Raw genomic sequence first — 60,948 nt, 5'->3', positions numbered from 1 at the left:
ATATCTGTCTCAAAAATGGCAGCCGCACTTTTATGTGAACTTTTGGAGATAAAGACCATAAAACAATTTCACTGTTGTAGTCATCACCAGGGTTTCCGCTGGCGGTCGCCATTTTCGCAATTTGCGAAAAAATAATAATTGTGGCGATTAAAATTCGTCATTTGCGAAAGAATTTGGCGAAAGAAATATATGTAACGGTTCATTTTTAGCCATCTTGTTTATTTACTTATTTCGGGTTTCTCGGACTTGACCAGATCAGACAATACTCGGAATTCACCTTGAACTCGTTAAGGGATTTGACAGAAAATCAATAATCAGCTGATTGCATATATAGCTATCGACATCAAAGGACTAATTAAGGTGTTAATTGTATTATATGACAAAATGATATGGTTAAATGGCGTCCGTCACATGTCACAAAAGGGATTTATTATTACAACTTTGCGACGCATGTGTTTGAAGCAAAATTTTTGACGCTTCCTCTCAATCCGTCTTTAAATTATAGTCCAGAAAAAAACTGTTATTATGCCGAAAAAGGTTCAAAAGCAAGAAAGGTCTCTGATTTTGAACATTATTATTTAAATTTGATATAGATAATTGATTTGAGTGGGTACTTTAAAGTCGTTTCAGTGACACACGTGTTTCATGCATAGTTTTACTTGTTTATGATGGTTTAGAAAAGAAAACTGTCGTTATGAAGAAATCTATTCAAACGGTTGGCATGAGAGTAACCCTACAATGTAATGACTACACCTTACACAAGGGATCAATTCCAAGTGATAAAATGTTTTTGTTTTGTTGTAAAAACCTCTTCTTATTGAGGGGGTGGGGGGGCTGGAAAAAAAGAAATATTTTTAAAGAAAAATATATTTGTGTTACTTGGCGAAAAAAAATTAATAAAGTGGCGAAAAATTTTTTTTTTTGGCGAAAGAGGTGGCGAAAAAAATAATTGACCCAGGGGAAACCCTGGTCATCACTCTTCAGGTGAGAGCTTTGTTTCATTAAAAGGATTACCAACGTAGATAAAATTATCTTGTCTTGTAATTTGTAAAGGATCACTCTGATTCAAACAAAAAATTCCCTGAAACTGACATTATCAACATGCTTCATTTCTTGATTGACAACATATTTGTTACGTTTGGAGGACGTGTTTTTCAAAAAACTATCGGCATTTCAATGGGAACCAAGTGTGACCCTTTTCTTGTCGACTTGTTTCTTTAATATTAAGAGATTGAATTCATACATGAACTTCTTAGGAAGAATGATAGGAAGTTAGCAATATCCTTTAACTTTACTTTACGCTATATAGATGATGTTCTTTCACTGAATAATTCAACATTTGGTGACTATGTTGAACGCATCTATTCCATTGAACTAGAGATAAAGGATACAACAGATACAATTAAGTCGGCCTCATATCTTGACTTTTGTGGATAGTTCTCTCCTTGGCAATCATACCACATCTTCTTTTTTATATTACATCTAGAAACTGATTATGAGGGTCGGTTGAAAACAAAACTTACGACAAAAGAGATGATTTCAGCTTTCCAATTGGCAACTTTTTCATTTCTAAGTAGCAACATTCCAGTAGCAACATTCCAGCAGCGCCTGCATACGGAATATATATCTCCTAATTGATACGATGTTACCATGCTTTTATTTCCTATAATGATTTCCTTGATAGAGGGTTGCTGCTCACAAGGAAGCTATCAAACCAAGAGTTCCAAATGGTGAAGTTGAAATCATACCCATTTGGTTGACCGTTATGGAATACCTGTTTCACAGACGATATAGGATATGTTCCTGACGTCGTTACTACAATTCCCTTCCCTTTTCATGAATGTGACCTACCGGATTTGACTATATACCTGGAGCAACACGACGGGTACCACATGTAGAGCAGGATCTGCTTACCCTTCCGGAACATCTGAGATCACCCAAAGTTTTTGGTGGGGTTCGTGTGGCTTAGTCTTTAGTTTTCTAAGTTGTGTCATGTGTACTATTATTTGTCTGTTTGTCTTTTTCATTTTTAGCCATGACGTTGTCAGTTTATTTTTGATCTATGAGTTTGACTGTTCCTCTGTTATATCAGTTTTATCAGTTTATACGATATTTCCAAGTAATCTAATAATTCTGATTTCAATATCAGCATTTATAGGTACAATCCATATGATATGTATTTGGCTGAGTTGGCAGTTATAATTGAAGATGAAATAATTGGCTGAATCGTTTCTTCTAAAACGATTGCATTTTTCAGTGACTGCTACTGGTCATTACTTATATCGATCTTATTGTAAGATTTATAGGCATTTTTATAATCTAAATTATAATCCTGGTACCTATTAAATGAAGATAAAGCAGCAATGTGATCATGCTAATTTTACCCATGTACACAGGTAAAATAGCTACGGACGTTTCACGGCCGTGGTAATAAACGTCCGTAAAACATCCGTAATACGGATGTATTACGGATGAAACGGTTACGTCCGTAAAACGTCTGTAAAAATACATCCGTAAAACGTACGTGTAAAAACTGACGTAAAACGGATTGTCCATTTCACGGACGTATGGTAAACATACGTATTACGGACGTTTCTACAACATCCGTATTACGGCTGTATCATATTCAAAGATGTAAAAGTACCATGCATGATATACGCACGACTGCTTATACATGTATAAAGTAAAATTCTTAACTTGCTTTCAAAATTCTGCATGCCAGACATACATATATATGTATAGTGAATCTCTGCTTCAAGGCTATAACTTTAAATATTTGCATAATATGAGTACATACATGACATACATGTACATGTACTAATATAATTTTTTATTATTAAAATAATTAACTTTTGTTCATTATGAACATCCATTCGCAACTACCCTATATTTTAAGCCTAGAAATAGCGTACCAATTATCAATAAGCACTGTTAATGTCAGAATTTCTCTCCCATCAGCCCAAAGAGTCAATGAAAAATATGTAAAATGTAAAATAAAAAAAAATCCCTACCTATCCTATTTTTTCAAAGATGTAATAGCTGAATAGCATGAACACAGATATTATTTTATTTGACCTAATTACAAAAAAAAGAAATTGAAAAAAATCTTTCTATATTTTTTTCTAAAGGTTGTAATTACAATTAAGTTGAATTATAAATACAAAGAGTGCTTGGCAGTGGCAGATCCAAGGGGTCCGGGGGTTGGAACCCCCCCTTTTTTTTGGCCGATCAATGCATATATGAATTGGGACATATAGTTGGACCCCCCCTGTTTTTAAAATGGCTGGATCTGCTGCTGGGTGTCTTTCAAACAACCAACTAATCATGCTAATGATGGATGGTTAAATAATTGCCATAAAAGCAGTTAAAACAATATAAAACATCTAACATTTAACCTTATTTGCAATGCTTGAGCAAAAATGACTGTAGTCTATGTATATATTGTACAAGGCTGAATTAAAATTACCTCATACCAGGTTTCACCAATGGCAATAGACCGGACTGTTGTCTAATATACTTGATTGTTGATCATTCTGATTATCTGTCCAAGTACAAAACTATGCTAACAAGAAATTGCACATGAGCATATAGAAAGTACCTGAAAAGTTTCAGATTGTTTAAATGTCTGAAGTAGTTTCTACTGTTCAATGAGGATCATAAGATGCAGGGGGAAGGAAACACTCTTATCATGTTTTAATCACAACAACCAATGCAATAGTCACATGGTGTTCCTTCGTCCCTTATACATTTTGTACCCGCCCTTTAATATATTAAAGCCCTTAGAATGTATATGTTAAAGTAGTCTCAGAATCAATGTATGTAGAATAATGCCGGTAACATTAAAATGTTATCATACATTTATCCTCCTTTGGTGTGGAATAAGAGCAAATTACCTGCTATTAAAGCTTCTATTTTATTGTGGGACTATGGGAAGAAAGGGGTACTATTTAAAGTATTTTTAGGCAAGACAGAAAATTAAAGTACAGGGCCTTTTGCTGTAGGTCTATTGTTAACGATGAAATTGGAAAGAGGATACCAATTACATTAATTTATAACAAAAAATACAATCAAACGAGATAAGACAGAGAATAAAAGATAAAAATATCAATATTTAAAGTCCCTTTAAACTTACCATTAAACATAAACTGACTGATCCGGAAATTTGTATAAAGGGATGGGGGGGGGGGGGGGCACTGACTGTTAAAAAAACAGGCCCCACTAGTCATGCCATGTACTAGCGAACAGTTCGGAACTTCCCGTGGCTTCTCAAAATTTGGCAACCTACATCTCAATTGCAAATTTAGTAAGTACAATTTTGACTTGATTCGACATATTGACAAACATGATAACATAAGTGACACACTGACGACATTAAAAGATCAATGTAGGATAAAAAAAATTAAATCAAATAGTTTAGGGGTGTGGTGGATGGGTAAACATTGCTGCAAGTTTTGCTTATCTCACATCAATTTTACATGTATATTCAATCATTTTTTTTCCAAAATTAAGTAAAGAAGGTGGGGGGGGGAGGGGGGGGCAGTGAAAAAACTATGTTAATTAAGTTTTGTTTATTCCACATTGAACTTTTGATGTCGTCCACAAGATCTTGTGAGCTTAACGTTGAATATAGGAGGAGAATTATAAAACAAAATATATTGTCAAGTCCAAAATTTAGCCATTTCAAGGATCTATCAGGCTGATAATGTAGCACTGGCTATTATTAGAATCTTAATTGTATCGAGTAAATCAAGGAGACAGTAGGAAAACTTATAAGATGTTTCCTAATAATCATGATTACAAAAGAGCTTGACACGAATTTTTAACTGAAGGTCTGTCCGATTGGTAAAATTTTGATTGCACTTAAATGAATACATAAGTGACCCCCCCCCCCCCCTTTCCTCCCCCGCCCATAATAAGTGTCCAAGACTTTAATTCTTCTCTGATTTAAGCTAGGATGTGTATAGTAAGTAAGTCAGTAATTTTTATTGGTTTGAAATCCAAAATCATAGGATTGATACCAAGACAATACACATTGGTTATACACAAACATCATGACAAACATACAGACATATATATCATACCAAATTCATAAAGATTGTACTATATATATATACACAGCCATGTATCACCATCATTGCTGGTGATCCGATGGATAAATCTAACTTAGACGTTCTTATACATATAATAATTTCTGTGACTGTATCTTGCATTAATTTGTACTGAACAATAACATCTCCATGGCTTATATATCATGTAATGTAGTACGACGCTAGATTAAAAGTATATAAAACTGACGAGGAAAGGTAACACACAGCCACCGAAAACTTTATTCATTGTGAGGCCCAGGTGGTCGTGTGGTCTAGCCGGCGGGACGGCTACAAAAAGGGGGGGGGTAGGGGGGTTCTAACTATGTCCCCCTGCAAATACATTGATCGTCCCAAAAAGGGGGGTCCAAACCCCCTGGATCCGCCACTGATGTATGATAATGTCATGTAGGCCTATGTCTCCGATTCATTTCTTCATAGTTTTATATAAAGCGGCTGTGACTGATTTGTAGACAAATCCTTGTTTATAACAGAGGCCTATTTTAAAATACTCAGTGTACCACTTCTGAACTTTTTTGTATTTATTGTCAATACTTAAATCCCCATTCTTGATTCCAGACCGGGTTCCGGACTAACTCTCAATCATATACGTAAATGATCGTAAAGTGTATTCTCGAAAGGTTGACAAATGGAATACGAAAACCCGGAAAAATCACCGTTGCCGTTTTTTACACTATGACGCATCTCCATCCATGGACGCTCGTCGGCTGCTGGCTGAATTCATGTTTTACAGTTAAAAAGAATGGAAAGATGTATACTAGTCTGATAGATAATACGAGGACCTCTGGTTTTTCAAAACTGTTGGATCAACAAGTTATTATAAACAGATAAATTGAAATGGTTTGCTTGTCGATTAACTTGAAGAAACCGGGTTTTAAACAAGAAAGTTGTGTGTCTTTTTGATGGATTATTTACATACCCGCTATTTTGTACTTGGAAAGCGCACCGAAAGGTAAATATTATCATGCAAATATTTAAGAAGATGCCAGTGGTATACTTTTCACGAAAAAACATTTGAATTTATAAATTTCATCGCATGCAAACCCGAAAATCAGAAGATTGGCAAGAACGGACGCAAGTCAACTCGACCCACTGCCAAAACGGCCTACTTTTTTAACAACACGTCTCCCTTTCTAAAAATGTCCCACTCTTGTTAAGGGAGCTACCATGTGAGTTTTATTGGAGGTGGGGGGTCACCATGTCACAGGCACTTGTCTCAGAAAAAAAATTCCCTATATACCTTAATATAATACATATTTAATACATATATATAGGATTTTTTTTTCTGAGACAAGTGCCTGTGTGGGGGGTGCTTGGATGTTATTTGAAAAATATGCGGAACTGGAGTTCTGTCAACTTTTAAAAAAAATGCAGGATAACATTTTTATCGTAGCCCCCACCCCATAAAAGTCAAGTGGTGGCTTCCTTACCAACTCGTCCTGCTTTAAAAAAAAATTGCCCTTTATATAAAAATGGTTAAAATCTGTAAAATATACTCCTGCAAAGAATGGCCTTGCCCAACTTGCATGACTTGGGTAAAATCCAAATGAATATAATTAATATTTAATTTATATAAAAAATAAAAGTCTGCAAATTTGCCCTTATTTACATAAATTTGTACTTATCTAGACTACCTAGTTCAAATAATTATGACTTCTTGAAAGGCTATTACATTTTTTTTATTTGACGCCTTACTGTACGCCTTACTGTACATTAGAGTAAAGCGTCCAAAAAATAATATTATAATAGCCTTTCAAGACGTCATAATAATTTGGACTACTAGCTATATATAGACTACCCAGAAATTAGAAAACACTGATATAAAAATTTAATATACATAAAATTGATAATGGAAATGGGGAATGTGTCAAAGAGACAACAACCCGACCATAAAGCAGACAACAGCAGAAGGTCACCAACATGTCTTCAATGCAGCAAGAAATTCAGGAGGCGTCCATCAGCTGGCCCCTAAACAAATATATATACTAGTTCAGTGATAATGAACGCCATACTAAACATGCTAAACTCCAAATTGTACACAAGAAACTAAAATTAAAAATAGTACAAGACTAACAAAGGCCAGAGGCTCCTGACTTGGGACAGGCGCAAAATTCAAGCGGGGTTAAACATGTTTATGAGATCTTAACCCTCCCCCTATACATGTACCTCTAGCCAATGCAGATGTATGATATCTATTGATTTAAATTGATGTGTCATTAATGATTTCTGAAACCATGATCATGATGATTGTGGATTCATATTTATTATTAAATTATTATGTACATGTAATTTATGTATTTATTTAGTGTATCATAATCTATTTGAACTTTTTTTTAGCTTACTCAAAATCAAGCTGTTTGGGCCTCCTCTTGTACATGGGAAGTGGACTCCTTGAGAAGGTGAAAGGTCTGCTTTACATGTACGTAATGTTAATATAAAAATACAAAAAATGTGGTGATCATGGTGATAGTGAATGAGAAAATAGAGGAATTTTTAAAAGTGTAAATTCACTTTTTTCCACTTATAAATCTGTCATATTGTAATTATGATAATAATGTTTAAATTACATAATTAGGGAGCTACCATTTGATTTTTAGGGGGGGGGGCTAGGATGAAAAATTTTGTCCTGCATTTTTTTTCAGTTGTAATTTCTGTTCTGCCTTTTTATTTTTCACTCTATTCGGTCCTGCATTTTTTTTATTCATGTTATTAGTTTATTCCGACTTTTTTTTACCTAAATTGTCATCCTGCATTTTTTTTGCAAAGTGTCTCGTCCTGCCTTTTTTTTACACTCAAAACTCCTGTCCTGCCTATTTTTTTCAAATTTCATCCTAGCCCCCCCATTAAAAAATCAAATGGTAGCTCCCTTATTTTCAAAATAAAATATTGTTTAGGTTGCTATAAACAGTTTCGTATAAAAACTAGGGGTTATTCCCCAACTAAAAATAAACATGGAGGGAAGTCCCTTTTTATCAACATAATTGGTGAAAAAGTATCATGTTTTTTGTATTTGGTTGTAAAGATATATTAATTAACTTCAATTAAAGCAGGTTGAATGATTAAAATAATTAAAAAAATTAGATTAAATATACATGTTTTGAGGGGAGACAACACTGTAAACAGTGAAAATTGAAAACTTATTTGCAGACACTGTAGCTCTTTATGGAGCAGGCGAAAGTACCCTGAAGCATGAATTTTTTGAAAGACCAGGTAAAAATCTATGAAATTCATACAACTTTGATTATGAAAAATGTGCAGGTATCATGTCTTCAGGGGTGTGCACATGACCTGATTTCAGGTTTTTGTCAAGCCTGCAACTTTTGATTGCACCGTTAACAAGAAAAGAAAACTCTCCACCAGAAATCAAGTGACATCGAAGTTAACTGTTAACATGTACAACAATAGGTCACTTTACATCCTTCAACAATGACTGAGCAAAGCCAATACTGCATATTCAGTTTTTAAGGACCCTATATGAGAATCACAAATTTGTAAATCAATTCAAACAAGAAAACTAAGAGACTGATTTATACAATGTAAAATATAAAAAACAGAACAAAAAAAAATATGATAAACAGCAAGATAAGACAAATTGAACCACTAAATTACACTTATTTAGTTAGAAATATGTGTCGGATGACCCCTCTTGCTAACTAACATGCCAACATGACTAAAAATAGAACATAGGGGTAAAATGCAGTTTTTGGCTTATACATGTATCTCTGAAAGCAGAAACTAAAGCATTCAGAGCAAATTTGACCTGGAGTTAAAATGTTTACCAGGTTAAGAAGAGCTATCCTTTTTTTCAGGGAAAGTTTGTTGGTCTAGTTTAAAAGATCAAAACTAAGCCAATTTTGCAAGATCAAATATTAAATGCAATTTTGGCAGATATTATAACTTCATTTCATTAAACATTATTTCTTTTAGCATTTTCAAAGAATGTACAAGTACAAGTACTTTGAGAAGTAGGAGAAGATAAGCAACAGAACAGAATTCATTTGGGTCATTGCTGTCTAGATTATATAGTGGATTCATAGATTGTCATTATATTGATTTATGTGCATATGAGCACAGAGGAGCAGTAGTCAATGAATAATTTTGTGATGAGAGGTATGTTTATATTAAAATGATGCCTAGTTTATTTGATAATTTTGCTCTCTTGTCAAACTCGGTAAATCATGGACATGTAGTTTCCAAGATTTATTTTAAAATTTGAGGTCATAGAGTTCCAAGTTTTGATTCTTGTTGTGGGCAAGTTTGAAAATTATCCATGTTAACAGTTAGAAGTGACAAATTTATTTTTTTTACAAAACCATAAACAATTTAACTAAGATTTAACCCTTTCCTCCATGGAATTTTTTTTTACAAACTTGATTCGCATAGGATTTTTTCAATAAAAAAAAAATCATCAGGTTTAAAGTATTAATGCATTGTAAAAACGAACATTTCATCAATGAAATTCAAGTCAGATATTCTCCTGAATATCCTTTTCATATTGGATACAATTTTTTTAAAGTCTTTTTTAATATGCAGACATTTTGTAGTCAATGCGTTTCAACTGAGGTACTACACAGGCGTCAAAAGGCGTCATTATGGAGTAAAGGGGTGGGGTCAAAAAGCGTCATTATGGAGGAAACGGTTAACCTCAAACTAATTAAAACAGAAAATGTTTTAGTTCTAATCTATAGCGTTATGCCCTTTATATACACAGAAAAAAGTCCCATAAAATCTAACTTGAGGAAAACTCAAAAGTGGCATTTTATATTTCCTTTGGAAATTAACATTGGAAGGGGAGATAACTCCGCAAAAATGAGTCCTTTTTTGGTCAGTTTTTGGTTGATTTTCTTGAAATTTATGTAAAGGCTTAAGCACGATACTTTTATGGAGTTATAACTTTGTATTTGACTAAATTATATAATCATGATAATCTCCTGCTCATGAAATGTACAAAACCGAAGTGTTACAGGTATTATTTTTTTTTGGTGCATTTTTCATTAAAGAAATTGCAAATTTGAAGCTTTGAGACCATTTTGAAAAAATAATGTGAATATTTGGTATTGTTTATATCTGTATATTATATTCTTTCAGCATCTTACTTGTCTAAAGAAACTTTAAACCACAAAATGAAGAATACGTGCTTAATTATTTTTATCAAATTTGAGATTCTTAATTACCTTGACACCAAGCAATAGGTATGGGCTTTAGGCCATACAGTGACCTATAGTTGTTAATGTCTGTGTCATTTTGGTCTTTTGTGGATAGTTGTCTCATTGGCAATCATTCAACATCTTCTTTTTTATAATAACTTATGGTAAAGTGATTAATATTGTGCAATTGTAGTTATAATATAGGGATATTGCATGAATATTGTCATGAGTAAAATTTATATTGCACGAGCTTCGAGTGCAATTTTTGTTCTACAAGGGACAATATTTCCCAATATTCATGCAATAATTTTGAAGATGTATTGCACTGGTGCAATATTATAGGGTTATTGCATGAATATTAGGGAATATTGTCCCAAGTTGAATTTTATATTGCATAAGCTTGCGAGTGCAATATATGTTCTACGAGGGACAATATACCCCAATATTCATGCAATAACCCTTTTATTGTATAGCAATATAATATTTGAAAGTAAAAATTGGTTTAAACTAAGAGTTTGTCATTGATAACGTCATGATTTTTTGAAGATTTTTGCACTAGTCATTGTAGTGCAATATTATCAGATTATTACATGGCATTTTTCATATCGCATGTATTATCAGCCCTAGGTTCAATATCAGCCCAAGAGCCGCATGGCTGATAATACATGCGATATGAAAAATGACATGTTATGGTCTTTTTATCATATGCTTCAACAGTAGAGAAAAATAACAGATTCATATATTGATCCTTCTACGTGGTTCCCGAAAAGATCTTGAAAGAGTAAAAAGTTCACGGACGTCGGACCCAAAATTTGATACATTCAATAAGAAATCTTTCTATCATATGCCTCAACAGAGAGAAAAAAAAACCCAACATTTTAATATGGACGAATGGACAAAAAAATAATTCAACAATATACATGATGAAAATTGTTTGGAAAAGTCAACTTTTTTTAAAGTAACTTTCTAAATTATGTTTCAGAAAAACTTAAAAAATGCATTTATTTAATATTTTTTTTTAATTTAATTTAATTATTTTACACAATATACTTTCCAGTATTCATATAATTGTTTTGTACACTACTTTGTAATGTTTTTCACTGAAAACGTAGCATTAAGGTGTATTTTCCGGAATTTGCTGAGTATCACCAGAATGCCATGTGATAACGTTACGGAAAGGCATGTGATAACAATCGAAGCATGTGATAAACTTTTCATATCAGCCCGCTAAGCACCAATTCGAAAAATATAGAAAATACTTTAATTTAATGCTATTATCATACGGTAAAAATCATATGTTATTAAGTCTAAGTATATGATAATAGAATTTATTGCACGCTAACTTTTAGTTATTTTCTGTGGGAAATATTATATTGCTATGCAATAATAGAATTTATTGCACACTAACTTTTGGTTACTTTCTGTAGGAAATATTATATTGCTACATGTATGCAAAAATTCTTATAATTAGTGCTTCACTTAAATGTTGACAAGTTTCTTACTCCTTGATACAGGTCCTAATTTGGATTGTAAATTAATATTTGACATATTATATGTTTCTGAATTTTTTTATAAGCTTAAACTTGATCTTCTTTCTGTTGTTAGCTTACATTTTGTTTCAATTTACTTAAAAGTAAAAGTATATAGGAAAGGTATAAATTAGTGAGCATCGGTTCATACTACATATAGTTTTTGTCTGGACTTCTTGATTAATTTATATATATATATACAATTTTAGCTTGTTACCAAATGAAAGGAAAGGACATTATTGGCAAGGATTGATATTACTGGTGAACATGTATGTCATGTAGGTGTGAATGCCCTGCAAAACAGACCTGATATCAAAGTAAGTTCATCTGTAGAATTGCAGTTAATTTAAATAATTTTATGTTATCTACCTAAAACTGTTTCAAGTTTAATTGTACATGTACAGTGTTGCTTATTTTTCTCACTTTCTGATTCAATGCATGCATTAAGCCTTACTCTGCTCGCCTCCTTCTGCTCCATACACACACACTTGAGATGTCAGAAATTCAGACTATCATAGCATTTACATTACAAACTTACCTAGTCAGACTGGCCAATATTATGTTTTGATAAGTTAACGTTGTTATTTAGAAAACATAAAATATTTGCCACTGGACATTCAAATAAGCAAAAAAAAAACCGACCAGTTAATGATTTTGCATTAACCATGTTAACAGAATGAATTTGCAAACATATAACAATTAGCTTATGTAATTCATGGAAGTTAGATTTATATTCTTTATGAATATTTTATTTCAGTTACCATCACAGTGAACATGGTGAAGAATAACCAATACCATGAATACAGGACACAGAAGACTACCTCACAAACTTGGGAATTTTACAAAAAATAGAACGTTTAAATTTACAAAGAAGACATTTATTTTGACATTCATAGACTTGGAAAGTAGAGAAATTATAATGTGAATATAAATCCTTGGAAATAAAATTTTGAACTTTGAAGAAGATTGAAGATTATGTTTGTTCTAAGAAAGTTTGAAGAAAAAGGATACATTCAAAACTGTAAAAAGGAAACATTACAGTATTCTCAATTTATACTCTTGAGATCAATTACTCTTGATATATAATTAAAAGGACTTATAAAAGTAAGGACATTTGGTTGAATTGCCAATGAGAAAAATATCCACCAGAGTTCACATGATGTGATAGTGAGCTATTATAGGTATCCATATGTCCTCCAACAATGAAAAAAATGAACTATATAGTGTGTTGTGAAAGGGTTTGGACATGACAAATAGAGAAAACTAAGAGCCTTATTTTATCAAGTTAATACATGAAAGCAAAATATGAACCAAAGACCACCACTGAAATACTTCTGATTATTGTTGATTTACTCTTGAAATATCATGTAAATTGTTTAAAAAGATATCATCAATATTCAACTTGTTAAACAACAAGTCACTGTATGACAGAAAGTTCTTTGACAAAATCCTTGTATGTGTATTGCATCAGAATATTTTTTTTAGATAGAACACTAGGAGACTATATACAATCGATATAAGGAAATGCAAATAAAAAGTATCATCACCCTAAAAAAAAGTATAGCATTTTATCATTGACAGTTCCATCAAAAGTTTCAGCAATACAATGCAACTGTTACATAAAAATCAAACTATACTATACACTATAATAAGTGTGTTATATATACTACAATAAGTGTGTTATATACTATAATATATATATATTATAATGCATAATTATAATAGACGTTATACGTCCGTGGTACAAAACATCCGTATTACGTCCGTGGTACTAAACGTCCGTATTACGGACGTGGTACTAAATATCCGTATTACGGACGTTTTACGGACGTTTTACGGATGGGAAGCAACGGACGTTTTACGTCCGTGGTACTATTCGTCCGTAGACGTGCCGTATAATACGGACGTTTTACGGATTTTTTACGGACGTAAAACGTCCGTAGCTATTTTACCTGTGTAGGCCACTTGCCATTAATTTATACAGAGCTTCTCTAGCTTTCTTAACATTTTCTTCTGCAGTAATTAATTGTGTGTTGTTGGTGCTAATATGGGTGGTTTTTATCAAACAGTTCTCTTCCACCCTTATGAAGTATCACATCATTGTGGGTATTGCTGTTGGTTTGAATAGGCAGTACAACACTTTTTGTAGGTTTTAATATGTATGCTTATCTTTTACTGTAGTCATTTGCTATATTGAGTAAAATTTGTGCGTCCATATGGGAATTCAATTCCGTATTTTGTATGGCCTTTTTATTCGAGCGTTCCTTGTGCGTCTAATGTAGACGAAACGCGCGTATGACGTACACAAGGTTTTGAAAAGCATACCAACACCCCCACAGTGCCCCCTCTTTGAACGCCAAATATATATCTTCTTTGGTCGGGAATTACGCTTCCCATTCGAAAAACCTGAATTCGCCCAAAAGTTTTTTTCCCACCTATGGATACCTATGGATCTTCAAACCGCTGGCACTGCTTTACTTCATCATCGTTGTATTTGTACGTTTCTCACTTCCGGATAAAATGTCATATTCTGCTTCAAAATTATACATTAATGGTTTGTTGGCCAAAAATTTATCTAATCTATTTTTGAAAGTGTTTAAAGTTTTGGCTGATATATAACTTCTTCAAGGAGGCTGCTCCATATGTTCACTACTCTATGGGGGAAGGAATGGGAATACTTCCTCACATCCAGACGACTGCGTTGTTTCATAAGTTTCATTGAGTGGCCTCTTGTCGATTAAGTTGTGTTGTTCATCTCTAGTAAACCATTTGTTACTCTCGTGTCGTATACTCCTGTCAATAAATTGTATACTTCTCGTTGTGTTAGACTAGGTTTGACTTTCAATAAAATACATGTGTACAGTTCAATATTCATTCAAACATAAGCATATAATCATAGTTACAATATAACATAGAAACGCGATGTCATATCGTTAGTGGCGACGGCACATATAGGAACGCATTACGTTCCCGCAATCCTCGAAATCTATCATGTAACCTCGTAAACGGCGAAAACGGAGGATTGGAAGCTTCAGTTTTCGTAGGTGGTCTTCGTATGGCAAGTCTCTTATTGTAGGCAACATTTTGGTCGCTCTCTTTTGCACATTCTCAATACTTGAAATGTCATCCTTCCTGTAGGGTGACCATATACTGTTTGAATACTGCAAATTCGTTCTTACAAGTGCCTTAAATAATAACGAAAATATGCAATTGTCTATGTGGACAAAGGAACGGCGAGTGAGGCCTACGATCTGACTGGCTTTATTAACTTGATTTTGAATATGATTTGCAAATGACAGATTCATGTCCATAGTTACTCCAATATATTTTTCTCCTTCAACATTCAACAAGGTTAGTGCGATCGCCTTCATATTTTTTCATCGTGTAGTTTGGAGTTTGGTGTGTAGTGTTCCTTCCGCTGATAGGTAAAACTTTACACTTTTCTGGGTGAAATTTCAAAAGCCCAGTTTTTCTCCAAACAATTAGGATATCAAGGTAATCCTGAATAAGTTTCTTATCGCTCTGGTTGACTATTTCTCTGAATAATTTGGTTTCGTCGGCGAACACGAACACGTCTGATATAACAATATCTGGTAAGTCGTTGATGTTAAGAACGAATAAAATTGGTCTAAATACAGAGCCTTGTGGAATTCCACTGGTTACATTCCTCCAACTTGATTGTGACCCATTGACCTGTACGCATAAATTTCTACTTCTAATGAAACTTCTGATCTAGTTTGTTGTTTGCTCACTGATACCATAGTGTTGAATCTTGTGAATCAGTTTCATATGTGTAACATTGTCAAATGCTTTCATGAAGTCCATATGAATCGAGTGTAATATATCTCCTTTATCAAGTACATTTGTCCACTTTTCTAGGACTTTCAGCAACTGAAGTGAAGTTGATCTACCACCAATAAGGCCAAACTGTTGATTGCTGAACAGATTATGTCTATCCATGTGTCAATAATTCGCTTTTGGATAAGTTTCTCCATAAATCTACATAGTATGCTTGCGAGACTAACTGGACGGTAGTTTGAAGTTGATTTCTTATCGCCCTTCCTAAGGTAGCACAATACAAAGATTTGTTAACTCCCAATCAGACAACTTTAAACTGATGTAATTCATTCCATCCTTCTTTATATTTTATAAATGAGGTACCAAAAGAAAGATTAATCTTTCAAATTGTGATAATTTCATTATGACATAATTATTACATAATCAATTGTTATGTAATTATTTGCTATATTGTGATGTCCACACTTGAATGAATTTAGCGTCTTTGTTCTTCATACCATCCCAAAATATTTTATAGATTCTTGTACAACACAGCTTGACCTCCAAAACTGTGTCTCAGATTTCCAAAAACATCAATAGAACAAATTTTATACCACATTGAATTTAGTGATCTCTTATGGATTGATGTTGCAAACTTCATTGAAGATTTATGAGAGAATGAAATACAATAGGAAAAATCTGAGACAGTTTTGGAGGTCAAACTGTGTTGTGCAAGAATCTATAAAATATTTTGGGATGCTATGAAAAACAAAGAAGCTAAATTCATTCAAGTATGGACATCACAATATAGCAACTAATTACATAACAATTAATTATGTAATAATTATGTCATAATGAAATTATCACAATTTGAAAGATTAATCATTCTTCTTTCTTTTGGTACCTCATTTATAAAATTTAAAGAAGGATGAGTGGAATTAAATCAGTTTAAAGATGTCTGATTGGGGATGAAAAATCTTTGTATTGTGCTACCTTAAATAAAGCAGTTATTATAGCAATCTTCCAATACTCGGGTACCTCACCTTTTCAAATCACTGTTGAAAATCATGCTCAAATGTTTATTTATAAGAGAGGCTAATCCAAAAAGTCGTTTTGAATTGACTCTATTTGGGCCTGGTGATTTGGTTATGTTCAAATTTGGCAACAATTTTCTGACTTCTTCTTTAGTAAATAAATCATCACTTGACTGTTGGCTATAATCTTCCTGTTCCATTACTGGCATATTTTTCCATTTTCATGAGTGAACACACTACTAAAACAATCAGCAAGAACTTTCTGATTTGTCCGAGTCACTGCTTGCCACTTTCACTGTGTTATTTTCTGTTTTATGTAATTCTGATACAGATACACCAGTATTGGATTTTCTTTTAGCGTTGACATATTTCCAAAAGTTTTTCACTTTTTTTTGTCGGCTCTTTGGTACATGCTTACTCACAGCCTGTGCAGCATCATCATCTTTTCTAGGCCATCCGACACCAACAGGGTTTGATTATTAATTTTTAAAAAGAAATTTCTTAAGATTATTTAAGAGATTCTTCGTGCAATATCTAAACAAATTCATTAATATTCTTGTAAAAAAAATATTATTTCGAACATTTAATAAAAAAAAATACAGAAAATTATGCTATGTATAACAAATTGAATATTATTTAACACAGGATTTGTCGATACGATTCGGTAATCTCAACGTCCTAGATATTAACTTGTATATACAGATCTATCAAATAATAGGTAAATTTAGAATATCTGTTGAATATTTATATCTATAGGAAATGCGTGGTCACTTGAGATAAACTTATATTTCACGCTGCCTAATACACATTTAACTACACAGTTGTGTTATATTTCAGATACTTACAACATGTCGGATGAAAGTGAAAAGGTGGTGCCAAGGCAAGAGCTACATACATTTGTGGTTCGAGCAATGGAGGCTGTTGGTCTGCAGTCAGAAAGGGGTTCTGTCCTAGCCGATTTGCTGGTATCTGCAGACTATAGGGGGCATTACAGTCATGGATTGAATCGACTAGGTAGATACACATTTATTTTGTATCAGTAATTGGAAGAATACATGTACTTGTACCTTACCTTTAACTCTGTCAGAGATAAACATAATCTATTTTAAACTTCCGTCCACATTTAATACAGGGTATAATGCTTATGAATTTAGTCAATCATAGCTCATGGAAAAGCACTTGTATTTGCTCATTTCAACTATCATTTACTATGATACAAATTGAAATGACGATTATGCATATTGGATCGGAATGATTATTTGCAAATAAATACAATTGTGGTTCTGAGTTTGAATATCTACATTTAATATTCTTCAAAACTTATGGTTCTAGTCTAATAAGCACTTAAATATTGATATAAATGATAAAAGAAAAGACATGAAGTATGACAGACATTCGTGGATAAAAATCATACCGTTACGGCTGTTGCTTGTGCATTTGTTTATTTGTAGTTTTATTTTATTTCATTTTAATTTTTTTGGAAAAGGAGGGGGGGCTTAATATTGCTTTGTGTATTGGTATTTTGTTTATTCATCTCTTTAATCATCCATACTTCAACCTTTCTGATACTAAGTCTAAACCGCAATAATTTAATTTTGGATGAATTAAACATGTCTTCTGATTGGCTGACGTCGTTTGTTAATCAGCTCATAGACATAATTTAGTCATGTGACCGTGACATCATCAACGTTTTTTTTTCATGATTTACTTCGGTTTAAAAGAGAATTTAGAATTAAGTTATAAGATATAACTGTAATATTTTATTTGTCTATTAAAACATTAAAAAAATGTGGTGCACACTTTAAAATAACCCACTACGTGGGTTATGCAGTGTGCACCACATTTCTATGTTATTTCTTCATAGACAGAAAAAATATTACAGTCATTCCTTAAATATAAAAAAAACACTTCGAGCGCAGCAAACGCCACAAGAAGGGCTAGGAAATTATATGTTTCTTATCATTTGGAAAGTAATAGATTTCCAATGCAGAATGTACGAAAGAAGCATTTCAGACTTTATAATAAGCGGGTTATTATCACGTATATTTTTTTTAATATTACAGATATGTATTTGAATGAAATAAAATCTGGAACAGCATCTAAAGAAAATAAAGAACCGGATATTGTAAAGGAATCTGCTGGAACAGCACTAGTGGAGGGAAATAATTTAATTGGTAAGAATTGAATTATTCAGTTAAATTATGACAATGTTATTTACTGTGACACCAGTAGTCTTGTTAAAAAGTCCACATTGTCATAGCTGAAATAGAATTGTTAAAAAAAATGTCTTTTTGTGAGCTGCGTTTGTTTTAGGAGGGTGGTAAAGGGGGGGGGGGGGTGCTTGCACGAAAAAAACGTGAAATAAGACATAATTTCACGTTGAACGTGAAATAATTTCTGTAATGAACGTTGGACGAAAAATAAATACTTTTATTTGAACCTTTTGTGACCTTCTTGTTTATATTAACTCTTTGTTTTACTTGATATTCCCGATTTAGTATACACATTTATGATATAATTGATTTACGGCTTTTAAAAAAGTATTTCTTGACGATCCCTGCCAAGTGTTTGAATTTTATTTGAAAAATACCGAGCACGCAAAATAAGACTTTGAAAATCACGATGCACGTAAATTAAATAAGCAGAACACGTTGAACGAGGCACCCGTCTTGCACGACTGAACGTCAAATAAAAAAGTAAAAACACGTTGAACGTCAAATAAAAAACGGCGATCACGTTGCACGAAAATAACCCTTTACCACCCACTTTTAGGAGTTGACCTTAGATGTTTCTTTGTGCGCTTCTAAATGGTTTTTTTCTCACCATTTTTTTAGTCACTTTATAAGCTTCAATGGGAAACCAGTTTTTATTAACGAAGTGTTTCTACGATAGTTATGAGATGTTTTACAAAAAACATTGTGTTAAAGCCCAAAAATACCAAAGGGATATTCAAACTCGTAAGTCGAAGACAAATTGATTACACCGACAAATAACGAAAATTATACTTTGTGAGTGAGAGAGAACATGTTTTTTATACCATCAGTTAAGTCAATTTGTTGGTTAGTTTAAAAGATGGGCGAAAGATTAACAGTCAAACTCATAAATCGAAAATAAACTGACAACGCCATGGACGAAAATGAAAAAGAAAAACAGACAAATAATAGTACACAAATAACAACATAGAAAAAAAACTGGTGGTTATCTCAGGTGCTCCGGAAGGGTAAGCAGATCCTGCTCCACCCACATGTGGCACCCGTCGTGTTGCTCATAATATTACAAACCCGGTAAAAAGTCTAATACAGAAGTTCCCATTCATGAAAAGGGAAGAGGATTACAAATGTATAGTTACGACGTAAGAAACATATTCGATATCATCTGTGAAACGGTTATTCCATATAAACGGTCAACCAACTCGTGACGGCGTCCGTAAAATTTACGATGGGATGATTTCAACTTCATCATTTGGAACTCTTGGTTTAATAGCTGAGACATAATGAGACATTTACATAGTTTACTTACGTTTTAGTCCTGTAATATATTACCTCGGGGCATTATTTTTCAATTCTATTTCTATTTGCTATTTATTTATTTTGCTATTTTTTATTATTACTATCAATATACCACCTCGCATTAATAAACTAATATAAAAATATCAGTATAAAAACGTGAAATTTCACGTGAAAAATTGAATAAAGATCGTGAAGTCATATGTCATAGGACTAGATCATATCTATAAAGGAAGTGAAGTAATACAATACAATAGAAAAGAAAAGCAAGGATGTGGTGTATCCATCCATGACACAAAATCAGTCCATGATAATAAAAAGCAAAGGAATAGCACGTTTATTGCGTTTCTTCATCTCAAAGTCACAATAAGACTTTCAACACGGAGAAAAAAATAAATTGGTAGAAAATGATAAATGAATGACCTTGTAGAGACATAATGAAATATTGTCCTGGACAGTATTTCATTATACAATAGTGTCTGTGACAATATTTAAAATTTAATTTTCCCCGACAGACAATATTGCATGGGGAACAATATTTTATGTTACACTAGCAGCAATTATAAAAACACATACAAAAATAATGATACAGTACTGCACTAGTAATCGAGAAAAGAATGACGGTTCATGCTTTTGATAAAACAATAATTAACACTATATACATGATATATGTATTGGTATTTATAAAAGGCCAAATGATGTCTTGTGTAAGGTATTTTAAATTTCAACAAATGCATCTTGACCTTGATTATATATTTTCGAAATATTGTCTCACATAAACATAACTTAAAACATTGCATTGCATACAGGGCATAAGCGGATCCAGAGGGCCCTGGAGGCCCCCTTTTTTATAGGAAAAAAATGGTTGATTATATAGAGTTCCCTGAAGAAAGACTGGAGCGCCTACCCCTTTTTATGTCAGTCAGCGACCCCCCTTTTTACAAAAAGTTCTGAATCCGCCACTGAATGGTACTCGAACTGTGTCAACTATACATTTATTACAGACGCCTGACTTAGATTGTTCTCAAAATAGATGCACATCTCTATTTAAGTTTTCCTAATAGTCTTTTCCTTACTAAAGAAGTTTTCGTTTTGAAGGTTGTTTTGTTTTTGTTTTTGTTTTGATTTATATTTCTTTTTATTTTAGGTCCATATGTTGCCAGATTTTGTATGGACCTTGCTATTCAAAAAGCAAAAACAGCTGGAATAGGTTTTGTTTCATGTAGAGGTGAGTAATATAGACTGTATCCACTAAAGATCAACATATATGAAAACTGAAAACTCTTTAAGTTCACATATATTTACATTTCAATATGGAGCATAAAAAAAAATATATTTTATTAACACTCGTCCACTCGATTCACGCAAAACGACTAAAATGACGGAACGTTAACACTGTCAGACTTTTTCTTCTAGGGTCAAACCATTTCGGAATAGCAGGGTGGTATAGCTTGCGTGCAATGGAGCAAGGTTTTCTGGTAAGTAACTGGACAAGTGATTTAGCGAATAATTATCAGCTCTACCTAATATGATTGACTTCTAGTGATTAAATTGAATACCCCTTTCGACAAACGAAGCAAATCTTGCCTATCAGATTAAGTGTTCTCGTCCTCAATATGCATGAAATATTTGCCATTAGCTAAGCAAGCATGTGTCAAATCATCTTATAAAGTATTGCATTTGGTTCTTTGTCGTTTTATTCTAGTCTTAAACAAATGCCGTAACTATATTTAGTATGTGCATCGGTTAAGGGGATATTTTCTTATTATTATTTAACTTCTTGATAAAGGTTATTATTTTACTTTTGTAATTGTTGTTGAGAATCATACTTTTGTTTAGAGATTATTTTTAACTTATTTTAGGGCATGGCATTCTGTAATACTTCTCCTATGATGGTTCCTCCACGAGGGACAACGGTTAGTAAAGTTAACACAATATATTCTGTTATTTATAAGAATTTTTAAGTAGAAGAAATACAATTGTGCATTGATACCTGATGCATTACGTACGAATCGATGTTATCATTGATGAGTAATGTGTTCATTACTGAAATGAGTACATCGATTGACTGAGCAACTCAAACATCGATTGGGAAACTCATACATCGATTCATTTTTCAAGCACTGATGAACCTTTAAAACATCAATCAGCCAATCATCAAATCGACTTAACTCAATTTGACTGTGTGTAATGGAAATCAGTTGCCTAAAGCCCCAGTCCCACTAGACCACGATCACACCCCGCTCACCGCGATCTAATATAAATTCAGGTCGTGGTGAGGTCGCGGTATGAGTGGCATGGCATAAATTTTTGTTGCTTTCACGATGCTACTACGTCCTAATTACGCTTCTACAACGATCCCGCTAACTATGCAATTAACCACTGACGATACATGTTATTTCACAGTAAACATGGTCATTTATTGGCTGTAGGATATATGTCTATAATATTCGTATACATTATTATTAAGTGTTTCATTTATGCTATCTTTAATACACTTTGATATGAAACACAATTGTGTTACATTCTCACTACGACCAAACCACGAGTTATTAGATTGCAACACGATCTTACCGCACTTCTACTATGATTATAACACTCTTGACACGATTATACTACGTTCATACCGCGATATTACTACGCTCTCAGCAATAACGTCAACATCGTGTTCCATATCAATACAGTTCCATTCCTTCTATTTTTGATTAATAAGTAGATTTCTCGGAAACAATGAATCCTGATCAAGCAGAGATGTCGGACCGACCAATCAAACCTAAATTACAACCTATTGCTGGTTCATAAAGCTCAAATGACGAGATTTTAATGAACGATAGCAGAGATGACACAGATGTGTCAATAAATATAGGAAGATGTAGCACGAGTGCCAATGAGGCAACCCTCCATCCAAGTAACAATTTATAAAAATAACCATTATAGGCGAAAGAAATGATTCAACAAGAAGCCTTGGCTCACACCGAACAGCAAGCTATAAAGGGCCCCAAAAATTGCTAATTCAAAACCATGCAAACGGGAAAACCAACGGTCTAATCTATAAAAGAACGAGAAGCATGGTTGAGCCGTTAGAGAAAATGGACAAGAAGTCCTAATTACATACAGACAAACAAAACCTGGAGAGATTTAATATATTTTATGTGAAAATGACAATGGGAATGATGGTCGTAGTATGAACGCAGTCAGGTCGTAAGAAGAGCGTGATGAGGACGGCAAGAGCGTTCTAGAATCGTACTATGGTCGTGAACAGCGTGGTATAGCCGTAGTGGAAGCGTAGTGGGGTCGCAGTGAGAACGTGATGGTCGTAGTGAGGTCGTAATTACGTCGCTGTGAGATCGTAGCGCACTTTCTCTGAAGAGAAGAATCACGCTTTAGCTACGATGATACAGCGACCTTTGCGATCTTACTACGATCTTAGTACGTTCTCACTACACTTCTACTACGACCTGATTTCGCCACGACCGCACCACGATTGTTTTGAACATGTTCAAAGTTGACAACGCTCATCACGATCTTGAAGACCTCTCCACGACCGTGATACGACCTTACTGCGAACTACACGATCGTACTACGATCATCAAAATTTGCATTTATTTCACAGATCGTAGTGCGATCGTGGCCTAGTGGGACTGCGGTATAACAATAACTAGTGACGTACCAATTACTACTGTCTCGTGTGTTTTTCTTTCTGTTCTATCAAATGGACATTTACTCGCATCTTCGTTTTAACTTACTTCATGCAAATTATTCCAGACTATACAAGACAGGTGGATACTTAAAACTCAAACCTTTACTTATATTATGTGTGATCAGTAACTGAAATGATTAAATTTTGAAAGCAATACAACTGACTTAGTTTCATTAAGTGAGTTATGCAGATACATACAGCTATTTATATATTTTACAGAGAACGTTGGGAACAAATCCTTTAAGTCTTGCAGCACCGGCCAATAATGGTGATAGTTTTGTCTTGGATATGGCAACCACTGCAGTAGCATTAGGAAAGGTATATAATGCTCAACATGTAAAGCCCTTTAAAATATGGCTGATTTTCTCTTTTGAGTAGTCTTTTTTTTTGTTGGCATAAATTTCAAAATATATTCGTAATAGACAAAATAAAAAGCATAAAATTGTTCTACAGAAGAAGAAGCTTTTGTTTAATCATCTACTACACATAACCCATTGGCCAATAACATATAGACAAAATTTGCGTATGACAAATGTACATACTGTATGTTTTATCACAGGCAGAATTAAAAGACAGAAAAGGAGAACCGTTGCCAAGTGGTTGGACTGTTGATAAAAGTGGTCATGTAAGTTACCTAGCTTACAGACTGTACAATTTTGTTTTTGTTTCACATAACATGACAACATGTTACAGTGTACTATAATACGAAGGCTGACAGCATCATAGTTTCGGAGGTCGTTTATATTATATAGGAAGAGTAACTGTCCTGAGACTACCAAGGAAAAACGTTCTGAATGTAGTGTGATCAATATCCCTTTTAAGGTTTGTGTATTAATGTCACTCAAGTATTATCATACCACTTTATAAAGAAGATTTAATTTGTGACTAAATCTCACAAGACTTTTTTATGTCAGGTTTTTTTTAATTTATTTTTTCCAATGTAGTTCAAGCAGCCTGCATCCTGGAAAAGGCCTCTACTCTCCAGAGTTTTAAAACTAAATAAATCTCCATTTCCAGTATGTGTTTCGACATAATTACAAAAAAAAACATCTGATCTAAAATACGAAACTAAAATAGTATTATTGTTTTGTTAAAAACTGATTGAATTTTTTTTTTAAGAATGGTATGTTTAAATTTATTATTTTTTTTTTGCTAGGAAACACATGACTTTAAGGATCTCCATGGTTTGATGCCTCTTGGTGGTAAAGAAGAAAGTAGTGAGTTATTGTTGATTGTAATGCTAATGTAAAACTACCTGAAAACAAACCTTAATAACTTGGTACATAAAATAGAACTACTGTATCAAGGGCACTAAATTATTTATATCACAAAGAGGTCCTAACTTTTTTGAAACTATAATATAAAAAAACGATTTATCTACAAAACTAAAGCCACAATCAGCTTGATTTGAGGCAAATTTTTTATACATTTTATATTTTTTGGAATGGTAAATGACTGAGCTTTATATTTTTCATTCCGATAAGTCATCCAATTGTCCAGCTGCATGCATGGTTTAAAGTCTTAAAGAGAAATATATAAGAGCTTAGAAGAAAACAGTTAGCAGTACCTTTTGAAACAAAAAATGTTTCTGGTGCTATTCGTTGTCACTCTTGTCAAAATTTGGTTAGTATGACACAATTTGTGTTGGCTCTTTCAAGAGAATTAGAGGTGTCACACCACCAATTACTCCCTCAAATTTAGAACGTATGTGAAAGTAGGCCTACTCGGACAAAAAATAGTGCATTTGATGTCATTGTTCACCTAAACTAATCAACAAATTTGCAGAAATGAAAGTTTTTGTTGAAAGAGAAATATATTAAGACCATTTTAAGCCAAAATTTACCTGTTTATGAGTTTGCATTAAAAATTGAGGATTAATGCGCTCCATAGTATACTTATTTAAGATTTCCAGAAAACCAGGGGTTATTTTTAGTGGTATCTCCTTTCGGAAGCTCTCTTCTTTCTTATATGATTTTGAATGTATGTTGAAAGTTGGCATGCAGAAAGGTGACACCTGAACGATTCAGGATATACCTAGTTTCTATGAAGTTAAACTTAAGGTAAAATATTTAGAAAGCTGTGAAAATTGCAAAATTTGGTTGAACAGATAGGGACTTTTAATTGGTGGTATGACACCTAGAAAAGATTTAGAAATATTACAAATGAATGCTTGGAAATATATACAAGCTTGTGTGAACTTCTAGTTTTGCATGTGAAAAAAAAACCATAACCATTAAATCAATGTATTTTATTAGAATGGTAGAAATGTATATCTCAGTAAAACGTTTTTCATTTAATCATCTGGATCTGTAATTTGTTATATAAAAGATGGGAAATTTGTGTTTGATAACCATTCGTTCACCATCCGCCAGATGATTAATGATATGAATATTTTATAAAAGGTGGCTACAAGGGCTATGGTCTAGCTATGATGGTAGAAACATTTTGTGGCATTTTAAGTGGTGGTGCTTTTGGACCATTTGTACGACAGTGGAAAGCATTTGAAAGACCCGCAAACTTAGTGAGTTTATTACTTTTCGTAACTATATTTATTGTTTTGGACAGTTTTTATGCAAAGAAACAATAATTGCAATAAATATCTTACATTAACGCATAAGGCAAAAATGTAGTAGTTTGAATTGCGAACTTCGAGGTGCAATATCACAGATTGTTGATATTGTGAATGTGGCAGATATGTTGAAAATACTAATTACATTTCTCAAATTTTTGCATTCCAGAGAACTTAACTCTTGCAAATCTTCGAGGAATGAATTTTCGAATTAAACATTAACGATGTTCATTTTTTATGTTCTGATAACTTTGACACAAACTTAATGTTTATTTAGAGCAGTTTAAAATTAAACGGATTCTTACGCCGACAACGAACTCTCTCGCATCACACACGTCACGTGTAGTCCCTCAGAATAGAAAGCTGGTTACTTTGGTGTTCTTCCGTCTGCCAATAAAACCATTGTCATTACGAGGCTTCCTTTTGACTGTGTACGTCTGGTGAGCATCGCGATTTAAATCCAATGACTCGAGTAAAGACATTGTCACGCTTATTGCACCACGCTTATTGCACGATAAGTAACCTTGCAACAACCCTTTGAAGGGCCCGTATGTGACCTGTTGCAAAGCAAACTTTGTGTCCGTATTGCATATACCCTCATTTTTCAGTGGAAAGGGGGTTCCAACCCCTGGACCCCCCTGGATCCGCCACTGAACATAGAAACAGTGAGGGCTCTAGATAATGATCAAATCCAAACAGATAAAGAAGATGACTTTGTAATAATTAAGAGCCTATGACAGTTCTGACAGTTATAATGACAATCATGATAATAATACTAATGGTGAATATGTAACAAAAAATTTGTTCCGGCGTGACATTTGTTCCACCGGAACAAATTTCATAGGAAATATGTTCCACTGGAACTTATGTCACAGAAAATATGTTCCAGCACTATAAAATTTGTTCCGGAACTAATTTTTTAACCAAGTGTGAAATAAGTTCCGGAACAAAAATCACAGCACCATGAGTTTTGTTCCAATATTAAAATTTTTAAAAAAAGTGAAATAAGTTCTTTTGATATTAGTTTTAACATGTTTAAACGAAGGTATTTTATAGGAATCAATGAAAATGTTCTGCTCGAAACTTATTTCACAGAAAATAAGTTCTGTGCTTGCATGGGGTACATTTGCAATTGAAGGAATGACTGTAGGATGAAGATAAGAAAATGATGCGATGATAATGTATCTGTGTTTTATGGTTTATGTGGTATTCAACCTCCTTGTTTCCTAATGATCTGTCATGGGTGTTCTAATCATACATGTACTTAGCTATGATAATTGCACATTTTTAAAAGAATGTGTCTTTTGTTTCTTTATGTCTTTTAATATAATTGATCAGTCACTTTGTCCTTTTCAAAAAGTACAAATGTTCATCTTTAACTATAATACTTTTTTTCGGAGTGACTTTTATTATTATTTCTTATTCTACTCTTTCCTGGCTCATAAGGTCCATTTTTAGTATTATTAATTGAGCATGTTATTAAAATTTTGCTTTACTCCACATGATCCAATTGGATGTTTACACTTTTTATTTATTACATTATCAATATAGTACATGTTTTTTATAATGACTTTAAACTCACTGATGACAAGTGCTCAGTATATAAGATAACTTGTTTAACCAGTGGAACATATTTCACAGACAAGGAACTTATTTCACCAGGTAAGGAACAAATTTCACAAATCCAGAACTTATTTCACCAGGTAAGGAACAAATCTCACAAACATGGAACTTATTTCACTAGGTAAGGAACAAATTTCACCAACCCAGAACTTATTTCACCAAGTAAAGTGTGGAACTTATTTCATAGAGATGGAACAAATTATATAGAAATTGTCTGTGAAAAAAAGTTCTCCCAGAACATATTTCCTGTGAAATTAGTTCCACTGGAACTTTTTTCACAGGAACAAATTTTGGCTCACAAATACAGTAGTAATAGTAGTAGTAGAGGCAGTGAAAGTGAAATTGAAAAGAAATCTTATTTGCCTTCTTCAGTTGAAATTCAAAGACTACTATATGTGATCTATGTTAATCTGATAAAAATGAAGTTAAAGTCTGTTTTATTTATTCATAGATTAGGTAGGACATATACTTTTTAAGTAGATATTTCATATAAGACAGAAACTTTTTTTGGTATATGCAGAGAGTAGGACATATATTTATTTAAGGGAGAAATATGAATTGCACCGGTCCCCACCCTAAATAAATATTGACCTGTCCCTTAACAAGTATGATATATTTGCCACTGGAACCTAAAATAAAGCAACCAATCTATGCTGCGCCATTCTTTTCCTTCATTTCAAATCTCATCTATTTTTGTGTCAATTGTACTTTGTCATATATATTTTCTTATTTAAAAAATGATTATTTTGTTTAAGAGAATACATATAGTAAGTTTATCCGTTTTCGATTTTATTTTTAAGTATGTGTTAAGTCAATCAACCATCTTGTCTGTATAGTACTTTTCATATGAATTATAGTTTGGTCTTGTAGGGACAGTGTTTTATAGCTATTGATCCTAGTCAATTTGAAGAAGGATTTACGGACAGAATGCAGACATTAATTGATGCATGCCGGGATCAGCCATCAGTGAGTTTCATTAGTACTGAATATAATTTAGGATAGTTCTTTTTCAAAAACTGCTCTGAATTCTATCTAACCGGATTGGTCGAAAGAAAGGTCAGGCTTTAAATGAGGAACTGCGGCGGGCATCTGCCAATAGGTCCATTTCTCAAATATTTTAAGATATTTTAAGCAACAGGCCAATATATGGTGTTGTATAGAACGAGTATAAGTTGTCAAGTTATAGTTCCTCTAACCCTAACCTCATTTTCATGGATCAATGATAATGTTAATGTTTTGGTCATATTACCTTGACCACACAAAATAATTGATCGTAGTTTGCTTAACGTTTAGTGATAATCTGAAAGACTATTAGTCTAAACTTCAGTCAGAATTAGTAAATAGGCGATGCATTTCAGGGTGTGCATTCTTGTTTCACGATACGTCTGTTAATAGATATAGGAAGATGTGGTATGAGTGCCAATGAGACAACTCTCCATCCAAGTAACAATTTATAAAATTAAACCATTATAGGTCAATGTACGGCCTTCAACACGGAGCTTTGGCTCACACCGAACAGCAAGCTATAAAGGGCCCCAAAAATTACTAGTATAAAACCATTCAAACGGGAAAACTAACGGTCTAATCCAGAGGCGGATTTAGGGGGGGGGGGCGGCCCCCCCTTTTGGGAAAAGATTTGGTTGCTTATATAGGAAATCACTGAAGCGTGACTGGAGCGGGCCCCCTCTTAGGTCAGTCAGTGGGCCCCACTTATGAAAATTTCTGGATCCGCCACTGTAATCTATATAAAAACGAGAAACACTTATGAACCACATAAGTTCACATGCATCTCGGTATTCTTATATGATTTGTTTAAATTTACAGGCGGATAAGGATCCAGTATTAGTCCCAGGAGACCCGGAGAGAAACCACATGGAACTCTGTGACAAACTCGGTGGCATACCTTATCATGAAAATCAAATAACATTTGCTGTGAGTATATTCATTTTGAAAAATATAATTAATTTACAAATGTCTATGTGCTTTGATTATTGTGGTTATCATTATTGTTGAACAATAGAACAAAATTGTGACATTTTGAATGATTGCAATTTCAACACTATATAAATTGAAGAAAAAATCTCGGTTTTGACATTATATTAATCGATTCAAGTTGGTGTGCAAAATTTTATAAAAAAACCTGTGACATCGCCCTGTTACTCTAATTTGATTTTAAACATTATTTAAAAGCAAGGAACTATCGCTTTGTAATTGAATTAGCCTTCCGCCTGTTTAGTATTAAGCTTCACTCGTTGGTATTGCTAGAAAAAACACACACCATGCGTTCAAAATCACGAATCTGGTATCATTGATGACTGCTTCAATAATTGTGTCGATACAGCTAAGCTTAAAAGTAATGAGAATCAAGGCGGTCTCGTGCCTGCATGCTTGTCTATAGTGCTATAGTTCATGCCATGTTTGGACCTCTCCAATGTCAAGCGAGAAAACAAATTTGGCATGTGCACATGTTCTGTTGGACGTTAAAATCAACCCATCAACTAAGTATTAAGAATAGCAAACACAACAAACATAAGTACCTTTTTTCTTAGATTGAACCAAGACAAAAGCATATTTCCAAGTCAAACAAGACAAGAATGGCATGTAGATATGTTCTTAAATGTACATGTGTATCTATAATACGTTACCTTGAATTTAATTCACTACTATAATCATTTGTTTTTATTTTTTTAGAATGAAATTGCAGCGACCTACAAGTTAGCGCCAATGAAAACTTTATGATCGAACGTTACTGAACTAATAACATTTTTCATTATGCTTTCAATTAGGGATATTCGAAATAAATATTATCTCGAGAATAACTTGATTGTTAAGATCAATGTGCAAACTGGTGCTGAACAAAAGAAAACTTGTTTTATGAAAAAGTAACAAAATCAATATAAAATTGAGAATGGAAATGGGGAATGTGCCAAAGAGACAACAACCCGACCATAGAAAAAAACAACAGCAGAAGGTCACCAACAGGTCTTCAATGTAGCGAGAAATTCCCGCACCCGGAGGCGTCCTTCAACTGGCCCCTAAACAAATATATACTAGTTCAGTGATAATGAACGCCATACTAATTTCCAAATTGTACACAAGAAACTAAAATTAAAATAATACAAGACTAACAAAGCCCAGAGGCTCCTGACTTGGGACAGGCGCAAAAATGCGGCGGGGTTAAACATGTTTGTGAGATCTCAACCCTCCCCGTATACCTCTAGCCAATGTAGAAAAGTAAACGCATAACAATACGCACATTAAAATTCAGTTCAAGAGAAGTCCGAGTCTGATGTCAGAAGATGTAACCAAAGAAAATAAACAAAATGACAATAATAGTTTGTTTACTTTGGTAACCATACTTATTTAAAGTCATTTAGAAACATTAGCTCAATTATATATATTTAAAGTCATTTTAGAAACATTTGCTCAATTATATATACATGACATATTTTTTAATAGACTGTGTTAACATGTGAGGGAAATTTAACACTGTTTCCGATTGATACATTTCGTTGGTCACGAATGACAACTCTTAAAAGTTCTAAAACACTGCCATGAGAATTGTGGCTGCGCTTATGTTTTGTATGTTGGTGTTTAATTAGCTTGTAGACAAAAATAATGCCTAGACCTGGACTATTATAGTCCCAGTCTAGACTCAGAAGGCCTAGCTGGTATGTAAAGTTAGGTAAAATAATGTTGATCAACGTCACTGAAATATTAAGTATATGCAAAGTAAACAAATTCAGGCGCGTAGCTACGGGGCGCCGAATGGGACTCTTGTGGTTTTGTACAAAATTCAATTCTGTCATAACAAAATCATTTTTGTCTTACAAAATATGCTATACAGACTTGTTTTATGAGAACTTCAATTTTGTAGACAAAATTCATTTTTGTAGACAAAATAAAATTGAGAATGGAAATGGGGAATGTGCCAAAGTGACAACTTGGCAAGACCATAGAAAAAAACAACAGCAGAAGTCAATTTTGTCAAAAAGGTATGCAAATATAAACTTATTATATTTGCATATACAAAATTGACTTTTGTTACCTGATATGGAAATTAAAACACAAATGTCAATTGTGTGAGACAGATTCACTTTTGTGAGACAAAATTGACTTTTGTGAGACAAAATTGACTTATGCGAGACAAAATTGAATTTTGTCAATTTTTTTTTGAGACAAAAAAATGAATTTTGTCTCACAAAAGTCAATTTTGTCTCACAAAAGTCGATTTTGTATGCAAATTAGTTCACAGAATCTAAACTTACTTGCATACAAAATTGACTTTTGTCGCCCAGTTTTCAAATTAGGTAACAAAAGTAAAGTCTGTGTTACAAAAATGAATTTTGTCATGACAAAAGTTACATGACAAAAGTAACTTTTGTCCACTGAAAGATAATTTTGTATGACAAAATTTTAAATTTGTAGTATGCTACAAATTTTGTTGAACTGAACTCATTTTTGTTGAACAAAAGTCACTTTTGTCCGTACAGAATTGAAGTTCGAGTAAAAAACCACAAGAGTCCCATTCGGCGCCTGTAGTAGCTCCCTATACGACAATACGCCATGAACGCTTGCACGATGATGGAGATCTCAAAATCGGACAGTACCTTGCATCCTTTACAAGATTTGATTTTTTTATTGCTCATGTAGTTTCGGAGCACATTTTATAGAGTACGGTGTACCTGTACCTGTCGAATTGTTGTGAGGTATCGAATGGGATCCGTTGGGGGACTCAAAAGAATGTAGAACTGTTGTAAATTAATTGTTACGAACTGAACCATGCGATGTATCTGTTTGCAAAGAGATAAACTAGTACCAATCGGCTTAATATATTTATCCCAACCTGTTGATATCGATGAAAATATGATAAGGCGATGTGGTCAACAGACTACTAGATCCAACCACCTTGTTAACACGCCAAACAATATTGGAAAGTCTCATTATATTTTGCGTTCATAGACCACATGAAGATGGAACTGGAGTCGCGTCTGATATCACCAGAAAATCGCTTCCTCTTGTTGTTAGGAATATAACAAAGAACAAAGCGTATTATTGTTTGAGACATACGAAACTGACTTGGAGTCGGTTTCACAAAAAAAAACTTACGATTATGATTGATCGTAAGCCATGAACAATTCAGTATACTTAGGATAAATCTCAGTCGTAAGTTTTTTTGTGAAACCGACTCCAGGTATGTAATTTAGACGAAGTTGATCGAGAGGTCGCTCGATGGCGAAAACACTGATTTGTAACACCTCGAGATCAGATGCCAACTTCGCAGGCTGTGTGAGACACTCGATACGGTAAGTGCAGTGCTGTATATCCTTCTATAGATACTATATTGAGTAGTATGTTGACAATGCCGGTTACAAGTGCTACTGCTGAGAGATCGTTTGTACTACGTCGGTTGAAAACATGATATATAAGATCAACCATGAATAACGATAGGTTATCATCGCTAGCATTAATGCGTATTCATCAAGATTCCAGTATGAAAAATTGACAAACTAAGTTCGTTTCTGCTAAGACCAGAAGAGCAGATTTTGTACTATATTGAGTAAATTCTGTTTCACAAAAATGTGTTGTGTATGTTTTCAATTGACATGATAAGCCCTATTCAGAAGAATTCTGAATATTTTTGCATTCATGAATTGTCTATAAGTCTTACGAACATATACAACCTCTTTTAGTCGTCCTACGACTGTAAACCGAAAAAGAAATGGTCCCAAAATGTTTTTGTAAATAGACAGTTTTTTTTTTGTCGGTGGCATAAGTTCAATTCATAACCTCAATCACAGAACCTACTAATACGTCACTGAGCACAGGCACTTGTCTCAGAAAAAAAAATTCCTATATACCTTAATATAACACAAAAAAAAAACATCCCGTTGACCGACTTCTGAGTCCTGCTACTAATGATCCCGACAACAATGATAGTCGTGTCATATACCATTGTGTAGATAAATCAATTTAGATTTACGGCATATTAAGTTTAAGTAGGTTTGACAACCGAGAAATAAAAAAATAACGGGAATTCGGGACTGGGTGTCAATTTTCAAAAAATTTATATTAAGGTATATAGGAATATTTTTTTTTTCTGAGACAAGTGCCTGTGTCACTGTTCTAACTATGTTGCTAATAGATGTGTCGGGAATTTACCCCCAACACATTTAGCAAACTTTCCTTTCACTATAGTTTTTATTGATATGCCTAGCTTTCTCCATCTTTTTTTCTCTCTCATGCTTAATTTTTTTTTTTTTTTTTTGCCACAAAAAAGGATGTCGGGATTTAAATTCATTTAATTTCGGGACCTCGGGATTTCGTGTTTTTAAGCCCGGGATTTCGAGATCAGGACGCCTCCTACCCCCCCCCCCCCCCCCCCACACACACACACCATATTATGGTCATTACAGTTTATACATGTATATAGAGACCTAGGAACACACCTTACACCTTCTATTTCTTCTGCATGTCTCTTTTAAAATATATATATATAAGTACTAATTTACCATTCATATGCATGTCATTGTAATTAGTTTTTTCCATTCAAAAGGAGAGGAATTTGTATAAGTTACTTGTCACTTGTTTTCCAATCCATGTATTGTATTGATGTACGTTTTTATTTATTTGTTACTAAAATGAAATTATGTTTATACTGTAGCAATGCCCTGCGATAAAAGTTATGTTATGATTTCATCCCAAGTTTCATTATCCACTTCGATTTATAACAAATTTGTCAAAACACACTTGAGATATACGGAGCCATGCTTTTTCTAAATGAAGAAAAATACTAGTCCCTAATTTTAAAACTGACAAATGTAGATCGGGTCATCATTGCTAGAAAACATAATTAATTGTCATGATTTTTCTTTAATATTCGATATATATGTACATGTACTAACTTAACTGCAATTAACAAACAACTACGTGTATATGTTACAGGGAATTTGTAAAATCAGGGATTTTGTCAAATCACTGAAATTTCAGGGAATTGGTAAAATCACTGAACTGATTAGTGATTTTATAAAATCCCTAATTTTGATTTTACAAAATTCCTGCAATAACTAAGATCTATTTTAGATTCACCGATCGTTATCAGGGAATTTGTAAAAAATAAATTCATTCTTATTGATTGAAAATTTCTGTGAAAAAAAAAACCTACAGCAGTAACACTCAATAAGTTTGAGGTTAATCTAGCCTTTATTTTACTTTACTGTGTGTATGTATATGAAATGTATATGAAGTAGCAATGCAAATACTTGATATCTTCCTACTTTGTGGTGCTCCAAACATTCTTCAAAGCGATAATGGTGCCGAATTCACTACAAACATCATTAGTGAGCTTAAAAACTTATGGCCGGAATGTAAAAGTGTTCATGAGAAGCCTCGACACCCCCATAGTCAGGGCAGCGCTGAGCTAGCCAATGCTGATGACACTGAGGATATGATTATCACATGGATGCTAGATAACCATTGTAAAGACTAGCCTGTCGCTGTCAAATTTGTACAATTTGAGAAAAACATCATTCAGGCATAAACAGAGCTCCCTACACAGCTATGTTTGGGATAGACCCAAGAGTTGGGCTAGCATCATCCTCACTCCCTGATGAACTTATAGCTAAAGTTGACTGCGAAGAAAATTTGTCAGTTTAGCAAACATGGAGCTGAATAGAAAAACTGATGACGAAAACTCATGTACAACTGATGATGAAGCAATGGAGATTTCTGTGCTACAACCTACTGAACCAAAAACTGACATGTGTGTTGTATGTGAAGCAAATGCATTGAATGCAACTTCTTGTTCTTGTAACAAAATTGTACATGCTTTATGTGGAAAATCTGTAAAAAGTAGTTTGCTTTCTGTGTGATTCAGTTGAAAAAAAACGTGCAAATGCTTCCGAGTCAATTGTAAAACAAGAGTGCACACGCTGAAATGTCTCGCCTTCTTTACTAATCATTGATAGTATGTTGATAGTCCTAACTATTAAGCTTTATTAACACTGTGACATAAACTTAACATTGACCAATGAACCATGAAAATGAGGTCAAGGTCAGATGAACCATGCCAGACAGACATGTACAGCTAACAATTCTTCCATACAACAAATATAGTTGACCTATTGCTTATAGTTTAACATCTTCGCTAGCCAAGGGTTACGATCCGTTCTCTCCACGGAGAGAACGGGAGTGGGTCGTAACCCTTGGCTAGCGAAGATATTTATTTCTATTCCGTTATATATTTTGGGTTTTCCATTATCTATTTCTATCTTTAGTAACTGTGGTTTGTAGAACAAGTTTGTAAAACAAGTTTGAAGAACTGGTTGGATAGTATCTATATATAAGTCTTTAGTGAGTACTGCACGAGCATTTCATAGGCGGGAATACGGGTGGGGTATATAAGTCCGATACTTGGATAATTCGTATCGAGGTTCTCACAGTAACTTTAAAGTAACAACACGTTCTGCATAGTATATTTACTGAGAGCAAACCAAACCTACATTTTGACTTGCCTCTTATTTCGCCATGTAGATAGATTAGAAATGTTTTAAATTCGGACGAATTTATGAGGGAGAATTTAAGATAGTTTAAGAAAAACAGACCAAAACACATAAACTTATCATTGAGCAATGAACCGTGAAAATGAGGTCAAGGTCAAATAAAACCTGCGCGACTGACATATAGATCATAAAATATTGCCATACACCAAATAAAAATTATATATAGTTGACCTTTTGCATATAGTATTAGAAAAAATGACCAAAACTCAAAAAAATAACTTTGATCACTGAACCATGAAAATGGGACCATGGTCAGATGACACCTGCCAGCTAGACATGTACACCTTACAATCATTCCATACACCAAATATAGTAGACCTATTGCATACAGTATAAGAAAAAAAGACCAAAACACAAAAACTTAACTATAACCACTGAACCATGAAAATGAGGTCAAAGTCAGATGACACCTGCCAGTTGGGCATATGTACCCCTTACAGTCCTTCCATACACCGAATATACAAAACCTATTGCTTATAGTATCTGAAATATGGACTTGACCACAAAAACTTAACCTTCTTCACTGATCTATGAAATGAGATCGAGGACAAGTGAAAACTGTCTGATGGGCATGAAGGCCTTGCAAGGTACACACATACCAAATATAGTTATCCTATTACTTATAATAAGAGAGAATTTAACATTACAAAAAAAATAACTTTTTTTTTCATGTAGTCACTGAACCATGAAAATAAGGTCAAGGACATTGGACATGTGACTGACGGAAACTTCGTATCATGAGGCATCCATATACAAAGTATGAAGCATCCAGGTCTTCCACCTTCTAAAATATAAGACTTAAGAGAAGTTAGCTAGCCTAACCGTACTGCCGCCGCCGGATCACTGTTCCTATTTCGAGCTTTCTGCGACAAAAGTTGCAGGCTCGACAACAAACCAATCGTATGTTAAGACTTTTAAGTGGGTATAACAGAGTTTTAGAAGAAGTAGACATTGGATGTAATGCTGTTATTCCTCCTATCCCAGTCGTTGGACAAGGATTTTTAAAATGTGGATGTTCTGATAGAATAGATGTGAACAAAATAGGTGTTCCTGTAGAAAAGCAGCACAATTATGTAACAGTAGATTGATTAATTTCACACAAACTTGTCATGCAAAAATAAGTAAATTGTGGTCTAAATATCTGTTTATATGCCTTTAAGTTATCATCATTATACACTAGTATTAGCTCATAGTATTAATTAAACAAATACATTTTAAAATCATTAGTCTATTTTTGTATTAAGAACACATTTCTAATAGCCAATTAAACTTGTAATCAGGGATTTTACAAAATCCCTAGCTCTATATTTTCAGTGATTTTGTAAAATCGCTAACAATTTCAGGGATTTTACAAAACCACTGAAACTGTTAGTGATTTTACAAAATCCCTAATTAGTCCAGTGATTTTACAAAATCCCTGATTTTACAAATTCACTGTAACATATACAAGCCTAAATATCAATAAAATTGAATTTATAAACTATCATCATAAAAAAAGGACGAAAATGTAAATAGGACGAACCTATCCGTAATCGGATAAATATTGTCTCGGTTACTTGGACGCTTGAAATTTACAACCCACATCACAAAACAAGTACCTGTCTGCTGTCAGACTAGTCCAAATAAAAGTATTCCCGACCATGTTCCTTGGTAATGGTTGGTTAAACCTAGTGTTATAGCTAGCCTTCAGGAAATATATTGAGGAAAAAAAAAATCCTAGATAATTCATGATAAAGTGAGCCAGAAACATCAGAAAGAAAATGGAAATTTTGCTCACAAAATTATTGATTTATTCGTGTATTCTTGTACATTTGATGCACATGTATAGAAGGGAATCTCCTGTAGTTGGTGATTGCAATACTAGTATACCAGCATTGTGCACAGTACTGGTATAATATGTGTACCAGTATTGTGCACAGTACTGGTATAATATGTGTACCAGTATTGTGTTTTTTTTAAAACTCTAATACGCTAAAGTGCGATGGTATGGGAAAATATAGACGTAAAAACCGTAGTTCGATAATGACGTTAACAGTTGTTTATACAAACTAAAAATGAACATACCGGAAAATATATTAGGAATATTTGATTAACAATTTTTTACAACATATGTCCATGACTTACGAGTAATTGATTGAATTTAACCGTTTTTTTGTCAGCTGAATCACAAAGTTTATTTTTTTTCAAGTGTTGGAAGAAGGACTACAGTCGACCTTTTTACTATATAAATACAAAACAGTATACGCATACCTAGTCCTATCCTGCTTCTATTTGAAACGAACGAATACATTCGAATCATTGTTTATGTGGCAGTTTACTTTGTGATCTCTGTTAAAATGCTGTCGATTTTAATGAAAAGTAACGTCGGTAAAATAGAATTACCTAGTTTTCATGCGTTAACTATAAATTGTCTGCTAAAACATAAGTTCGTTCTGTATATTTTAGGAAAATACGGAAAAGGAGAAAGCTCGGCGAACATTGCATTTCTCTTGCATTTAGATTTAAGCTTAAGCAAATAAATGTTGCATTTTCCGACAATGAACCAATTAGGGATTTTTAATTTTCAATGACAAATGTAAGGGAGGTTGTAACATTAGTGTGAACGCCAATCTACACCAATTATCCAAATATTCAATACGCTCCGAAATTGTTAAAAATTTATTTTACATGAAATATAATACAAATGTATTAGCAAAACATAATTAAATAAAGGCAACAGTAGTATACCGCTGTTCAAAACTCATAAATCCATGGACAAAAAACAAAATCGGGGTAACAAACTAAAACCGAGGGAAACGCATTAAATATAAGAGGAGAACAACGACATAACACCTTTATAGCAATTATTACTTGGTCGGACTTGTTAATTTAGAAACAATTACTTACGCCTACCGGTAAATTGTAAAGCCTATCACATATGTTATATCTTAGCATAATAGCTTTTGCAAAAAGACTTTTTAAACCTTTTTGTTTTAATACTTTCAATCTTACCCTTTGGACCATCACACTTTAGCGTGATTCATACACCATCGTACTTTAGCGAACAAACAACCAACACACTTTAGCGTGAGACACCATCATACTTTAGCGTAGACCCAGGGCTCACACTACTTCAGAATTATAGGGAGAAGTGACTTCTCTTTTTGAAACTGATAGGGAGAAGTGGTGAGATTTGAAAGAGACGTGCTCATTGGAGCGGTGCGATATAATGTTTGGATTTTACGTACAATAGTATAAAGGGCCATATGTAAATAATGTTCTTTTTATATTGTTCAATTCATATCTGAGTAAAAAAAATAGAATTAAAGTAACATTTGAAATTAAAAGTTGTTTAAGTTTTACTAAGGTTCTTGTGAGAAACTACCAACTAAATATCTAGCACTAAAAAAAAAAAAATATTTTAAAAAATGTAAAGAAATTATAATATATCAATTACAATTTAATTAAAAATTATCTTGTGTATGACATTCAGTGTTTCTCATAAAAAAAATATAAAAGTTATTAAGCTGGGCCATAATATATTGATATTAGTATAATAGTCTCAGAGTTAAGCAACTTTAATCAATAGTTTGAAACAATCCATAAAAAATATAGGGAATTATATACACCGATCAATTAGATGTCACCAAAAGTCTCTTAATGCGTGTGGAATGCATAATTTTTCCCTTTGGGATCAATATTCTTCTGTCAGCTGTTCCATCCGTGCGTCCGTAGTAATTATTGTAAAAGTACAGATTTCGGTCATAGATGGTCCGGTTCAGATCCGGAGTTTAGAAATCGGTCAATATTATATTAAATATTGATCAGTAAACCAAAAATAAAAAATATATGAAAAATAACTGCTAAAAGTAAAAATCATAATTTTTCCTTTAATTGTATGTTAAAAGACTTAAACTGTAAACTTCCTATGTAAAATCAAAATAAAACCTGTAAACCTCCTATATAAAAACACATAAAGACTTAAAAAATGTATATAGTGTATATAATGTTGTTGTGTTACGATTGTTAATTTATTCTTCAATTATTTTTTTGGTGGTGGAACTGTTCGACATACAAAGTATGGTTACCCTATAAAGGGTGTAAAGATCCAGAGAAGAAGAAGGTCAATGGCGGACGAATGCAAGAAAATTTACAAAAATAAACGATGTTTGACAAGTTATTTGGAAAGGAACATGACGTTTTTAATGCAATAAATGGATTAAAAATTTACTGGAGGCAACTTTTATCACGTTTAAATGAAGTAACAAACTTATTTTGCCGCCGAAATTGAGGTTGATGTACGTTTTCGAGTAACACTAACAAGCACCGAAACTGACTTGCGGAAAAATTATGCACGAAGTGATAAAAAGTTGTATTTTTATCAAATAACCTGCTACACAGTGCGAAGACAATGCTTCAACCTTTTTTCTAAAGATTATGAATCGTTTATGTCTGAATTTCTTTAATTTTCAATAAAAAAATTGATGTTTCATCAACTTGGTAAAAATTGAAAATGTCCGATGACGGAAGCGACTGAAAGCGACTATCGTCAAGAACAGGGCGACTTGTTTTCGCTTTTGGGGGTCGGGGAAAGCGAAGTGACGATCGGGAAGGCAACTTTTTCGCCCAAGTTGCCTGGTAGCGTGAGCCCTGACTGACCATCGCACTTTAGAGTCCTACATATGTTCATATGATGGTACACTGTGATTATCATTAAAAGAAGTTTCAAATCTTCTGATTTTTGTTTTTGTTAAGAGAAACATACTGTAACAGGAATCCATAACAAATTGCCCCACTGGAAAATAGCCCCACTCCTTTGTAATCACCTCACTTTTTCACCAACTCGTCCCACTTCCTAAAAATCGCCCCACTTATGAAAAAGGTAAAAACCCATTGAAAAAAGGTTGGATAACTTGCCCCACTTATGAAAAGGGATAAAATCCCGCTGAAATAAGGTCTTCCAACTCGCCCCACTCATGACAAATAGATAAACTTTCTTTGATATTTACTTGAAAGTAACATTTGCATTTCACCAGAGACATACCTTATGTCTCTGATTTCACTGATTGCTTGTTAGTGTTGAATTATATATTCTTATGAAATAATGAAAAGACAAAAGTAAACAATCGTGTAAGTGCTATGATAACAAACTGAGATTAATCGAAATCCTCCAATTATTATGATATATCGCACTATGATACAATTAACAGGTTTCTTTTCAATTGTTATGCAACTAACTAAGCTTTCAAGAATAAAGTCATTTTCCACATGAAAATTATATATTCATCTAGATTTAACCGTTTTTCATTAAATTGGGCGACTTTGTTAAAAGTGGGGCGAGTTTGTAAACCAGTTTGGGGCTATTTTTTTAAAAGTGAGGCGATTTGTCCTGCTTCCCTGTAACAGCATTTTTAACAAACTCCTTATTTTCTTCTATCCTTCAGCTCTTGGTTTCCAATGGATTATGCACATTGTATACTTTAGTGATTTTTTGATTGACATTGCTATTATTGCTGCTGTATCATCAATAATGGTGTTGTCTATTTCATCTTTATATGGCATTTCTGCAACCCTCCTCTTTCTGTTTTGGTATTCAGTCTCTGTGAACTTTCTCAGAAGCTAAACAACATGACCAGCTTATTTAGGCATCACTTTTATGGCTATCTTACTGGTGTTCGAGTGCCTGTCTACATGTAGTTCTAGTATTTGTACCAGTGGATATCCATCTACTACGATTTGTGCTCCCCATGGTTCCCAATTATCTGCTTTAATTACCCTTATAATTAACATTCATGTTCATTGTACATTTAGTTAATTTCATAAGGTTCCACTATTTAAAAGCAATTCTTTATGTCTAATGGCCATGGATATTGATATCTTTTATTGAAAAGATTAATTAAAAAAATACAGACAACATGAACATGATGAATGTTTGATTTTAATTAGGGCTTAATGAGTATCTTGATTATTTTAACTAGTTGTTGATTAATTTCATAATTATCCTCTTTAATCTCATTGAATTCATTCAATCCCCCTTTGGTCTTCAATATCTAATTTTGCTTAAAATTAATTTTTTGTATTATAAATTTATACACCTTAAAGTATAGTCGACAATACAACTACAATACTGGTATATCAGTAATGTACCAGTATTGTTTTGGTTTTTTTAAATTACAATACTGGTACACAAGTTTTAAACCAGTATTGTGCATAATACTGGTATACCAGTATTGCAATCACCAACTATAGGAGATCCATAGAAAGTTCCAATTTTGTACAATAAGTATCAGCTGAGCTTTTAATAACCACTTTATGCATATGTTTTCATGTATCTGTGTATGCTACAGTGTTTGGCATCTCAAATTTTTTGGGCACATTGCATGGAGCAGAATGGGTTGAGTTTATTTTTACAGAATCCAAGTTTAAGGGAGCGACCTAACCTTTTAACTTCAATGAAATGAAAGATGGGTATAGGTATTTTTCTTAGTCAGATTTCTTTTTCACATGAACAAATTTATAATATTTAGTTTTTGATGCTAACAATAAAAAAAAATCTTTCAAAATTTAACACTTTAAAGAATGGGGAAAATCTGCATTCCTATTTCAGAATATTTTTTATTTATCATGTTGGGAATCAAAAAAAAAAATTAAAGAAAAAAAAACATCAAATTTTAAATCGTCTGAATAACAAAATATATACACACATACATGTACTAGAGTGCATCCTTTGAGGAAAGGGCAAAATCCTGATTATCTTTAACATAGTTTTAGTTTTGTTTTTAGAAAAAAAAATAGTGTTGTCAGAATTTTTAAAAAAATCATAAAAATGTCTTCTGCTTACTTTCAGATAGAGAGGATATATAATCATTTGTAGTATTAGACTCACTGGTGTCATATTTTTCATCATGAAGAGTTACTACAAACCTATGTTATTGGCTTGTATATTAGGAGCAGTTGTGTTAACATATACAATGAGTAAATACCAGGAAGTATTGACAGAGCTACAGACACAAAAGGCAAAATTTGATGCAATTGAATATAAAATCAGTCCAGGAATAATAGCTCAGTCAGCTTCTTTAGACGCAAAACAAAGAATTTCTGTTGGTGGTACGTATACATTTGAAGAGAACAGAAAAGTTCCTGAAATGCATAAAGAGTTCAAACCTGAATCATTTTATCAAGATAAAGCTGCTATACCTGACTACAAAATTAAATTACAGACCCTTATTGATCAGAAGGTTCCAGCAGATAATCCAGACCTGGTGAATATCATCCGTAATCATTACATAGAACAGCCATCACAAGAACCATACAAATTACTTAACCCAGAGCGAGTTGATTATTCACAAGGCCAGACACCATTTATTGATAGCAGACTCAATTATATGGTAAGTACATGTATTACAGAAAACAGTAAGTAAAGCCAGAAATTTAATGCAATCAAATTTGTGTTAAGTGATTTAGTCTAGGCCTTAAAACATTGCAGCAGTGTCATAGGTTTCATTTTCATGTATTGTTGCTGGGCTTCCAAAATGTTGTAAAATACTATTTTTTCAAACAAACAGGCCTTGCAAAATTTGGTTGAAATGCATGTTTTCAAAAAGTGGTATGTGAACTTGAAATTTTTTGTAAAAGGCAGTGTAATAAAAACTTTGACATCTCTGGATTACCCAAAAACTTTATTTATCCCCCCCCCCTTTTCCCCCCAAAGAATTACTATTGTAGATGAGTATGTCTTACTTGGTTTCTGCTTTGAGGTGAGACTTGGATAGGTGTCAAGCTTTCCCTTTAAAAATTAATATATTTCAGATGATTTTCCTTAACCAGTTTATCCATACATGTACTTCTATTACATTTTATCTTTTTATGATATTTACATATTAACTATATTTGTCTATATGGAGCTCTCAGAACTTTTGTTAAATTGATGAGAAATGAAAAGGTAAATTTTACAGTGTTTCTTTTATATTTAAATGGAAGGAGATATGAAATACAATGTAGAGTCAGCATGGTCAGTATAAGCCAATAAAACAGAAACCAACAACAAAAAAACTTAAAATCTGAATCGACATATATATATATATATACATGTATATGGTCTTCACCAAAATTATGTTGGATATATATGTTCCGGACCATATTGAGTATTTGGACCATACGCGTATGGTCATGACCATATGGGTATATACTCATATGGTCCGACCGTACGCGTATGGTCGGGGTAATTAACATTCTGTTACAGTTTACTTTTAATACTTCTTAACTCTTCATATGGTATGACCGTTCATTAAAAAGACGCTATCATATAGGTAATTTTATAATTATTTTATAATAAAAAGATTAGCTAAAGAAAAAATAGAAGTTTCACAAAGTTAATTTTACTTAATTGTCAAAACTATGATAAACACATTTTATACCTTTGGTCATTACCGATTTGTTATTACGAGTGAATGGCACTATGAATATGTCGACTTAGAAATTAAATTTTAAAAATTTCTTTATCAACTGTTACACAAGAAGTCACTGGAAAGTAACATAGTTTATTTAAAATGTCTTGTGAATATGGTGTATTGCAGTCATTTTTAGGAAATTTGAGATCTAGAACTTTTTAAAAACACCATAGAAATCAAAATGGCCAAAGACCTCGGTTTCACTGTACGCAGCTGCAAAAAGGCTAGCTTTTCACTCGCAAACAAAAGGTGTACATGAAAAGGATCGTGCACAACCAAGACTTGCGAATGCAAAAAAGCCATGATACCGTGTGGAAGTACATGTCACCCAAGCCTACATGTAAGAATGTATCTAGAGATGAAAACTAACTATGGTATCAATATTTGATTTTTACGTAGTTTTTGAATTAACAAATTGTTATGTTACCATCATAGTGTTTTTAGATAAAGTTTTTGTATTATTGAAACGTTTATAATGTAATTTGAAATAAATACCTATATGGTCCAAATACTCATATGGTCTGGCCCGTTAAAAACCAAACGAGTATTATACTCATATGGTCCGACCATACACGTAGGGTCGGACCATACGCGTATGGTCAGACCATATGAGTATACGCATATGGTCATGACCATACGCGTATGGTCCAAATACTCATATGGTCCGGAACATATATACAAAATTTGACCAGAAAAAACAAGAATTTCTTTTGATAAGTCTAAATGGACACAGTTTACATGTTTAAATCTGTCGTCATATTTCCTTTTTATGCCCCATTCATGGGCATTATGTTTTCTGGTCTGTGTGTCCGTCGTCCATCTGACCGTTATTCCGTCTGTCTGTCCTGCTTCAGGTTAAAGTTTTTGGTCGAGGTAGTTTTTGATGAAGTTAAAGTCCAGTCCAATCTACTTGAAACTTAGTACAGATGTTCCCTATGATATGATCTTTCTAATTTTAATGCTAAATTAGAGATTGTTCCACATTTTCACGGTCCATTGAACATAGAAAATGATTTATGGATGGGGCATCCGTGTACTTTGGACACATTCTTGTTTCAATATCTTTCATCTAAGCTTTAATTAAATTCAGTAGATACATTGTAAATCATGGCTTCATTGTCTAAAGGATTTCACTCAATACTATTAACAAGTTTGACTTAAATTGTGAGTTATCAACAAGTTTGACTTTGACTGTGAAATATCAGAAAATTGGACTTTGTCCATGAGTTTTCAACAAGTAAGGTTTGAATCTTGGATATTCAGTTTGACAATACTTTATTATTACATTAATCATAAGCTTCCCAGTCATTTGCACAACTTTACAATTTGAATTACAAATTGGATAACAGATTAGCACAAATACCTTTGACTTATCATACGAAATTCCTTTGTACTTTTGTTAATAAGAAAGCAACCATTGTACCTTTGGATGAAGTTGTTTCATGTATGTGTCAAATGTTTTGAGTGTTTTTAATGTCAGTATATGATTAAATAATCACACAAAATTGTTAATTTGTAACTTACACATATGATTATTAATGTAATTTAATAACTGCAAATAACTTTTTCACCAGATTGTTTAATACAGGTAAGATTTTATTAATATATATGTGCTTATGTGGCTTTGTGCATGTTATCCTATATTCATATAGTCTGCCTTTGCTTGCATGGCATAGGCATGATAGGTGAAACCAATTAACTGAAGATTTATACACTCAATATTGTCTTTGTAGTAAACGTTATGTTAATTGTTGTTCCATAATGTATACATACTTTTTGAAGGTATTTATTGGTGTTGTTATACGACCGCAAATTTTGAAAAAATTTTCGTCGTATATTGCTATCACGTTGGCGTCTGCGTCGTCGTCGTCGTCGTCGTCGTCGTCGTCCAGCGTCCGAATACTTTTAGTTTTCGCACTCTAACTTTAGTAAAAGTGAATGGAAATCTATGAAATTTTAACACAAGGTTTATGACCACAAAAGGAAGGTTGGTATTGATTTTGGGAGTTTTGGTCCCAACATTTTAGGAATTAGGGGCCAAAAAGGGCCCAAATAAGCATTTTCTTGGTTTTCGCACTATAACTTTAGTTTAAGTTAATAGAAATCTATGAAATTTTGACACAAGGTTTATGACCACAAAAGAACGGTTGGGATTGATTTTGGGAGTTTTGGTCTCAACAGTTTAGGAATTAGGGGCCAAAAAAGGACCCAAATAAGCATTATTCTTGGTTTTCGCACAATAACATTAGTTTAAGTAAATAGAAATCAATGAAATTTAAACACAATGTTAATGACTACAAAAGGAAGGTTGGTATTGATTTTGGGAGTTTAGGTCCCAACAGTTTAGGAATTAGGGGCCAAAAAGGGACCCAAATAAGCATTTTTCTTGGTTTTCGCACCATAACGTTAGTATAAGTAAATAGAAATCTATGAAATTTAAACACAAGGTTTATGACCATAAAAGAAAGGTTGGGTTTGATTTTGGGAGTTTTGGTCCCAACATAATAAGGGGCCCAAAGGGTCCAAAATTAAACTTTTGTTTGATTTCATCAAAATTGAATAATTGGGGTTCTTTGATATGCTGAATCTAACTGTCATGACTGTGTATGTAGATTCTTAACTTTTGGTCCCGTTTTCAAATTGGTCTACATTAAGGTCCAAAGGGTCCAAAATTAAACTTAGTTTGATTTTGACAAAAAATGAATCAGTTAGGTTCTTTGATATGCTGAATCTAAAAATGTACTTAGATTCTTGATTATTGGCCCAGTTTTCAAGTTGGTCCAAATCGGGGTCCACAATTAAACTTTGTTTGATTTCATCAAAAATTGAATAAATGGGGTTCTTTGATATTCCAAATCTAACTGTGTATGTAGATTCTTCATTTTTGGTCCTGTTTTCAAATTGGTCTACACTAAAGTCCAAAGGGTCCAAAATTAAACTTAGTCTGATTTTAACAAAAATTGAAATCTTGAAGTTCTTTGATATGCTGAATCCAAAAATGTACTTAGATTTTTTATTATGGGCCCAGTTTTCAAGTTGGTCCAAATCAGGATCTAAAATTATTATATTAAGTATTATGTAATAGCAAGTCTTTTCAATTGCACAGTATTGCGCAATGGCAAGAAATATCTAATTGCACAATATTGTGAAATATCAAATTTTTTTTAAATTAGAGTTATCTTTCTTTGTCCAGAATAGTAAGCAAGAAATATCTAATTGCAAAATATTGTGCAATAGCAAGATTTTTTTTTAATTGGAGTTATCTTTCTTTGTCCAGAATCAACTTAAATCTTTGTTATATACAATATACAATGTATATTCACTTTTTACTACCAACTGATAAATTAAAATAATCTTTACCATTCAGTGATAACAAGCAGTTTTTTTACATCTTAATATTTTATGATGTATTTAAATGAGTAGTTATTGTTGCAAACTCCATTAGAAATTTTAATCGAGATTAGTTTTGGAATAAGGGAAAGGGGGATGTGATTAAAAAAATTGGGTTCAATTTTTCTCATTTGAAATTTCATAAATAAAAAAGAAAATTTCTTCAAACATTTTTTTGAGAGGATTAATATTCAACAGCATAGTGAATTGCTCTAAGAGAAACAAAAATTTTAAGTTCATTAGAACACATTCATTCTGTGTCAGAAACCTATGCTGTGTCAACTATTTAATCACAATCCAAATTTAGAGCTGAATCCAGCTTGAATGTTGTGTCCATACTTGCCCTAACCGTTCAGGGTTCAACCTCTGCGGTCGTATAAAGCTACGCCCTGCGGAGCATCTGGTTTTATATGTAATTGTCTTGAATTTCTGGTATGTAAATATGCATATAATTTCCTGTTTGTATGGTTATGAAACAAATCCTTATAGATTCAATATTGATTTATCTCTCTAGAACCCTGCTAGATAGCCAAACTCAAATATAATATCACAATCCACAAAGTCACCAATGAAAATGAGCATTATGGATCTAAACCAACTCCCTAATAAGGAAATGTTAGCATCAGTGATAAACATGATAAAGGGGGTATCTGTGTGTAAACCAAAACATAGTCCCAATAAATCATACTGGCACAAAGCAGACAGAACTTTCAAATGAATAATATTTATTAATACAATAATTTCAATAACTAACATTTTAGCTCTTGAGAAACACTCAAATGGACAAAATAAACTTTGTTACTAGTTGTCATCAGGATGACTTAGATATAAATGTCCAAGCAGTATTATTATTAATTATTGCGAGGTTTTTCTTAATGTGAATAATGCAACTAAGTGAGTATTGCATTAATAAAAACTCACATTCTGATGTCTGAAACATATATCTCTATAATCATGAGCTGTTAATTATGTCATGTATGTGTTTTGGCATAGATACTATATATTTATGCATTCACATTTTTTCCCAAGCTGAAACACATATTTAATATGGCTTCTACTAACAAAAGCTCCATTAATGGGATTATAGACAACCGTATTACTATATTACTTATATATGCATATTTTCCTTAAGTCAATATAATTGATCTCACATTTTTGTCTTCCAAAATCCCAATACTAAATACATGCAAAAATTTCTGAATTTATAGAACTTTGTTAGTTTTTACACGATTGCCAAAAAGTTTGTGATCGTATGTAGGAATCACGCATTGTGCGAGACATTTGTTTTTTTCGGGACAATAATAGAAATCTATTAAATTTAAACACAAGGTTTATAACCACAAAAGGAGGGTTGGGATTGATTTTGGGGGTTATGGTCCCAACAGTATAGGAATTAGGGGCCAGAATAAGCATTTTTTCCCTAGTTTCCAGTCAATAATTTGTGGAATGGTGTATATATCTCTGAAATTATACCACAAGTTTCCATACCAGAAAGGGATGGTTAGGATTGGCGTTGAAGGGGGGGGGTATGACTCAAACCATTTAGGAATTCGGGGCAAAAAAGGGGAAAAACAAATGTTTATTACCTCACTTACACTGCTTTAAAATTATGTATAAAGAAATGCTGTATTGTCTTGATGTGATTAGCTGTCGCTGTCAATTTATTTTTAGAAGTTACTACATGTCTATTTTAAAAAATGCTGATTGAGGAATATCTATATAGCTAATACTTGTATTTTTAGCCATGATTATGTATGTCATTTTTGTGGAGCCTTCAACTTATGTCGAAAAAAATGAGACAGAGCAATCTTACAAGTTACATGTCTTGTGGTAAGGTTATAGGAACCTGACATGTCATTGTATGCATGACTTGTGGGTTAAAGTCAGACAAAAAGTTAAATAACTGCATTATGGTACTCCAGGGAAAACATAAAGGCATGTGAGAACACCGAAAATTGTTGAAGGAATTTTTGTCATGTTGGTTATCTATATTATATTCAAGAATGAGCTGTAGCTAGGGTCACACTCTGCAGAGAAATGCTTGTAGTTTTTGATACCTCAAATAGTACATTGTTAGTATGTGAGAAAATTTATGCTCCTCATAATTCCATATGATTAAGATCAGATCATCTACTAAATGTTGCAATTAGATTTGTAGTTGCTTAAACCTAAAATAGTTATTTAGTTATGGTACATGGTACATGGTACTATATCACACAGATAATTATATACTAGAATTACATGCCATTTTCTTTTGTTTTTCTTAGAGTTTATAAATGTTTTAAAAGTAAAATGACAAAAAAAAATTATCAAAAACTTTTTGGAATCAAAAACATTTTCTATCACTAAGACACTTGGTGTTACACTTGGGTTTAAAGCTGACATGATACAGTATGGGCTGTACCATCATTGCTATTATCCATGCCATACAAACTCTAATGGATAGTTCTTTCATTGGCAATCATACCACATCCTCATATTTTTATATTAATTCAGCAAAACTGTTCATTAGAACTGTTGTAAAGCTATTACATGTACTTATGAAGTATGATGTAAAGCTATTAGTATGTTGAAGACCGTACCTTGACCTATAATGGTTTAATTTTATAAATTGTGACTTGGATGGAGAGTTGTCTCATTGGCACCCAAACCATGTCTATGCAAAAGGGAAATGAACAAAAAAGAGTGGGGATATTTAAAAAAAAAAAAGAGTACTGGTACTTTCTTGGTAGATCGCCTGGACCGAAGGGCTTTTCTTATCATTTGGCATTTGTCATCCTTTAACTTTTACAAACATCTTCCGTGAAACTACTAGGCCAAATGGAACCAAACTTAACCACAATCTTTTTTAAAAATATATATTTTAAATGCCATCATCCAGCCTGCCATCCAACATGGCCACCAAGACTAAAAATGGAACATAAAGGGTATTACTGTTTATAACTGCATCCTAAATTACCTCAATATCAACGAGCTCTTAATCAGGTGTATCTATGTTTTAAAATGTTTATAGAATTTTAATATTGTATCCATTATTAGAAGTGATGTACTCTCATGTAATGTTGCATTCTTGTGTAGATTCACCAATTGGTTTCGGTCTGTCAACCAAATTATCAATATCAGTGTAAATATATTATATGCATTTAAAAGGGCACAGACATTAGAAAAAACTGATATAATCATTTCTTTTAATATCGATGTTTTCATTATTTGCAACTTAATAGTATACATCTTAAAGATAATTATAATGAGGTAAATAGTTTGTTTTTTTGTCATTAGTTACATACTTGTTTGCTTACGTTCTAATTGAAATTAAATCTCTGCAGCAACCAAGCATAAAATAATGAGCGAATGCAGATATTTAGTTTTGATAAGATTGGTTTGCTTATTAATGTCTTACAAATCCAACAGTACCCCTGATTTCAAAATGGGTGAAATCTTATCGTGTCTGAACATAGATCACTTTCATTTCAATACTCTCTTTAAACTACTCAATAACCTGAGTATACATGTATGTTGATATTGCAGCCATAAGGCCAATGGAATACTGTGTTTATTGCAACTGTCATTATTCGTTTCAGGAAGGTGGATTCTACGTTGAATGTGGGGCCTTAAATGGAGAAAAGGGTTCAAATTCCTTGTTTTTTGAAAGAGTTCGTAAGTGGAACGGTTTGTTGATAGAAGGTGATCCAACTAACTATGCTGAATTAAAGAAGATAAATAGAAAGGCATTTTCAATAAATGCCTGCATCAGTCCTAGGGCAACACCATTTAAGGTAAACCATGATCACTGGCTACACAACAATATCAAGTACTATTGATTTATAAAATTTATTTATGATAGAAGTTTTCATTTCATAGTTAGACCTTCTAAATTAGTGATTAATATAGACTTAGTACTTGAGGTTGTACCCAACACTTTCACTAAAATTAATTTGGCTCGTTTTATTTTCATAAAATTTTGTCAAAGTATTTACTTTGATCCTTTAACAAAAATATAAAAATTTCAAAAATTTGGAAACCAACCATTTTGTCAGAAAAATTACACTGGTTATATATAGCAGTTTGACAAACACCAATTTTGATCATTGAGAAGCTTAATATTCCTTTTACAACACGACGTAATTAAAACGTTAAGCTGACTTTACGGAGTTATCTCCCTGTAGTGTTAGGTCATTATTTTGTTTGAAAAATAGTAAACTATTTTAACAGTTGCTATTGTGATACCCCAAAGTCCACTGAATAAGCACAGTAATATAAAAATGAAGAGATGTGGTATGAGAGAACTATATGAAACATTGAACTTTAAACAAAAATTATGAGGTAACCTGAGAAAAATAGTTAAAGGCATGTTTTTACATCTCAACTTAAAATTAAGGGGAGATTAATCAAACATTATGATTAACCTATACAAGTATGTTTTATTTATTTCTTCAAGTAAATAAAGATGCCTTCTTTTTTTCAACTATTCTTGTTTATCTCGCCTTCTTAAAGTCAGTTCAGCTTAGTATGATGTTGTTTTACTTTTTCAGGCCAAGTTTCACAAAGCTTTCAACATGGGACGTGCTATCCATGATGCACAGTCTGAAAATTGGGTAAAAAGAAATCATAAAAATAAAGATTTGGTAGAAATGGAATGTTTTCCGTTATATTCTTTGATGCTAGCATTGAACAGAACAACCATTGATTTCTTCAGTTTAGACGTGGAAGGGGATGAAGTTAATGTTCTAAAGACAATACCATTTGATAAGTTAAATATAAAGATGATGACAGTAGAATATGCACATGGTGGAGCAGGTGGTGCTGATATGCAAAGGTTTCTACAGAGTAAAGGTTACGAGGTCGTTCTCAAGGTTTCCAAAGATAACTGGGGTGTCAACGATTTAATCTTTAGAAAGAAAGGTGTAGCTGATGGTAGTACAATTTAAGCAGCAATCAAAATGATAATATTGTTACAGGAAAACTTTCATGAATTGAATATTTGTTTAACAATCACATTCGTAAGATCTGAGACAAATGATAAGCAATATTATCATTTCAAAAGTTTTCCTAAACCTTTTTAAAGTTTTAAATTTAGCTGAACTGAGTCATGTTATTTCTCTTGTGCAGCAAGCAAGAGTCATTTAAAAGTACATAGATCTAATTACTTGATCCTTTATATTTTAAGAAATTTAAACAATGTAGTTGAAATTTCTCTTCATGTTTTCTGTAAGGTCTTTTTCAAAAAGGTCAATCTTTATAAAAATTACTCAGGTTACAATTTAAATGCATTTACTTGAGATTGTGTCAAAATCATGCCACATTTCTTATCATTTAGTCAAATTTTCATTGCCAAAACCGAAGATCATTTTAAAGCATTATTTGATAATAAAGACATAAGAAGGGTATTTTATCACTGCCAAAAATACTGCAGAACACATTAATTGGTGTATATTACTAGTATAAGAAAAATAATGATTTTGACCCATGTATTTGAATGTTCACTGAAACTAGTATAAATATACATTTTCTTGAAATGAAAAAAGTTTTTATGAAATTATAACTTTTAAACTATTTATTTATAATCTGTATTATTTTCCTTTCTTATGTATTTTATCATATACAAAAAGCAAAATACTGTGACAGAAAAAAAAGGTTGGCGAGTTGATCTGTGTCAACATTTAATTTTGTCCCTGTGACCCTGCCTACGATAGTATGGCTGCATTATGTTTTCTAGTCTGTGCATTTGTCTGTTGGTCCTTTCGTTCATTTGTTTATTTGTCTCCCACAAGTGTTAGGTTAAGAACTGATGGAAGTTTGGGTTTAGGTAATTAACCATGTAGTTGTGTTCAAATCACAACTTGAACGTTCATTATTTTTACTTTTAAAATTATAAGTATAAGGAAAATAATGATTTTGACCCATGTATTTGAAGGTTCACTTTTATGGAAATGCAATACTGCTAGAGGGCCTTGCATCTGATTGACACATAAACTTGTCTATGAATATCACCCGATTAATCATTGATTATTATGATTAACTATTATATATCAAATTAATCAGTGTAATTATTTTACTGACTCCATTCTACAAATACCAGTGAATTTTGAAAGAGAAATACATGTAAATATTTTTTATATATTCTGTTTTTGTTTCCCTTGTGGGACTCTTTTTCAATATAATATTTTGAATCTCTTTATTTTACACTATTGCTGTTACTTTAAAGTTTTATAGAATTAAATATATATTCATTTTTCAAACCAGATGTTTCTTTTTTCCTTAAAAAAATATGACTTTTTTAACCATCTGCCCCAGCGACTCACCTCAAACCAAGGGGTTTCAGTCAATTTCAAAACAGCTTTGCTCTTATCAGAACTATGTTCCTGCTAATTGGTACATACTATACCCTGAATTGGTCCCTTCTGAAGTAAAACTATAGATCATCGTATCACTTACAATAATGAGCAAAAACCAAACCACATAGAATGCTATACTGTATACATGTCCTTACATGACTAATGTAATTCAATTCAAATAAAAAAAGTACCTGGTTTCATGTGCAAAACAATAAATGAAAAACAAATTATATACAGCAACAAACAACAACCACTAAACTTCAGGCTGCTGACTTGGGACAGGCACATATTGAATGTGGTGCAGATAAACATCTATGCTGGATACATACCCTTTCCCTAACCTAGGATAGAGGTGTAATAGTACAACATATAAATATATGAGGTCCATTCTGATTTACCTATTTTTGCCTTTATATTGGTTATCAGACTTTAAAATTCTATAAAAAAAATTGTCTCCCCTATTGTGAGCTACAATTCTGTCATTTCGTCTCTTGTGGAGAGTTGTCTCATTGGCAATCATACCATATCTTTTTATTGTTTCTTCAATAAAAGGTTACATGTATATTATATATGAATTAGGTTGTGGTTGGCCTACTGAATGTGATTATCTTCCGATATTTCAATACCATGAGCAGCACAAAAAGTGCTGCTGGTTTTGGTCAACCTATTCTGAGCATCTTATGTCATCCATGTTGTTGTTATTATACCCCAACTCAGATGACATGTACACTTGACAATTATTCAGTATAGGAAAAATGTTTGACCTATTGCTAAAAATAACTATCATGAATTGCTATTGATGAATGAACCAAAGATGAGGTATATTAAGGTAAGATGGTCCCTGTAAGAAGGGCTTGTACTCTTCAATGATTATATAGGCTATATATATGAAGTTATAGGCTAAAATACAAAATTTAAAGATCATTATATTACTAAATTTAGATATGCATCCATGAGCAATGGGAATCAGGTCAAGGTCCTGAGTTCCCTAAACATGAAATATTCATCAGTAAATACTAAAAAAACTGACCAATCGGTTTATTATTAACCAATGCACCACGACAAATGCCAGAGAACCTTCGACAAAACAACCATATTTACAATACAATGATTCTGTAAACCAAAACTAAGATGAACTACTAGTAGTATATTTATGATAAAGAACCAATTTGACGACAACAGTTCACGAGACTGCAGTTTTATATAAATGCTTGTTGACGTGTTCACTTTGCATATTATCTTTAAAATATAACAGGTAAGAAACTCTTATTGCAAAAGTAATCAGCAAAACAGACTGCAGTTTTATATAAATGCTTGTTGACGTGTTCACTTTGCATATTATCTTTAAAATATAACAGGTAAGAAACTCTTATTGCAAAAGTTTATCAACAAAACAGATATATGTGTGACAACTGAGCAAGAAGAAACTCTAAACAGCCAAAAAGAAAAAAAAACAGCTAAATTAGATAGACAGTTGAGAGTCTAAAATTCTTAGAAGCCTCTAGTTTATGATAAGTGATCTTTAAGTTTAAACTGTAACCATAATAACTTCCATCTATTAAACTAAATAGCAGGTACATAGGTGTTTTTCAGTGGTTTTTTTTTATATAGATTAGACGGTCAGACTTTGGTTGTAAAAAAAAATAGGTTCAACTACTAATGTACAATCATGTACCAAGGAAGATAACTTAAACTTAAATTTGTAATTTGCTTAGCTAAGCATACAACAATACCAAAAAATGGAAAAATTTTAAAAGGAATCTTTATCGTTCATGGCTCTAAAGCACTTTTATTCTTTTTTGAGGATTTATTAAATGTTAACAATTGGTTAAATTTCAATGTGACGATAAATTTTCATTTAAATATCTGAAAAATAAAATAAAAATAGGAGGTCACGGGCTTTATTTTCCTGAATTTAAAAAGATTTAGCAAAAGATACCCAATCTACTCAAAAGACGACAAAAACACTAAGAGGAGTCATCAAATGATATTAGTCTTGAGGGTGTTTTGTAAATCTTGATTTGCTGGTTAAAAAGAAAGAAACGGATCCTGCTTCAGCAACATTCGCTAGTCTGTAATGTATTCGGTTTCATTGAAAAGATGCAGTTTATGTAGAATTTATCAGTGATCCTCTATTGATAAAACATGTGTCAACCACGAGTACTACTGTTAACACCAATGCGTTAGTTGAATGCAAGGCCGTAGCTACCCTTGAGGCAAGTGAGGCAATTGCCTCACTAAAATTTCGACACTGATTATTTTTTTATACATATATATCAATATAATAGTCATTTGTTGTTCTGTCTCAACCTTAATTTCTATATAACTTGTCATCATTCCTTTGTAACTATTCTTCCTGGATATAACTCAGCATCTCAACGGGTGATGTTTCTCGATAACATTAACCTAGTAATGATAATCATCATGGATCTCTAGTTAAAAACAGGCTCTTGCAGAAAAGGAAAAGCGACACTGACGGTAAAGAAGGAATAATTCTAGTAAACTAGTTTTTTTGTGAACAGAGTCTGAGTATTGCATATAACTTCCTTAGAACAATCCAAAAACGATAAGTAAACTGACAAATCAAGTACCGGTACTGGTCTTCAGAAGGGGGCAGTCCTGTCTGCGTATTCATTTCTCCATTTAACCAACTTTTGACAAATCAAGTCATCGCAAGGGGGCAGTCCTGTCTGCGTTTCACGAACTTTAATCTTTCTCTTTTATACAGATAAATAAAATATAAATAATATGAAACATGCATGAATTAGTTCCTATTCATATTTCTTTAACCTTAAAAATTTAAAGAATATCCCATATTCCAATTTGATATTATTGAGGAATGGTAGAACCTTTAACACAGGATTTTGTCTTTGCTTTTTCGGGACTACGGAATTTTGTTTCTTTATATTCGGGCTTTTGGAATCGGACACCCCATACCATTACCCCTAAATTTATAGATTCTGGAACTAAAATACAACAGAAATAATTTGAAATTATGGACCTACATGTAAACGTCAAAAACTCCATTCCAATTCCCCTGTACCCATATCATATATACTCTATAGATAGAATCATAATACAGTTATCTTTATCTCATTCTATCCCTAGTTTGTCTACTCTTTGTCAGCATAAAAGCGAGTTTAATATTTTTTGTAACTGTAACTGTATGATGGTGATTACAGGAATGCTTAATTCCCTTTTGCAAACTAAACTTTTACTACCGATGCTGCTACCAAATTGCTGATGGAGAAGGAATTGGAAGAAGACATTGATCATTGTGTTGATGATAATGTGCTTACTTTAGAAACACAGACTGCCCTGAAACGACTGAAAACTTAAGATAAGAGCAGGCATGAGTGGCGAGAGATTGTGCGGGCTTGCCATGTTCATCACGATAAAGATATCAGCAGACCAAATTATGATTCTGAAACGATTTGACTGAACCGGCTATAGAAACATTTGGCAAACTCTACTGAATCGATGTTTGTTCTATGTTCCGGCAGCAGACTCAAGTCAGTGATATTTGGATGATTATCTTACATATAAATTTAAATAAAGTTGTTAAAAAATTTGGTGTTAAGTAAAAGTCTTAACATATAAAAAATATTATATAACAAGAGGCTCTCAAGAGCCTGAATCGCTCACCTGGTAAACAATGCCTTATTGAACATATTGAACCATGCCAGGCAAACATGTACAGCTAACAATTCTTCAATATTACAAATATATATGACTTACTGTTTATAAATAAAGAAAATGAGACCAAAACACAAACACTTAAAACTTAGCAATGGACTGTGAAAATGAGGTCAAGTTCAAATAAAACCTGTGTAACCGACATATAGATCATAAAATATTTTCATACACCAAATATAGTTGACCTAATGCATAAAGTATTAAAAAAATAAACCAAAACTAAAAAAGTTAACTTTGACTACTGAATTATGAAAATGAGGTCAAGGTTAGATGACACCTGTCAGCTAGACATGTACACCTTACAATCATTCTATACACCAATTTTAGTAGACCTATTGCATATAGTATAAGAAAAACAGACCAAAACACAAAAACTTACTCCTATGTTCTATTTAAAGTAAGAGCGGCCATGTTTTTTGACGGATCAAAAATTGAAGCACACACTTTGTGCAGGATAATCTAAGGAACTATCATGCTAAGTTTCATCCAAATCCATTCAGTAGTTTCAGAGGAGAAGATTTTTTAAAGTTAGCAAATATGATGAACAAATTGTGAAAAATTGTCATTAAAGGACATTTACCCCTTAAGGGGTCAATTGACAATTTTGGTCATATTAACCTATTTGTAGATCTTACTTTGCTGATCATTTTTGCTGTTTACAGTTTATCTTTATCTATAATGATATTCAAGATAATGACCAAAAACTGCAAAATTTCCTTAAAATTACCAATTGAGTGGCAGCAACCCAACAATGGTTTGTTTGATTCGTCTGAAAATTTCAGGGCTGATAGATCTTGACCTAATGAACATTTTTACCCCTTGTCAGATTTGCTCTAAATGCTTTCGTTTTTGAGATATAAGCCAAAAACTGCATTTGACCCCTATGTTCTATTTTAAGTAACGGCGGCCATGTTTTTTGACGATCAAAAATCGAAGCACAAACTTTGTGCAGGATAATCTAAGGAACAATCATTTTAAGTTTCATTCAAATCCATTAAGTAGTTTCAGAGGAGAAGATGTTTGAAAAATTGTTAACGACGACAGATGACGACGACGACGACGGACGCCAAGTGATGAGAACAGCTCACATGGCCTTTTAGGCCAGGTGAGCTAAAAAGTGTCCAAATTCAAAACATTATCAAACACTCTAAAAATGCCTAGAATGCAGCATTTTGCACCATTCATTTCATACCCTCCAAAAAAAAAAATCGCCTCGCTTCGCTCGGCTCAATTACTTTGCCTCACTAAAACAAGATGCCTAGCTACGACCTTGGGTGATATAAATTATATCGTCGGTTCTATGTGACGTCTTCGCCTTTGTGATGCCGTTAACGATGAAGCGGCCATGAAGAGTCGAGAAACCTCTCGGCACTCACATGAAGCAAACATAAAAAGCCGATATGCATCGCTATGTTACGGAGACTAACAGTCCAAAAGCAGCGGTACTATAACGTACGTACATATACATATAGTTAATTCTGATATGATTTGCAAATCTACAAATGTTTGAATATGATTGGTCCGTAAGGTTATTTAATCGGATTTTTTTCAAGGGAAATATCCGACTATGGAAAAGGTGAAGTATGCCTACGGTTGGTGAAGGGCGGATTCCGGCCAAAGTTGATATCTTCTGAAATGTTTAACTAAACAAAATCTTGAAAGCCTGAAAGCGCTAAACCATTGAAGATATGGTAATCCGATTTTTTTTAATTTTCATGTCGTAATGATGTCTGGTCTCAAAAAACATGTTTAACCCCGCCGCAATTATAAGCCTCTGGCCTTTGTTAGTCTTGTATGATTTTTAATTTTAGTTTCTTGTGTATAATTCGGAGTTTAGTATGACGTCCATTATCACTGAACTAATATACATATTTGTTTCGGGGCCTGCTGAAGGACGCCTCCGTGTGCATGAGTTTCTCGCTACATTGAAGACCCATTGGTGGCCTTCGGTTGTTGTCTGCTCTATGGTCGGGTTGTTGTCGCTTTGACACATTCCCCATTTCCATTTTCAATTTTATCTCAAACGGGATCCATAAATCAATAGCAATATTGCGACACATACGAGAGAACGTTTTCGGTCGCAACGCATTTAGATAATTGTGACTTTTTTTAGCTCACCTGGCCCGAAGGGCCAAGTGAGCTTTTCTCATCACTTGGCGTCCGGCGTCCGTCGTCCGTCGTCCGTCGTCCGTCGTCGTCGTCGTCGTCGTCGTCCGTCGTTAACTTTTACAAAAATCTTCTCCTCTGAAACGACTGGACTAAATTAAACCAAACTTGGCCACAATCATCATTGGGGTATCTAGTTTAAAAATTGTGTCCGGTGACCCGCCCAACCAACCAAGATGGCCGCCATGGCTAAAAATAGAACATAGGGGTAAAATGCAGTTTTTGGCTTATAACTCAAAAACCAAAGCATTTAGAGCAAATCTGACATGGGGTAAAATTGTTTATCAGGTCAAGATCTATCTGCCCTGAAATTTTCAGATGAATCGGACAACCTGTTGATAGGTTGCTGCCCCTGAATTGGTTATTTTGAGAAAATTTTGC

General features: G+C 33.1%; 3 protein-coding genes and 1 long non-coding RNA gene across 7 annotated transcripts in view; all 4 read left to right on the top strand.

Moving 5' to 3' along the window:
• Nucleotides 1-5,780: 5,780 nt before the first annotated feature.
• On the top strand, nucleotides 5,781-12,745 carry LOC139513248 (uncharacterized). 3 transcript variants are annotated; one of them, XR_011662410.1, is made up of 5 exons: nucleotides 5,781-6,057; nucleotides 7,443-7,524; nucleotides 9,033-9,215; nucleotides 11,991-12,098; nucleotides 12,539-12,745. It is a non-coding gene; the product is annotated as an uncharacterized lncRNA (long non-coding RNA). The 3 variants fall into 3 exon arrangements; XR_011662411.1 differs by having other exon boundaries at nucleotides 5,819-5,918; XR_011662412.1 differs by lacking the exon at nucleotides 5,781-6,057 and adding an exon at nucleotides 6,622-6,640.
• A 4,472-nt stretch (nucleotides 12,746-17,217) lies between these two features.
• Nucleotides 17,218-30,809, top strand: LOC139513247 (uncharacterized oxidoreductase YjmC-like). Its single transcript, XM_071301576.1, has 13 exons — nucleotides 17,218-17,310; nucleotides 17,430-17,606; nucleotides 18,656-18,766; nucleotides 21,246-21,326; nucleotides 21,515-21,576; nucleotides 21,961-22,014; nucleotides 24,018-24,116; nucleotides 24,358-24,423; nucleotides 24,955-25,015; nucleotides 26,201-26,319; nucleotides 28,861-28,956; nucleotides 29,815-29,922; nucleotides 30,682-30,809. The coding sequence occupies exons 2-13, from the start codon at nucleotides 17,441-17,443 to the stop codon at nucleotides 30,727-30,729; spliced, it is 1,071 nt and encodes a 356-aa protein (XP_071157677.1). The 5' UTR covers nucleotides 17,218-17,310; nucleotides 17,430-17,440; the 3' UTR covers nucleotides 30,730-30,809.
• Nucleotides 30,810-38,096: 7,287 nt separating this feature from the next.
• Nucleotides 38,097-54,609, top strand: LOC139513246 (uncharacterized). Of its 2 annotated transcripts, none has more exons than XM_071301574.1 (4): nucleotides 38,097-38,201; nucleotides 43,378-43,918; nucleotides 51,952-52,146; nucleotides 52,903-54,609. In XM_071301574.1, exons 2-4 carry the CDS (start codon nucleotides 43,436-43,438, stop codon nucleotides 53,296-53,298), a joined length of 1,074 nt encoding a protein of 357 aa, XP_071157675.1. In that variant the 5' UTR covers nucleotides 38,097-38,201; nucleotides 43,378-43,435; the 3' UTR covers nucleotides 53,299-54,609. The 2 variants fall into 2 exon arrangements, with proteins under 2 accessions (XP_071157675.1, XP_071157676.1); XM_071301575.1 differs by having other exon boundaries at nucleotides 38,097-38,286.
• Nucleotides 54,610-59,710: 5,101 nt separating this feature from the next.
• The window catches only part of LOC139513245 (WAS/WASL-interacting protein family member 2-like), a 35,681-nt gene continuing 34,443 nt past the window's right edge, over nucleotides 59,711-60,948 (top strand). Inside the window, exon 1 of the mRNA XM_071301572.1 lies at nucleotides 59,711-59,853. The gene's annotated coding sequence lies outside the window, so the exon portion shown is untranslated. The remainder of the gene's footprint in view (nucleotides 59,854-60,948) is intronic.

Source organism: Mytilus edulis, chromosome 2 (assembly GCF_963676685.1).
Source record: "Mytilus edulis chromosome 2, xbMytEdul2.2, whole genome shotgun sequence".
NCBI classification, from domain to species: domain Eukaryota; kingdom Metazoa; phylum Mollusca; class Bivalvia; order Mytilida; family Mytilidae; genus Mytilus; species Mytilus edulis.
Note: the sequence above shows the minus strand (reverse complement) of the source record. Positions and strands in the feature narration are given on the sequence as shown.

Coding starts and splice junctions, on each gene's coding strand:
- LOC139513246 (XM_071301574.1), top strand. CDS start 43,436: ATGAAGAGTTACTACAAACCTATGTTATTGGCTTGTATATTAGGAGCA. Junction 43,919..51,951: donor ATAGCAGACTCAATTATATG/GTAAGTACATGT, acceptor TATTCGTTTCAG/GAAGGTGGATTCTACGTTGA. Junction 52,147..52,902: donor CTAGGGCAACACCATTTAAG/GTAAACCATGAT, acceptor TTACTTTTTCAG/GCCAAGTTTCACAAAGCTTT.
- LOC139513247 (XM_071301576.1), top strand. CDS start 17,441: ATGTCGGATGAAAGTGAAAAGGTGGTGCCAAGGCAAGAGCTACATACA. Junction 17,607..18,655: donor TCATGGATTGAATCGACTAG/GTAGATACACAT, acceptor TTAATATTACAG/ATATGTATTTGAATGAAATA. Junction 24,117..24,357: donor CTGCAGTAGCATTAGGAAAG/GTATATAATGCT, acceptor GTTTTATCACAG/GCAGAATTAAAAGACAGAAA.